Genomic DNA, 72,089 nt, shown 5'->3' with positions numbered 1-72,089 from the left:
TGCTAAAAATAAAATAAAAAATAAAAATAAAACAAGTGGGTTGTAATCCTTTCTTACTCAAACCTTAAAAAAAAATTAAAATTTAGGCTACACATACACTTCAACTCCGGGAGGTGCAGCCTCACCAGCACCCATCAATGCAGCTTACCAGTGCCCATCAATGCAGCCTCACCAGCACTCTTCAATGCAGCCTACCAGCGCCCATCAAATGCAGCCTACCAGCGCCCATCAAATGCAGCCTACCAGAACACATCAATGCAGCCTGCCCAGCACCCATAAATTCAGCCCACCAGCCCCCATCAAATGCAGCCCCACCAGCACTCTTCAATGCAGCCTACCAGCGCCCATCAAATGCAGCCTACCAGCACCCATCAATGCAGCCTGCCCAGCACCCATAAATTCAGCCCACCAGCCCCCATCAAATGCAGCCCCACCAGCACCCTTCAATGCAGCCCCACCAGCACCCATCAATGCAGCCTACCAGCGCCCATCAAATGCAGCCTACCAGCGCCCATCAAATGCAGCCTACCAGCGCCCATCAAATTCAGCCTCACCAGCACCCATCAATGCAGCTTACCAGCGCCCATCAATGCAGCCTGCCCAGCACCCATGAATTCAGCCCACCAGCCCCCATCAAATGCAGCCCCACCAGCACCCTTCAATGCAGCCCCACCAGCACCCATCAATGCAGCCTACCAGCGCCCATCAAATGCAGCCTACCAGCGCCCATCAAATTCAGCCTCACCAGCACCCATCAATGAAGCTTACCAGCGCCCATCAATGCAACCTACCAGCGCCCATCAATGCAGCCTCACCAGTTCCCATCAATGCAGCCCACCAGCGCCCATCAATGCAGCCTCACCAGTTCCCATCAATGCAGCCCACCAGCCCCCATCAAAGGCAGCCCCACCAGCACCCTTCAATGCAGCCCCACCAGCACCCATCAATGCAGCCTCACCAGCGCCCATCAAATGCAGCCTACCAGCGCCCATCAATGCAGCCTACCAGCGCCCATCAATGCAGCCTCACCAGTTCCCATCAAAGGCAGCCCCACCAGCACCCTTCAATGCAGCCCCACCAGCACCCATCAATGCAGCCTACCAGCGCCCATCAAATGCAGCCTACCAGCGCCCATCAATGCAACCCACCAGCCCCCATCAAATGCAGCCCACCAGCCCCCATAAAATGCAGCCCCACCAGCACCCTTCAATGCAGCCCCACCAGCACCCATCAATGCAGCCTCACCAGCGCCCATCAACTGCAGCCTACCAGCGCCCATCAAATGCAGCCTCACCAGCACCCATCAATGCAGCTTACCAGCGCCCATCAATGCAGCCTACCAGTGCCCATCAATGCAGCCTCACCAGTTCCCATCAATGCAGCCCACCAGCGCCCATCAATGCAGCCTCACCAGTTCCCATCAATGCAGCCCACCAGCCCCCATCAAAGGCAGCCCCACCAGCACCCTTCAATGCAGCCCCACCAGCACCCATCAATGCAGCCTACCAGCGCCCATCAAATGCAGCCTACCAGCGCCCATCAATGCAACCCACCAGCCCCCATCAAATGCAGCCCCACCAGCACCCATCAATGCAGCCTACAAGCGCCCATCAAATGCAGCCTACCAGCGCCCATCAATGCAACCCACCAGCCCAAATCAAATGCAGCCCCACCAGCACCCTTCAATGCAGCGCTGCCTAGTTTGCCTAGTGGTAGCACCGGCCCTGCATACTATGACCTGGGGAAAGTGTGTGTGCCACTCAGGCTCGATAGGGAGGGGGTATGTAGACGCCAGGGGATGGAGCCCACCCTGGTTCCTGCGAGAGTTCAAGGAAAGAGAAGAGTGACCCCCCCCCCGGAAGTCATACATCTATGGTGTCCTACTACGACGAATGGAGTGGCAACCTCAGCTTGGACTCCGACCAGGACATGCCTAGTCAGAGTCCAGGCTGAGGTTGCCACTAGTGATGGCCGAACGGTTCGCCCGGCGGTCGTTTCGCGGCGAATTTCCGACATTCGCGGTCCGCACGTTCGAACGCCTTTTTCCGTCGTTCGCCGCGGCGGACTTACGTGTTTAATGTATACAAGAACTTTAACCTTTGGTGACACGTTTATCATGTGATACAGGACAGCCAATTGAGACATGACAGCACATGGACACTTGTACATTCCCCCTAACCTATAAATACACCCGATCCGGTGGCCATTTTACATTCTTTCTTCTGTTACGATAGGGACAGGTTCCTGTGTGGAGTAGGGAGAGATAAACCACTAGCTATTTGGTACACAAAAGTTCTTTTCAGGACTGGTATAGGTGTTAGGTGTTGATAGGTTTGCTGTGCTGCTGATTCTTGCAGCAGCCTGAGTGTCTTTTGTTAGTTTAGAGAAAGGGAAAGGACGGTGTATGCTACAGGGACAGCCAGATTAGTCTTTCATCATCATCATCATCATCATCATCATTAGCTGTTACTATCAAGGTCCACAAAAGAGCTGTTCCAGTAACCACTAATCGTTCTCTTTTTTTGCCAATTTGTATAGGGACAGGAAGGAAGCAGTGTTGTCAGGCAGTGAGGGTAATTTTAAAGACTTGCTGTTATTATTAGTTCCACAAAGGTTCTTTTCAGGACTGGTATCAGTGGTACAGTAATAGGCTTGTACATGTATAATATTCTTTCTTCCAAATATAGAAAGGATATTATACTTGACTGCTGCCCTTCTGCTGCAGTCTGCTAAACATTCACAACTCACTTGTTCCACAAAAGTTCTTATAAGGACTGGTAACTTGGTATAGGGTGCTACGGTACATAGGCTTGAGTGCGGTACAGTCTGCTGTTCTGTAAGGACCGCTATCGGTCCACAATAGATAGGGTTGACGTGCACCACTGCTGACCGCTGCCCTATACTGCAGCAGTCCTTCAGCGGTATAGGGACTGACGTACAGTCTGCTAAACACTAATACACAACCTGCTTGGTCCACAAAAGTTCTTATAAGGACTGGTAACTTGGTATAGGGTGCTACGGTACATAGGCTTGAGTGCGGTACAGTCTGCTGTTCTGTAAGGACCGCTATAGGTCCACAATAGATAGGGTTGACGTGCACCACTGCTGACCGCTCACCTATACTGCAGCAGTCCTTCAGCGGTATAGGGACTGACGTACAGTCTGCTAATCACTAACACACAACCTGCTTGTTCCACAAAAGTTCTTATAAGGACTGGTAACTTGGTATAGGGTGCTACGGTACATAGGCTTGAGTGCGGTACAGTCTGCTGTTCTGTAAGGACCGCTATCGGTCCACAATAGATAGGGTTGACGTGCACCACTGCTGACCGCTGCCCTATACTGCAGCAGTCCTTCAGCGGTATAGGGACTGACGTACAGTCTGCTAAACACTAATACACAACCTGCTTGGTCCACAAAAGTTCTTATAAGGACTGGTAACTTGGTATAGGGTGCTACGGTACATAGGCTTGAGTGCGGTACAGTCTGCTGTTCTGTAAGGACCGCTATCGGTCCACAATAGATAGGGTTGACGTGCACCACTGCTGACCGCTGCCCTATACTGCAGCAGTCCTTCAGCGGTATAGGGACTGACGTACAGTCTGCTAAACACTAATACACAACCTGCTTGGTCCACAAAAGTTCTTATAAGGACTGGTAACTTGGTATAGGGTGCTACGGTACATAGGCTTGAGTGCGGTACAGTCTGCTGTTCTGTAAGGACCGCTATCGGTCCACAATAGATAGGGTTGACGTGCACCACTGCTGACCGCTGCCCTATACTGCAGCAGTCCTTCAGCGGTATAGGGACTGACGTACAGTCTGCTAAACACTAATACACAACCTGCTTGGTCCACAAAAGTTCTTATAAGGACTGGTAACTTGGTATAGGGTGCTACGGTACATAGGCTTGAGTGCGGTACAGTCTGCTGTTCTGTAAGGACCGCTATAGGTCCACAATAGATAGGGTTGACGTGCACCACTGCTGACCGCTCACCTATACTGCAGCAGTCCTTCAGCGGTATAGGGACTGACGTACAGTCTGCTAATCACTAACACACAACCTGCTTGTTCCACAAAAGTTCTTATAAGGACTGGTAACTTGGTATAGGGTGCTACGGTACATAGGCTTGAGTGCGGTACAGTCTGCTGTTCTGTAAGGACCGCTATCGGTCCACAATAGATAGGGTTGACGTGCACCACTGCTGACCGCTGCCCTATACTGCAGCAGTCCTTCAGCGGTATAGGGACTGACGTACAGTCTGCTAATCACTAACACACAACCTGCTTGTTCCACAAAAGTTCTTATAAGGACTGGTAACTTGGTATAGGGTGCTACGGTACATAGGCTTGAGTGCGGTACAGTCTGCTGTTCTGTAAGGACCGCTATCGGTCCACAATAGATAGGGTTGACGTGCACCACTGCTGACCGCTGCCCTATACTGCAGCAGTCCTTCAGCGGTATAGGGACTGACGTACAGTCTGCTAATCACTAACACACAACCTGCTTGTTCCACAAAAGTTCTTATAAGGACTGGTAACTTGGTATAGGGTGCTACGGTACATAGGCTTGAGTGCGGTACAGTCTGCTGTTCTGTAAGGACCGCTATCGGTCCACAATAGATAGGGTTGACGTGCACCACTGCTGACCGCTGCCCTATACTGCAGCAGTCCTTCAGCGGTATAGGGACTGACGTACAGTCTGCTAATCACTAACACACAACCTGCTTGTTCCACAAAAGTTCTTATAAGGACTGGTAACTTGGTATAGGGTGCTACGGTACATAGGCTTGAGTGCGGTACAGTCTGCTGTTCTGTAAGGACCGCTATCGGTCCACAATAGATAGGGTTGACGTGCACCACTGCTGACCGCTGCCCTATACTGCAGCAGTCCTTCAGCGGTATAGGGACTGACGTACAGTCTGCTAAACACTAATACACAACCTGCTTGGTCCACAAAAGTTCTTATAAGGACTGGTAACTTGGTATAGGGTGCTACGGTACATAGGCTTGAGTGCGGTACAGTCTGCTGTTCTGTAAGGACCGCTATAGGTCCACAATAGATAGGGTTGACGTGCACCACTGCTGACCGCTCACCTATACTGCAGCAGTCCTTCAGCGGTATAGGGACTAAGAGTTTTGTCACAGGGTCATTTAAAAAATGACATGCAGAGGAAGAGGCAGGCCCTTCCGCAGGGGTGGTAGGGGTAGGGCAGGAGCAACAGGCTTGAGCCAAAGTGGGAAGTTGCAGAAGGTGCGTTCAATTACTTTAAAGGATGCACCAGACTTGGTTGAGTGGCTCGCTCAGCCTTACTCTTCTGCACCCTCCTCATCCTCTCGATCTGCACCCTCTTCTTCACTCTCTGCTATGTGCACCCCCAAAGACACTACCACCAACAACACGACCACCACCACCACCACCACATACCTTCCGCTTGAGTCACTGGAATTATTTTCCGATCCATATCAAGAGGACATTTCTGATGCGCAGCCACTCTTGGTATTGGATCAGGAAGAGGAGGTAGCAACAAGCGCTACTCAGCAGTCTGACGCCAGTACCCAGATCAGCCCAAGGAGGAGGTTGGTCCCCGGTGTTGCTGCCTACTCCGAGATCTCTACTTATAGCGGTGGGGAAGGTGACGTTGATGATGACGTGTCTAGTGATGTCACGTGGGTGCCCACAAGAGAGGAAGAGGAGGGGAGTTCAGAGGGAGATATGGACCAGCAGATAGGGAGGAGAAGCAGCAATGACTTACATTGCACAGCAGGGACAAAGCAGACTGCAAATGTATCAGGAGCGAGTCATCGACCATGTACGGTCACATCTGGCGCTCCCAGGACACCGGCACATGGCTCCGCAGTGTGGGCTTTTTTTAACGTGTCCGCTGCTGACAATAGCGTTGCCATCTGCAATCTTTGCAGTCAACGCGTTAGTCGCGGTAAGCCCAATACTCACCTAGGGACGACCGCCTTAAGAAGGCACATGAGCAGCCATCACCGAGCCCAGTGGGAGCAACGGAACACACAAAGCCACACTGCAGGCTCTCACCGTCCAGCCTCGTCTTCTACTTCTCCTTCTCCTCTCTCCTCACAATTGTCCTCCACTCCACCTTCCATCACGCCAAGCTCACATTTTTCTGCAAAAAGGCAGGCTTCCGTGGGCCTAATGTTTGAGCGTAAAAAAATGATGATGCCGGATAACCCTCTTGCCCAACGGTTGGCGGCTGGCTTGTCAGAACTCATAGCCCGCCAACTACTGCCATATAAACTGGTGGACTCGGAGGCCTTTCGCAAATTTGTGGCCATTGGAACACCACAATGGAAGGTCCCAGGAAGGAAGTATTTCTCAGAGAAGGGCATCCCAGAGCTATATGGCCATGTTCAGCGGCAAGTGAATGTATCTCTGGCACACAGTGTCGGTGCCAAGATACATCTGACCACAGACACGTGGTCTAGCAAACACGGGCAGGGAAGGTATATCAGTTTTACTGCCCACTGGGTGAACCTTCTGACGGCCGTCAAGCATGTAACCCGTGGCACCCGTGTAGATTTGGTTTTACCGCCACGGATTGCATGCAGGCCTGACTCTTCTTCTCCTCCTCCTACTCCATCCTCCTCCCTCTCCTCCTCAGCTGCCTCCTCCTTTTCCGCTGCTAGCGTCTCTTCCACTGCACCGCCCAAGCTCCCCAGAACCTATTCCACATGCCAGGTGAGACGTTGCCATGCCGTGCTGCGTCTGTTGTGCCTGGAAGCAAAGAGCCACACTGGCCCGGCACTCCTTTCAGCTTTGCGTTCACAGGCAGATGAGTGGCTAACACCGCTCAATTTGACAGTTGGTAAAGTGGTGTGTGACAACGGTGCCAATCTGCTTAGCGCATTGAAACAGGGCAAAATCACGCACGTGCCGTGCATGGCACACGTCTTAAACTTGGTCGTGCAGCGATTCCTTGTCAAATACCCTGGGGTCCAGGACATCTTGCGGCAGGCAAGGAAAATCTCGGCCCATTTCAGAAGATCTTACACGGCCATGGCTCGCCTTGCTGACATTCAGCGGCGACACCATCTGCCGGTCAGACGTCTTATTTGCGATTGCCCGACGCGATGGAACTCAACCTTCTATATGCTTGATAGGCTGCTCCAGCAGAAACGTGCAGTTAACGTCTACCTGTATGAACTCTGCGAAAGAAACGGTTCTGGGGAGCTGGGTTTTTTTTCACCGCGCCAGTGGCTGCTCATGCGCGACACATGCAGACTTCTGCGGCCATTTGAGGAGATCACCAAACTGGTCAGTCGCAGCCATGGCGCCATCAGTGACATGGTACCTTATGCCTTCTTTCTGGAGCGTGCATTGCGTCGTGTCATTGATCAGGCTGTGGAGGAGCAGGAGCGGGAAGATGAGGAAGTCGCAATGCTGGATGAATTCCCAGGGGGGGCTACTCTATCTGAGACAAGTCAACAACAGGAGTCTGATGAGGAGTCAGAGGAGGATGGTGCCGGGGCGGATGAGCAGGAGCAAGAAGAGCATGCTTTAAACCTTTCTGGGATCCCTGTTGTGCGTGGATGGGGAGAGGAGAATGAAGAGGACGACATTATCCTGGATGATGAGCAGGAGCCAGGCCACCACACCGCTTCCACTTTAGTGCAAATGGGGGCCTTCATGCTCCAGTGTTTTAATAGGGACCCCCGTATAAAAAGCATGAGGGTCAAGGACCAGTACTGGGTGGCAACGTACTTAGACCCCCGGTACAAACACAAAATGGCGGAAATGTTACCGCCGTCGCAGAGGGCTGTCAGAATGCAGCACTTCCAGGCCTTGCTTCGAGAAATGCTGCATTCTGCTTTTGCGTGCGCTGGCAGAGGAGCAATTCCCACTCCCAGAGAAGGATTTGCGGGTACCAATCCAACAGCGCCTGCAAGAAGAGGCCGGTTTGAAGATGTGTTGGTGACTTCGGATATGAGGTCATTCTTTCAGCCGACCCATCGACAGGTGTCATCCGGATCCAGCATCAGGGAACGCCTAGACCGTCAGGTGTCCGACTACATTGGGTTAACGGCCGATGTGGACGCTCTGAGGAGTGATGAACCCCTAGACTACTGGGTGGGCAGGCTTGACCTCTGGCCAGAGCTTGCTCAATTTGCAATCGAACTGTTGGCTTGCCCCTCATCCAGTGTCCTGTCCGAAAGGACGTTCAGCGCAGCAGGGGGGATTGTGACCGATAAGCGTACTCGCCTAGCTCACCACAGTGTTAACTACCTCACATTTCTAAAAATGAATGAGGCATGGATCTCGGAGGAATTCAACACATGTGACCAGTAGACCATGTATATGTCTATAAACTATTTTTTTAATCAAGCACACAGACCTTCTTAATTCATTTGGCTCACTTCCTTGACCCAAAAAAGCACACCGTACTATATGCCCCTACCCTCCTCTTTGAAGAGGTTGAGCGGTGTCATATTTCTACTGGGGCTGCTTATGATATCCCTGTGCTGTGCTGACTTCCTCCTGGGGGTTCTTATTATGAAGGGATCACACTATCCCTGTGCTGTGCTGACTTCCTCCTGGGGGTTCTTATTATGAGGGGATCACACCATCCCTGTGCTGTGCTGACTTCCTCCTGGGGCTGCTTACGGTGCTGCTGTCAGTGCTGTATGTCACGGTGCTGCTGTCAGCGCTGTATGTCACGGTGCTGCTGTCAGCGCTGTATGTCACGGTGCTGCTGTCAGCGCTGTATGTCACGGTGCTGCTGTCAGCGCTGTATGTCACGGTGCTGCTGTCAGCGCTGTATGTCACGGTGCTGCTGTCAGCGCTGTATGTCACGGTGCTGCTGTCAGCGCTGTATGTCACGGTGCTGCTGTCAGCGCTGTATGTCACGGTGCTGCTGTCAGCGCTGTATGTCACGGTGCTGCTGTCAGCGCTGTATGTCACGGTGCTGCTGTCAGCGCTGTATGTCACGGTGCTGCTGTCAGCGCTGTATGTCACGGTGCTGCTGTCAGTGCTCTGTATTACGGTGCTGCTGTCAGCGCTGTATGTCACGGTGCTGCTGTCAGTGCTCTGTATTACGGTGCTGCTGTCAGATGCCTCTATCACGGTGCATGTGTCATTCCGGTATGTCACGCTGCTGGTGATCATCTCCTGCACCCTCTTCTTTGCCTACCCTGGTCCCTGACCTTCCCTCTCCTCCATTGCCTTCATTAGCTCCATAGTCCTGAATTGTTAGAACAATTTCCCAAATAAAATAAAAATGCTTGTAGTTATCGATCCCAAATTCACCTCATACATGTATTATGTCATTGTCCAGATGGTGGGACTACGTTTTACCCCCTAATAATTACCACGTGGCCGCAAATTCGACATGAAGGTTTGCAAAGTTCGCCTCCCATTGAAGTCAATGGGGCCCGCGGCGAACGTTCTGTTTCGCGAACGTTTGGGTCCGTTCGCATTTCGCGTTCGCGAAACGTCCCGTCGGAAGTTCGTCCATCACTAGTTGCCACTCCATTCCTCGTAGTAGGACACCATAGATGTGCGACTACCAGGGGTCACCCTTCTTTCTTTTTACATAGTAGCATAGTTAGTCAGGCTGAAAAAAGACACAAGTCCATCTAGCTTAACCAATAAAATAAAAAACTTAAAAAAATCATACAATCACCCAATATGGGCGATTGTATGATCATACTATTGCCCAAGTTGGAAATTTTAGGTCAATGATGTCGCAAGCATTCATAGTTACATACTGTGACCTGGGGAAAGTTTGTGTGCCGCTCAGGCTCGATAGGAAGGGGGTATGTAGACGTCAGGGGATGGATCCAGTCCTGGCTCCTGCAAGAGTTCAAGGAAAGAAGAGTGACCCCCTGGAAGTCATCCACCTATGGTGTCCTCCTACGAAGAATGGAGCAGCAACCTCAGCCTGGACTCCGACTAGGCCACGCCTAGTCAGAGTCCAGGCTGAGATTGCCACTTCATTCATCGTAGTAGGACGCCATAGATATGCGACTGCCAGGGGTCACCCTTCTTTCCTTTTACATAGTAACATAGTACACACGGTTGGAATTTCCGACAGAAAAAGTCCAATGGGATATTCCGACTGTGTGTATGCCCCATCGCACTTTTTCTGTTGGAATTTCCGGCGGACTTAGATAGAGAACATGTTCTAAATTTTTCCGTTGGAAATGCCGACGGAGGTTATCCCGTTGGCAAGTCCGACCGTGTGTACACGGCATTAGTCAGGCTGAAAAAAAGACACAAACCCATCTAGTTCAGCCTTTCTCAACCTTTTCAACACAGAGGAACCCTTGAAATAGTTCTCTGGTTTTGGGGGAACCCCTGCTAAAAATGAGAACTCTGGTCATTGGGAAGAATTACCTCCTTACAGATAGGTAAAAAGATCAATGGTGGGAGTGGGAACTTATCTGAGAGGCAGAAATTGGTTGCCCAATGCTGAAGGAACCCCTAGCAACCTCTGGGGGAACCCTGGTTGAGAATCACTGCATTAGATGGTCAGTGAGAAGAATGGTCCTTACACTTGTGGTCATTGGGAAGAATTACCTCCTTACAGATAGCTAAAAAGATCAATGGTGTCGGTGGGAACTTATCTGAGAGGCAGAAATTGCCCAATGCTGAAGGAACCCCTAGCAACCTCTGGAGGAACCCTAGAGTTCCGTGGAACCCTGGTTGAGAATCACTGATCTAGTTTAACCAATAAAATAAAAAACTTTAAAAAAAAATTATACAATGCCATATACACAATCGTATACACACAGTTGGTCCAGAAGAAGGCAAAAATCCCAGCATCCAAGCTTTTTTTGTGTATATGCAACCAGGGGCGGACTGACAACTCATGGGGCCCCCGGGCAATAGAAGATTATGGGGCCCCCAGGCAATCAGACAGGTAGGTACTGGAGAGGTGGGGTAGCTATAATCTAAGGATTTTTAGACCAAAAGGATGTTGGTAAGGGACATTTAAAAAAAAAAAAAACACAGATTTTTACATACTGTCCCTGGGTTTACTGAGGCTGGCAACCCTGATGGGGCCCCCTAGTGGCACGGGGGCCCTCGGGGCAGTGCCCGAGTGGCCCAATGGTCAGTCCGCCCCTGTATGCAACTCTGGGTTAGGGAATGTCCCAGCCACAGCTTATTGGACCGGTAGAGACAGCTTCCTTCAAAGTTTGGACCAAATCCAAGCTCAAACCTTTATTGGCAGCTGTCTATGTTTGCTACCCTTAAAGCGGAGGTCCACCCTAAAGTGGACCTTCCGCTCATTGGAATCCTCCCCCCCTCCGGCGCCACAATTGGCACCTTTCAGGGGGGAGGGGGGTGCAGGTACCTGTACAGTACAGGTATCTGCACCCACTTCCGGCGTAGATTCTGCAATAGTATTTTGGAAATGATCTCTTTGATAGTTTTCAGTATGGCATGGTCACGATTTTCACGAAACCATCAGTTAATAGAAATGCAGCATGAAGGGGTTCTGTGAAAGTGGTGTGAAAGGTGTGTATGTGTCTCACCGGATCACTCCGTTCATAAAAGGAGAGCAGGCCACCCTCATAATCCAGATATACCCCAAAATTGTGGCTGGAAAACGTTTGCATAACATCAATTTCATTCTCACCATGCATAACAGAATATTTGTTATGATACCTTCTCAGACACCAGGACTTCCCGTTATTTCCGATGGCACTCTGATCTCCTTTGGTGTCTATACTTCCATAAGTGACCCCTATCCTCCAGTTACCTGTTTTACTGGTCAACACTTCCCAGTAATGGCGTCCTGAAGAAAAACGAGCTTTACTTAAAACCTGATTAATACTAAATCTCCTTGGAGTTGTTGGGTAATTATTGCTTATTTCCGTGGAAGTAACCGTTTTTAAGTCTTTAGAAACACGCATGCTCTTCCCAGCTGTATTTGCATCTAGTTCTAGATCAGTCTGCAATGTATCCAACCTCACTTGGTTTACAATATCAAACAGACCCTTCAGCAAAGATTTGAAAGTTGGTCCTTCGTGGAGATCTTTAACATCGTTTCCCTCTCTTGTTGTTCCCTTCAAGTCTTCATAAACCTCTTTGTTTGTTCCATTGTCTTCTAAAAGGCTTAGCGGGTCCTTTATGTCGTACAGCTTCTCAGCCATTGTTATCTTCTTGGAGAATTCGTCTATTTCAGCTTCCAGATGCCGGATGAGGTCAGTTACAGAGTTCGTAGCTTCGTCTTCTTGCCTTCGACCCTCGTTGAGGATCCGGACCTCAAGAGCCTCCAACTTTTTATGGACGTCTCTGAACAATTTTGTGACGGTCTTGTTAAAAGTAGCTGCTTTCCTCTTCACTTTGTCCTTGTGACCCAGAAGAGCTTGGATCCTTCTTCTGGCCTCCACTTTCTGTGAGGACAACCCCTCAAGAATCTTACTCAACTTTTCTCTCTTTTTCGCAAAGGCATCACGAACTGACTCAACCTTGTGCCCCTTATGTGGTCCATCCAACCTACAGGAGACACAGATACAGACAGAGTCCTTACAGCAATAGTACTCCAAGATCTTCTTGTGTTTGGAGCACTTTCTGTTCTCCAAGTCAGTAGTGGGCTCAATCAACACATGTTCTGGTGATTTATTGTGCATTTTCACGTGACCTTCGCACATAGAAGCCTCACAATGGACGCAGGTCTTGAAAGCGGGTGTTGAAGAGTTAATGCAGTAAGTACACAAGATTGCCCCAGGTTCCTCCTCGGGATGAGAAGACTGGAAACGCTCTGCGATGTTCCTTAAAGCGATATTTCTCTGTAGTGCAGGTCGCTCCTCAAACCACATCCTGCATACCGGACAGGAATAACCTCCAGATCCTTCTTGTGAGGACAATAAATTTCCCATACAGGTGGAACAGAAGTTGTGTCCACATCTCAGCATTACAGGGTCTTCATAGACATTCAGGCAGATGGAGCAGTTCAGCTCGTCTCTCAGGTCAGCAGCCGCCATTGTTGAAGGGAAGGAGGAGGAAATGAAAGGAAGCCAACGCTAGGAGTCGGTATTCAACCTCTGAGCTGAGCAGAGTATACACGGAGTGAGGAGTTTCGTTTCCCAGCTTAACACTGCGAGTTCCTGTAAACCAGAGTTTCATTTTTATACTATAACTCTGGGCTTATACAGAGCATTTCAAAAAGGAAAAAATAACACAATAAGGGAGCCCCCAAAGCTGCATAACCCATAAATATACAACAAAAAACACAGGAAATTTCCCCAGGGGTTTTTTTTAGCAGCAGAGAGTGGGTGTAAAAATAGTTGGTGTAAAAAATAATTTATTTGACAAACAATAGTAATTCCAAATGAACAGTAGTACATCATCCATATAGGTAGTGCGACAAATACAAACATGGAACATCACTCATAGCAAAGAACTCTATATACAGGCATTGTTTGCCAATTGTATTCGTAACATATGTATCACCATGAAAAACCCCGATGCATTTCGACCCTTGCGATTTCCGGTCTCTTCAGGGGGATTTATATTCTAGGGAAATGTCAAAATATCTAATTAAAGACTTTGAACAATAAAAATATATATAGGTATAGTATTTTAAGCAAAAATATGTCTCCATGCATATAGAGATATAGTTACCAATGGGTGTATGAGGACATGAGGACGTGTCGCATGAACCGGCATTGCAGGATTATAACCATCCAGTGATCCCATCGCTGCCACATGTTCCCCCCCGTGCCCTCTGGGTGGGTGCATAGTCCACTGAGCTTACAGGGGGCCACGTTTTAGGACCCAGAGAGGAGGATGGGGGGTAAAACACCTGCAGATGGACATGCAAAAAACTTTTTGTAAGTCATTATTAAATAATAGAGGGAGTATGTAGAAGTGCTTGGCAGTTATAGGCTTATTACTTGGTAATTAATAAATTCATATTATAAAAGAATTAAGCTAATTATATATAGCATGGCGTAGTTTCTTCATTAGTTATATTAATTATAAGAGGGATTGGCGGTCAGTGAAAAAAGGTGGGTGAGGGATAGGGTGTGGAGATGTGATGGGTGAATGTGAAAATGCCCCCTGTAAGCTCAGTGGATTATGCACCCACCCAGAGGGCACGGGGGGGGGGGGGGGACATGTGGCAGCGATGGGATCACTGGATGGTTATAATCCTGCAATGCCGGTTCATGCGACACGTCCTCATGTCCTCATACACCCATTGGTAACTATATCTCTATATGCATGGAGACATATTTTTGCTTAAAATACTATACCTATATATATTTTTTTTCATGGTGATACATATGTTACGAATACAATTGGCAAACAATGCCTGTATATAGAGTTCTTTGCTATGAGTGATGTTCCATGTTTGTATTTGTCGCACTACCTATATGGATGATGTACTACTGTTCATTTGGAATTACTATTGTTTGTCAAATAAATTATTTTTTACACCAACTATTTTTACACCCACTCTCTGCTGCTAAAAACCCTGGGGAAATTTCCTCTGTTTTTTGTTGTATACAGAGCATTTCATTGCTCTTCAGAAGAGTTACATTAATGCCAACTAGAAATAAATACAGAAAAAATCCCTGCGCTACTAAAAAGACCAATATATATATATATATATAAAACATGTAGTACAAAAATAAAAAACAGTCCAAATCCTGTAAATATTAGTACTAAAACAGCGCTATAAAAGAAGTCCAAAATAGCAGCATATAGATAAAATCCTTAAGATGTGCAGAAAAGGGTGACAATGGTGGTTTGATCAGCGTTGTAAGGTGATAATGATGTTCATCATAAGTGCTGTAAATACTCCATCCACCAGTATTTCACCACATGTAGCTCGTACCCCCTTAGGGGGTTAAACTCACCAGACAAATCTGAAACAAGCGCCTTTAAGGGAACAGTCCCTCTCTTGTTTTACCACAATCCTATTGTCATCCACCAGGGTCCGACTGCCATAAGTGCTTCCAATAACATCATAGAATAAAGAAAGGTTTGCACATAGCGTAATTCTATTTTATTTAGTTAATGACCACACAAGTAAAACAGACCCCCCTATAGTAATCTGCGTACATTCAATATAAAAGATAAAGCATATGAACAGGTGTGTGTTCTATCACCGAGGGCCCTCTGTCGAAGTCGGAAGTGGCGTCAAGGCTGGGTTCACACTGAAGCGATGCGGGAACACCGCAAATCCGCGGCGGGTTCCCACATCGCATACCTCCCGCCAGCAGTTCACACTGCCCTATGCGGACTGCTGGGAGTGTCAGTGAAACCTTAATGACACCCCCAGATCAGTCCGCATATCGCAGTGCGATCTGCAAACTCGGACAGGAATCGGATCGCATGGTGTGAACACCCATGCGATCCGATTCTGCTGCGGACCAAAAAAAGGGTCCCGTGCGAGTTTGCGGCGGGTGCGATGCGAATTCAGCCATACTATCTGTATGGCTGAACTCGCATCGCACAGAGATCGGATGTGATTTGCACTGCAGTGCGGTGCGAATCACATCTGGGTCTCCCAGCCGCAGCGGTGTAAACCCGGCCTAAGGCTCGATTCACACCCATGCATGTTGCTTTTGAGCATTTTTGCAGTGCTTTTTGCGGTGCTTGTCACGTTTTTGGACACGCGTTTTTACCGCAATTTTGCTGCATTTTGCGTTTTTTTTTTTTTACACTGTGGTTGCTTAGCCACCAGCTATATACAGTGAAAAAAAAAACGCAAATCGTGGTGAGTGCCGGTTCACACTAGCGCAGTGTGAGAACCCTGCGAATCATGTGCGGGTTCCCGCATCGCTCCCGACACGCACGGCAGTTCACACTGCCATATGCGAACTGCTGGGGAGTGTCATTATATGTTAACGACACCCCCATTTCAGCTCGCGTATCGCACTGCGAACTGACGGTTCAGACATGAATCGGATCGCATATGTGTGAACTCACATGCGATCCGATTCTGGTCCAAACAGAAAAAAGGGTCCTGTGCGTGTTTGGACCAAATGCGGTGCGATATCAGCAATACTATCTGTATGGCTGACATCGCACCCGCACAGACATCGCATGTAATGTGAACAGCAGTGCGCTGCGAATTACATGCGATGTCTGGCATCGCACCAGTGTGAACCGGCACTAAAAACGCGGTTTGAATCAAGCCTTAGGCTGGGTTCACACTGCAGCGGTGACGAGAACCGGATGTGATTCGCACCGCACTGCAGTGCAAATCACATCCAATCTCTGTGCGATGCGAGTTCAGCCATACAGATAGTATGGCTGAATTCGCATCGCACCCGCACCAAACTCGCACAGGACCCTTTTTTTGGTCCGCAGCAGAATCGGATCGTATGGGTGTTCACACCATGCGATCCGATTCCTGTCCGAGTTTGCAGATCGCACTGCGATATGCGAACTGATCTGGGGGTGTCATTAACGTTCTTTTCACTGACACTCCCAGCAGTTCGCATAGGGCAGTGTGAACTGCCGCCGGGAGGCATGTGATGCGGGAAACCACAGCGGATTCGTGGCATTCCCAGATCGCAGCAGTGTGAACCCAGCCTTAGGCTTGCTAGCGTGTTTTTTGATGCATTTCGCATTTTGCAGAAATGCAGGGAAATTTTTTAACATGGGTTCCTATGGAACATGTTCACATCAATGCATTTTTGTGCCTCTGCGTTTTTGGAAAGGGTCGGGGACTTTTTTTCATGCAAAATGCAGCGTTTTGCATGTAATAGAAGTCAATGGACCTGCATCAAAAACGCAAGTACCACTTTTTTACTGCGTTTTTACCGCGATTTTGCCGCGATTTGAGTTTTGCGGGTTTTTTTTTTCGTTTTTTTCACTGTATATATCTGGTTGCTAAGCAACCACCGTGTAAAAAAAAAAGAAAAAAAACGCAAAACGCGGCAAAATCGCGGTACAAAACGCGCGTCCAAAAACGCGACAAGCACCGCAAAAAGCACTGCAAAAACGCTCAATCGTGTGTACGAGGCATAGGACTGGGATGTCATTAAAGTTCATGTCTGTGTAAAGGCAGGTGTCCCAATACTTTAGGAAATATAGTGTTTATGGAGATGTGGTGAGTGACGATTGAATGAATGACTTGTATAGTGCTACTCATGCAAACTGAAACACTTCAGGGCACTTTTTCCTGCTGGTGTCCATCTGCCTTTACCCCATGGGGTCCCGACACGCTTACAACATACCAGTGGCGTCACTAGGGTTGGTGTCACCCGGTGCAAAAAAAAATTGGTGTCCCCCCCAACTATAGTCCCCCCTCAGTACAGACCCCCTTCCCGCAGTATACAGACACCCCCACTAAGTACAGACCACCCTCCATCAATTTAGACCCCCTCCCTCAGTATAAACCTCCCCCTTCAGTACAGACAACCTGTCAGTGAAGACCCCTCCATCAGTACAGATACCCTCCTCCATCAGTACAGACAACCCTCTCAGTGCAGACCCCCCTCCATGCAGACACCCCTCCATGCAGACACCCCCAGCAGTACAGACACCCCCCAACGTACAGACATCCCCCTCCATGCAGACCCCCCTCCATACAGACACCCCCAGCAGTACAGACACCCCCCAACGTACAGACACCCCCCTCTGTGCAGACCTCCCTCCATACACACACCCCCAGTACAGACACCCCCCAACGTGCAGATCCCCCCAGTACAGACACACCCCTCCATGCAGACCCCTCTCCATACAGACAGCCCCAGTATGGACACCCCTCAATGTGCAGATCCCCCCAGTACAGACACACCCCTCCGTGCAGACCCCTCTCCATGCAGACACCCCCCAGTACAGACACACCCCTCTCCATGTAGACACCCCCAGTACAGACACCCCCCAACGTGCAGATCCCCCCCAGTACAGACACAGCCCTCCGTGCAGACCCCCCTCCATACAGACACCCCCCCAACGTGCAGATCCCCCCAGTACAGACACACCCCTCTCCATGCAGACACCCCCAGTACAGACACCCCCCAACGTGCAGATCGCCCCCATTACAGACACAGCCCTCCGTGCAGACCCCCCTCCATGCAGACACTCCCAGTACAGACACCCCCTAATGTGCAGATACCCCCAGTACAGACACCCCCCAGTGCAGACACCCCCCCAGTGCAGACTCCCCCATCAGTATAGATGCCCCCTTACAAACCTCACCTCAAAACAACAGATATACACACAGCAATGTGCGTCTCTCAAGCTCGGGCTCCTCCTCCTCTGTGAATGTAAACAGAGAGGAGGGGGAGGCGGCTTCGTTTGTTCTGCTTCGCTGAGGGACACAGCCGCAGCGCGAGCCTCGAGGCACAGGGCAGCGGGCAGTGCCGCTACCCACGGGTGTCACCCCTCAGGCGGGTGTCACCCAGGTGCGGCCCGCACCCCTCCCCCGTACCCTCTGCAACATACACATATTTGGCTTATTTTTTTCTCAACAGGATCTAATAAACCTACCAGCATGTCTTTGGGGTGTGGGAGGAAACCCACACAGGCAGAACATGCCACGGTCAGGATTTGAACCCACAAGCCTATTGCTGCTAGGATGAAAGTGCTAACCACTACACCACTGTGTGCGATTAGGTGGGAAGTGTAGACTGGAATCCTTCCATGCTATCCTACCTTGAAAGATAAAGTCTAGGATGCCCATAGACCCTCAACTGCCAAGTAACTAGAGCCCTGCAAAAGAAAGAGACTGGTGTCCCAATACTTTTGACAATATAGTGTATGACCAAAAGCAATAGTGCTGCTTTCATAGATTTTCCTTATATGACCAGCCTGTAATGTGATGACAGGGTCACTTTATTAAAAAAAAAAAAAATAATCTCAGGACAACGCCATTGTTTTATATTTGTTTTCATTTAGACAAGGTCTACATTGAATTCATATGAAAAAAAAATAAATAAAATAATAATAATAGAAGATAATGTTATGATTGCAATATTTAGCCAGAGAAGAATACCGACTTGAGCGGCGACTGAATTCATGAAATGAGCCATAATAAATGTGCAGCAAAGTCCCCATTGGGTGTTACAGTCCTTGCAGTATTGGGGGGGGGGGGGGGGGGCTTGGAAGACCAGCGGAGGGGAGGATCCCCATCTTGTATTTTGCATATGTCTCTCTGTAACGTGCAAAAAAAATCAAGTAGAATTCAGTATATATATGTAAGGAGGCATTGAGTACCATGTTGATATAGGAAGTTCCGGACTCCATATTACTTTAGTTTCCTGTAGCTTGATCCATAGAAGGGGAATTTGACACGTTGGGGGTCTATTTATAAAAAAAAAAAAAATGCTCCAGTTGCTCACAAACGCTGCAAATAATCCCTATGATAGTGTAATATGTGTGAAATGTCATTTTCTATGTATTTCCTATTATCGGCAGCTCCATCTAGTGGCCATAAAGTGGTAATTTCCTGATTGCGGCATTTCAGGAAAATACCCCATTATGGCCACTAGATGGAGCTGCCGATAATAGGAAATGCAACTTTTTTTTAAAATAGACTCCTATTATTTGTTACTGAACCTTCATATTGTGTATCGGCTCGTTTTAAGATCATCTCCAGGATCTGGAGATTCCGGAATACCGTCCTTCTCTACATTCACAGTTGCTATATTTTTAGTTTTGAATAGAGCATTAGAAATGCAGTTGGATTTTTTTTTTACTGCTTTCAAAAGACTCGGTTACAGAAATTTTTCTTCTCTTTCTATACCGATGGATGACAATGGCTTTAGCAGCCAGGAAGTATGGGAAAATCAGCAACAGGGAAATAGATAGAAATTGAAAAGTTTCTGGGGGGTCTTCTAGCCTTTCCTTAATCTACATAAAAATAGTTTTTATTCCTGTTTTTTTTTTTTTTCCTCTCTTGGAGATTTACCATCACTGTATGGTGAAAGCGTTGTCACCGGGACAGGAAGTGAGGGGAAATCTTTGTAATGGAGTCCCAGATAGCAGTATCAACTCAAAAGGGGTTCTAAGCAGGGGCATTGCTAGGTCTACAAATGATCTGGGGCTAGGGCCCATAGCAGGGTAGTAAAGAAAGTCATACGCTTGGGCGGGCATACACATGTATATACAGTAATAAATGTGTGTGCATATATCCCCAGAGAGCCCCCCCACTTACATCAGGGTCCCCAGAAAGCCTCCTTCTTGCATCAGAGTCCCCAAAGAGGCTCCCCCTTGCATCAGGGTCCCCAGAGAGCCCCCCCTTACATTAGGGTCCCCAGAGAGCCCCCCAACCTTACATCAGGGTCCCCAGAGAGCCCCCCTTACATCAGGGCCCCCAGAGAGCCCCCTCTTACATCAGAGTCCCCAAAGAGGCTCCCCATTGCATCAGGGTCCCCAGAGAGCCCCCCCTTACATCAGGGTCCCCAGAGAGCCCCCCCTTACATCAGGGTCCCCAGAGAGCCCCCCTTACATCAGGGTCCCCAGAGAGCCCCCTCTTACATAAGGGCCCCCAGTGAGCCCCCTCTTACATCAGGGTCCCCAGAGAGCCCCCCTTACATCAGGGTCCCCCGAAAGCCTCCTTCTTACATCAGTCCCCAAAGAGGCTCCCCTTGCATCAGGGTCCCCAGAGAGCCCCCCCACTACATCAGGGTTCCCAGATAGCCCCCCTTTACATCAGGGTCCCCAGAAAGCCTCCTTCTTACATCAGAGTCCCCAAAGAGGCTCCCACTTGCATCAGGGTCCCTAGAGAGCCCCCCACTTACATCAGGGTCCCCAGAGAGCCCCCCACTACATCAGGGTAACCAGAAAGCCTCCTTCTTACATCAGAGTCCCCAAAGAGGCTCCCCCTTAAAATCAGGGTCCCCAGAGAGCCCCCCACTTACATTAGGGTCCCCAGAGAGCCCCCCACTACATCAGGGTAACCAGAGAGCCCCCCTTTACATCAGGGTCCCCAGAAAGCCTCCTTACATCAGAGTCCCCAAAGAGGCTCCCCCTTAAAATCAGGGTTCCCAGAGAGCCCCCCACTTACATCAGGGTTCCTAGAGAGCCCCCCTTACATTAGGGTCCCCAGAGAGCCTCCCCTTTACATCAGGGTCCCCAGAGAGCCCCCCCCCCACTTACATCAGAGTCCCCAGAGAGCATCCCCTCCACTTGGGGACACCTGCAGAGACTCGGGGCTATGGGCCCCAGATTCTGGGCTATATCCCCAAAAGCCACCCCCTAGCGACGCCACTGGTTGTAAGCCTTCACCCCCTCCATCCAAAAACAAAAGGCTGTGGCTGGACGTACAACTTTAATTGGCCGATTAATTATAATGTTTCCAAACAGCTTTTTAGTTCGACATTATAATAAACCACAATCCTGAAATCTTGATTTCATCAAAGAGCCCAATACCATTTCGAGTCTCCGGAGAAGACTTACCAGAATTGTATTTTCTAATTATTCACCACTTTGCTCAAACAGGTTTGTCTCTACCATTCTGTTGAATTAATGATGAACGCTTAAATTATTGACATTAAATAGACCCAGCTGCAAAAAAAAAAGTTTGACGCTGTTAAAGCGCCCCGTGTGCATGGGGACTAAAAAATTCTTTGAAACAACTCTTAAAACAATTTCCACGCAAGATCCTCACATTTTCTAGTTGGATTCAATAAAAAAAAAGTATGTGAATCCTGGGTGAAAGCCTTATGAATCTTGTGTGAAAATATTTTAAAAAGACCACTTATCATCCTTTCTATGGTGAAATACACTATATTGCCAAAAGTATTGGGACACCTGCCTTTACACGCACGTGAACTTTAATGGCCTCCCAGTCTTAGTCCGTAGGGTTCAATATTGAGTTGGCCTACTCTTTGCAGCTATAACAGCTTCAACTCTTCTGGGAAGGCCGTCCACAAGGTTTAGGAGTGTGTCTATGGGAATGGTTGACCATTCTTCCAGAAGCACATTTGTGAGGTCAGGCACTGATGTTGGATAAGAACGCAATCTCTGCTCTAATTCATCCCAAAGGTGTTCTATCAGATTGAGGTCAGGACTCTGTGTAGGCCAGTCAAGTTTCTCCACCCCAAACTCGCTCATCCATGTCTTTATGGACCATGCTTTGTGCACTGGTGCACAGTCATGTTGGAACAGGAAGGGGCCGTCCCCAAACTGTTCCCACAAAGTTGGGAGCATGAAATTGTCCAAATTTTATTGGTATGCTTACGAGTTCCCTTCACTGGAACTAAGAGACCAAGCCCAACCCCTGAAAAACAACCCCACACCATAATCCCCCCTCCACCAAAAGATTTGGGGTGACCGAATACCGGACTTTGCTGCTGTAAGTGAGACTGGTCTTTGCTGCTGTGAGTGAGCTCTGGATTTTGCTGCTGTGGGTGAGACTGGCTATGTGTTGTAGGCTAGCCACTGTGTTTGTTCTTCTGTCCCTCTGACATCCTTACTGTCTGGAGCCAACATTGCAGTCTTGTTTGTAAGAAGAAATAAGGACGCCATGAACACTCAATGTCAATAAAGCAGTTTAACTTTTAAGAAAGAGAAAATATATTGGTGATGGTGGGAAGGAGTAGAGTTGTTTCACTGGTATCCACTGTCCTTCTATTTCCAGGAGAATATTTTATATGACATATGATAGTTGAAGCTTCCAATGTAAGTCTGAACGGCCACAACTAAATCTTAACAATCACTAGAAACAGCTATGAATATGCCATCCAGCAATGTGAGAAAAGTACCATTACTACTCCTTGGATTTCCATCCAGTTGACTTGCCCTGAATCTTCCAGACTGTGAGAAAGGGCTACATAACGGGTAACAGGATCGTTTTCCTAGAAAAATCCCTTCCTCTCAATATTTAGGTTTCCTTCCGTTTAAACTCTGTGTTATCTAAATTCCTTTAACGCCATTCTCCTCTACAATGGACAAGGAGAAGGAAGTCATGAACGTCCAAGCCCTGTCCCTCTATTCCTCTGCCTTTTTCTGTATCTATACCTTTTGGTTTATTTTCTTATATCTGACCCTGTATCTTCCAGTTTATTTTCCTGACTCTGACCCAATTCACTAACACTCCCTAAAACTACTTATGTAGGGTAGGATTACTGTAATGGGTGTAGTTCCCCATAATTGCCACTAGATGTTGCCATACTTAAGGTTGTATAGTAGGCTACCTAAGTAGCCAATAGAGATCCCCAGAGTAGTGAATGAGGTGTACCATACATAGTGAGGAAGCGCCAGCCGATCCCCTGCCAGTATGGGTCATCTTAGGTAAGCGACTTCTGTATAAATAGTGTTGGTGGAAGTCTGACGGTTTTCATTTGGGCATCGGGAAGCAGTGAAAAGATCATAACAGCAAAGAAGTAGTATTTAAGGATCTAGCTTCTGTAAGCTATCCCTTGGGGGGAAGCAAGGAAGAAGAGGCGCTGGACTTATGAGACTATTCACATCCCTTTGGCATTGGATGCAGAATTTTGGCAAGCCCCTAGAGCAGGGATATGCAATTAGCGGACCTCCAGCTGTTGCAAAACTACAAGTCCCATCATGCCTCTGCCTCTGGCTGTCATGCTTGTGGCTGTCAAAGTCTTGCTATACCTCATGGGAATTGTAGTTCTGCAACAGCTGGAGGTCCGCTAATTGCATATCCCTGCCCTAGAGGTATGGGCTGTTTCTTAAATTGGCTATTTAGGCAATTACACTGCCTACCACCTAAGTAGTTCCTAAAGATCCTCAGAGTAGTGTGTACTGTAGATAGTGATAATGTGCCACCCCCTGCCCATGCCAGTAAGGGGCATTTTGGACAAGCAGGTTCCATATAAATAGTTTGGTGGGAGTCTACCATTGGTCAGTTGGTCATTGGAAACAGGGCAAGGACCAAGACAGCAAAAAAAAGAAATATCTGAGAACATAGCTTCTGGAAGCTTCCTCTTAGTGGGGAAGCAAGGAGGGATAGGTGCCAGACTTATAGGACTACTCACATCCCTTGGGTATGAGCATGTAGAACATTGGCAAATCACTAAAGGTATGGGCTGCTCCTTAACTTGGCAACATAGGCACTTTTACTGCCTAAGTAGCCACTATAAGTCCCCAGAGTATTGAGTGGGATGTGCCAAAGATAGTGAGAAAGTGCCAACCCTGCCCCTGCCAGTAAATGGCGGTTCGGGTAAGCAGGTTCTGTAGAAATAGTTTGGCGGGAGTCTACCAGTGGTCAGTTGGTCATTGAAAGCAGGGCAAGTACCAAGGCAGCAAAAAAATTATGTTTGAGAACCTAGCTTCTGGAAACCCCCCCCCCCCCCCCTTACGAGGAAAAAAGGAAGGAGAGTTGCCAGACTTATGGACCTACTCTCTTCCCTTAAGTGTGAGATGTAGAACACTGGAAATCCCCTAAGGATATGGACTGCTCCTCCATTCAACTACTTAGTGCCTATGTAGCCGCTAAAGGTCCCCAGGGTAGTGAGCAGGGTGTACAATAGATAATGAGGAATTACCAGCCTGACCCTGCCAGTGTGGGTCATCTTGGGTAAGCTGGTTCTGTATGAATATTTTTGGTAGGAGTCTTCTGGTGGTCAGTTGGTCATTGGAAGCACTGCCAAGGCAATAAAGAAGTAATATTTGAGGATATAACTTATGGAAGCATCCTCTTAGGGGGGAGCAAGGAAAGAAAATTCCAGACATATTGGACTACTTATATACCTTAGGTATGGCATGTAGAACGCTGCCAAGCTCCTAAAGGGGTGGACTGCTTCTCAACTCAGCTACTTAGGCATGTATACTGCCTACTGATTAAGTAGCCTCTAGTGGCCCCCAGAGTATACTATTAAGTGGGGTGTGCTATAGATAGTGACAAAGTGCCAGCCCTGCCCCTGCCAGTGTTGGGAATCTTGGATAAGCAGGTTCTATATAAATAGTTTGGAAGGAGTCTGTTGGTGGTCATTTGATCATTAAAAGCTTCCCCTTTGGAGGGGAGTAAAGCATGAGAGGTTCTGGATAATAGGACTACTCGCATACTTTAGATATGGGGTGAAGAATTTTGGTAAGCCCCTAGAGCAGGGGTAGGGAACCTTGGCTCTCCAGCTGTTTTGAAACTACAAGTCCCATTAGACATTGCAAGACCCTAACAATCACAGGCATGACTCCTAGAGGCAGAGGCATGATGGGATTTGTAGTTTCAAAACAGCTGGAGAGTCGAGGTTCCCTACCCCTGCCCTAGAGGTATGGGCTGCTTCCCTAAATTGGCTATTTAGGCACTTACACTGCCTACTACGTAAGTAGCCACTAGAGGACCCCAGAGTAGTGTACCATAGATAGTGAGGAAGTACCAGCCCTACCCATGTAGGGTTCTCAACCCTAACTATGGTGACATCTAGTGGCCAATTTGGGGAACTACACCAAGCACCTCTGTGCCCCTACTCTACAACTCTACCCAACTCTCACAGTTTGTCTGTTTGTGTGAATGTAGTATGGGTATTGTGAAAACTATCCTGTGTCTACGTATTACATGCTGAGTGAGAAGAAACACTAATTGCAGACAGTTAGTAGTGAAAACTGGCATTAGCATATGCACTGTTTGTGATTTTGATGAATAATGGGGTTACGGGACTAAGTAAGTGCTGTAGATCCTAGAGAAACATAAAGATGACATTGATCAGCACCAAGAGCAAGTCTCTGGCACTGGTACAAAGCAATGACTATTGTGACTTTACAACACTCTCTATGTCTGGTGACATAATCCCACAAATTGTTCATAGGAAAAGGTGAACAGGCACAAAGTAGAATGGGAGGACATGCAAGGTGACACAAGGAGCCCCAAGATGGTGTAAGCCAACACATACCCATGGATATAAATACTGATCGAATTAGCACAACCTCAATGTAATGTCTGATGTTGTACTAGAAGAACACGACCCATTGATACACCTACAAGAAATTCAAATGAACTTATAAGTATCAAGTAGGATATTTGCCACCCAATGACAAAGGTTTTCAATATATGAAATATCACTTTAAGAAATAATACAAACGTATGGTAAAGTGCAATGACTAGTACGAAAAGGTCATTACAACAAGAGCGATTATGGGAAGGCACATGTTGTTTTGAAAATAAGTGGGAAAGGTTCCAAGTTGGAAATTGATGGCATATGTATTCTGCAGACAATAGATTTGGCAAAAAAGCTTGGAGTTAATGTTTTGTCCTCGAATGGGATCAATTAATCATCTGGCTGCTTGACAGTTACATAAAGAGGACTGTGAGTCTGGGAAATAAAGGAGGCCCAGAATGGTAATCTGGCAGCTCTTACATTTGCCCAAAATGTTTTATTTTCCTTGGCTTGTCTTGTTGGCTTTCAAATATTTTCAGTTAGGCCACATTCAGACTGGTCTTCCCTTATTCACAGGCCAAGTTTAGGCCTAAAACTACCCTGCCTAAAAGGCTGGTATGTTGCAAAGACCAATACTGTTTGCCCTTTGCCATTTATTTACTTAATTATTATTTTATATACTTGACTATTTATTAAAAACAATAAAGTTCCTTGACCGAAATGTTAATACAAATCATTGGGGAACCATAAAACGCATTGGATGTATGTACCTAGCTCCCTGGGTTGACAACCTCATCTTTAAATTGATATTCAATGGCTTATCTATAAAATATGACTGAATAAATTTGGGTAATATTAAATCAAAAATGCTAATTGCCACATTTGCTAGAAGGTCAGGATTTTCCTTGCTCGGTTGATCAAGGGGGGCCTCTTTCTTAATATTGGTTGACGTTAAAGGTAGAGCAGGTAAGACCAGGTCGTCATTGAAGCCGATAAATGAGGCCCAACCCCATCCCAGGAAGTAGGTAGGTGAAGCCCAACTTCTCAGAGGAAGCAGATAAGTGAGGCCCGACTTCATACTAGAAAGCAGATAAGATAGTCCCAACCTTATCTCAGGGAACAGGTAGGTGAGGCCCAACTTATCAGAGGAAGCAGATAAGTTAGTCCCAACCTCATCTTAGGAAGCAGATAGGTGAGGTCCAACCTCATCTCAGTAAGTAGATAGATGAGGTGGTCCGACCACATCTCAGTAAGCAGATAGATGAGCCCAACTTCGCTAAGGAAGCAGATAGGTGAGGCCCAAGGTCATCCCATAAAGCAGTTAGGAATGATTCAACCTAATCCCCGAAATAGGTATTACCCCAAGTTTAGCCCAGGAAGCAGATAAGGCATGGCCCAACCTAGTCCCAAGGAACAGATAGGCATGGCCCCATCTAGTCCCAAGGACCAAATGGGCAAGGCCCAACATCATCACTGGAAGCAGATAGGTATGGTCAAACCTGGTCCTAGAAAGAAATTAGATGAGACCTGACCTCATTCCAGGAAGTAGATGGGCATAGTCCAACTCGTGAGACAGTTATATCTCAGGACTTACATAGGACCTTGGGACTCAAATTCAGTCCAGAAAAGCAGATAGCCAAGGCTGATAAGTGTGGCTCAACCTCATCCCATAGGTCAGGCCTGACCTTGCCCCAGGATTTTGAGGTTGAACTTTGTAAGTACAAAGTGGTCTTAGTGCCATTAATTATTTGAAGAGAATAAGAAACTAAAAGCGACATTTGAGTGTCAGGTGACAGCCATTTGATATACATTTTTCCAAGTATGTTGTGATGAAAGCATGTTTCATGCGCCGTAGTTTGATATTTGATGCATGCACCAGGGTGCCAGACATTCAGAAACAGAAAAAAAAAATGCCATTCGCCAACTAACGTTGTGCTCCTAGTATGTACACGTAGGGCATTTTGTTGAAAACAGTGGCACACTATACGGTTGATGATCAGAAGATGGTACCTAGAGCATTAGTCTGTGTGCAAACAAAGCAGCTATTGCAACTAGCAACATGTTGGCATGAAGGTTGAGACCATAGCTTGTGCAGGTGATTTCTCTTCTCATGCTAACGCCTCCGTAGTTAAAGTTTTGGCTTCCGAGGTCACAGAGTGTCTTGGTGCCACATCCCCGCATAGCCGTCTTGGCATACTTTTTTCCTGCAGAAGATCAAAAGGAACCTTTTAGAAGGCTTTTTAAAGGAAATTAAGCATATTCAAGGAGAACACATGTATAAATTCTACACAACATCTTTTGATAACTACTATTTCGTGCAAGGGTCTACCTAAAATTACAGCTTAGAGTGGTTCTAAAGGCAGAAGTTTCTTTTTTACCTTCAGCAGCAGCCCCCCCCCCCCAGCCCCCAATACTCACCCGAGACCCGTCTCGATCCAACTATGTGCACAAGAGCCTCAGCTTTCCAGGGACACTCATTGCTCCTTGGTTGACAAAAGCAGCATGATCTATTGGCTTTCACTGATGTCAATCACAGCCAGTGAGCCAATGAGGAGAGAGAGGGGGCAGGGCCAAGCTGCGGCTCTGTGTGTGAATGGACACACAGAGCCGCGGCTTGGAAGCGAGTCTGCTTGGGTGTCCCCCAGAGAAAGCTGCTTGTTCTAGGGAAACTTGGCAGGAGGAAGCCGCCACTGGACCTGAGAAGAGGAGGACCAGGGCTATTCTGTGTAAAACTTCTGCACAGAGCAGGTAAGTATAACATGTTTGTTATTTAAGTACAAATAGAAACATTTTTGTTAATATTACCTTAAGGCTCGGTTCACACCAGACACGGCACGACTTGCCGCACCGCGACCTGACAAGTCGCCCCCCGTTCTGTACTACGGAACCGTTCTAGTAGGAGCGATTCGAGTCGCTCCGACTTAGAAAAAAGGTTCCTGTACTACTTTTGCGGCGACCTCGGGCGACTTGCATTGACTTCTATACAGAAGTCATTTTGCAAGTCGCCGCTGAGGTCGCGGCAGGTCGCGGCGCTGCAAGTCGTGCCGCGTCCTGTGTGAACCGAGCCTAATAAATATCCACTTATGTTCATTTTTGTTTGTTTTTTTAGCCTACGGAGGGTGCCGAAAATGTAAACACCAGTAAGTGAACCAAAAAAGTGTATGTGAACGCACACAAAAAAAGTGCATTTAGAGTATGTCCCTGATCCTCCCCCCTGAAGAGGAAGGATGACTCCCTGACCCAAGGGTTCACAAGGCTTCTTACGGGGTAAAGCACATTCAGGTCCGTCTAGCCATAAAGGCCAAGTGGACCCCTCTCCTCATGGTCAGCCGATGTCAACAAACAAGTGCTAAGTGGGGAGGATCTCCAAGGAATGGGAGAAAGGGACCTAATGGCCACTCTTCCTCCCCCTAGACTTCAGGCTAGGCCAAAGTACCTACATCCTACAATCAGAATGGGAAGGGAACACACAGGGGAGCGTTGCTAGGTCTACAAAAGATCTGGGGCTAGAGCCCATAGCAGGGTAGTAAAGAAAGTCATATGCTTGGGCGAGCATACACATGTATATAATGTGTGTGTGTGTATATATTCTCAGACAGCCCCCCTTACATCAGGGTCACCAGAGAGCCCCCCCCTTACATCAGGTCCCCATAGAGCCCCCCACTTACACCAGGGTTCCCAGAGAGGCCCCCCTTACATTAGGGACCCCAGAGAGCCTCCCCCCTGCATCAGGGTCCCAGAGAGCCCCGTAGTTACATCAAGGTCCCCAGAGAGCCTCCCCACCCCTTGGGGACCCCTGCAGAGACTCGGGGCTATGGGCTCCAGATTCGGGGCTGCAGCCCCAAAAGCCACCCCCTAGTGATGCCACTGGGAACACATATATAAGTGCAGATGACACACATGTGGAGATCTAAATAAATCTGCAAAATAAAAGGAAAGTGCCAGCACATTGGCTGGGCCTTGTGGTATGGTAACAAGAATTGCCCTGGTCTTGGCAAAAAGGTCTAACCCTTGAGGTTTAATGCAGAAGAAAAAAACAAAGGCTGTCATGGCCTATGTAACCAGTTATATAGAACGTCATGTTCTACATAACCCTTCCACGCCATGCGGAAGGGAGTTTAACAAGACTCGAGCCACTCGTTAAAATTAGAAGAAAAGAGGTTTAACCTTAAACTATGTAGAGGGTTCTTTACTGTAAGAGCGGCAAGGATGTGGAATTCCCTTCCACAGGCGGTGGTCTCTGCGGGGGGCATCGATAGTTTCAAGAAATTATTACATAAGCACCTGAACGACCGCAACATACAGAGCTATACAAGGTAATACTGACATATAATCACACACATAGGTTGGACTTGATGGACTTGTGTCTTTTTTCGACCTCACCTACCACGTAACTATGTTTCATGATTGCTAGTACAACTATATCATGTAGGGCACTTTACATGACATAGGTGCACCCTGCAGAGGAGGTGGGGGCACCAAGGAAACCCAGCATATGGATGCTCAGCAGCAAGAACAATTAAAGCGTTTGTTACCCCAGCACTTCATATTCCTGATACACTACATTACCAAAAGTATTGACAATTGTGCGGTCGTCGGACGCTGTAGCCAAATAACATTTATGTCCTTTTTTCCCCCCGCAAATAGAGCTTTCTTTTTGTGGTTTTTATTTGATCCCTTCTGCGGTTTTTGTTTTTAGTGTAATAAACAAAAAAGGCCAACAGTTTTGAAAAAAATAAGTATTTTTTTTTACTTTCTGCTATAAAACACATCCAATTAAAAAAAAAATGTAAAATATTTTTGGTAAAAAAAAATCCCAACAAGCGTATATTGATTGATTTGCACAAAAAAGTTATAACGCCTACAATCTATGGGATATTTTTATTTATTTATTTATTTACTAGTGTACTGGCGGCGATCAGCGACTTATTACAGCAGACAAATCGGACACCTAACTGACACTTTCGACACTTTTTGGGGACCAGTGACACTAATATCACTGCTCAGTGCTAAAAAACAAAAAAAAAACAAGAGGAGCTATCAAAGGGTTAACTGTGTGCCTAGCTGGTGTTTTCTTACTGTGGGGGAGGTGCTTGTACTAGGGCAGTGATGGCGAACCTTGGCACCCCAGATGTTTTGGAACTACATTTCCCATGATGCTTATGTACTCTGCAGTGTGGTTGAGCATCATGGGAAATGTAGTTCCAAAACAAGGTTCACCATCACTGTACTAGGGGAACGCATGGATCAGGGGTCAGACGTGTTATTCCTGATTTGCATGTTACTCCTTATCCCTATGACTAAGCTCCGGGGGGTAGAGTGAAACACGTTGGGGGCGTGGCCTGGTTGGAGTCCAGGCTGAGGTTGCTACTCCATTCATTGCACCGGGACACCATAGATGTGCTACTTCCAGGGGTCACCCTCCCTTCCTATAATCACAGTGGGAGCAGGCCGCCGACGGCGTGCCCCAGGCCCGGGAAGTGTCTAATCACATACTAGGTACGTGATCTGGTGCAGAGCGGCTGCCCTGCCGCAGTATATCTACAGCGGGCCATCCGCAAGTGGTTAAAAGAGAAGTATTAGAGTTGAGTTTGTTTGTTTTTTTCATATTTACCTAGGTAAGATTCTGCATCTGTCCCCTGCCGGCTCTAACACTGAGAACCGAGCGATCAAACACCACAGATCGCTCAGTTCTCAGAGCTCCCTGAACAGAGAGCTGGGGACTGTCACACTCCAGCTCTCTGCTCCTAACTGTAGCAAAAAAAAAAAAAGAATAAAAAAAAAACAGTAATTTCAATAACACAAGTACCTGAGTACACATCTCTCTGCAGGATACATCTATTTTCGTCTCCGGTGCAATCTATTGTTTCCTTGGTGTGACACCAATCAGAGTCAAGGGCCGTACAGCTTCGACAACTCAGTCCATTACGGCGAATGGCATCTTGAGGCACTGTGAGCAAGAGATGTGGGTTTTGTCAGTCATTCAAAAGAATTTTAACTTTGAAAGGGAATTTTCCCAAGAGCTTAGTGGATATGGTGAAAACTCACTTTGGAAAGACTACCCAGTCATGTTCAAGAAAAATGAAAAAAAAATAAATAAATGATATTTTGGCTTGCATATGATTGGAGTGATGATAACACTAGCTGCCATTAAAAAAAAAGTATCTCCATTGGTGGCCCTGGAAGACATTGGCTTAGTGTACAGTTATAGAACATTCTAATCTACCCATTACATTCTATCCCTATCCACTCAATCCCAGCTCTCTTAGCCCTTGTGCACACGATCGGAGAATCCGTGGGAATGTGTCCTATCGGACCGTGTTGTCGGATAATCCGACTGTGTGTGGTATGCATCGGACTGTTTCCGTCGGAATATCCGTCGGACCAAATTTTCCAACATGTTGGAAATATTTTCCCACCAACTGGTCCGATAGGACATTCTCCGATCATGTGTAGAGAATTTCGATCGGACAAAGTGCCACGCATGCTCAGATCAAATTCCTACATCAAAGCTATTGGCTACTAGCCTGAACGTAGTCCCATCGTAACAAAATAACGTCATCACGTTCTGAAAGATCGGATTTTTCGACAACTTTGTCCGACCGTGTGTATGCAACAGTTTCGGACAAAATCCGACGAATTTGGTTGTCGAAATGTCCGACCGTGTGTACAAGGGCTTAGGTCCTCTTCCATCGTCAATCAATCAAGCTGCCCTTCAGTCTTTCCTTCTACCTCTTGGCTTGTCCTTGGAAATCTGTTAGGTGATAATTTTCCTGTTTCAGATGATTTGGTAAAACCATCTAACTGGCTTTTTACTTTGAATGTTCATAGCCGTTGTGAAATGATTTATTTGTCCAAAGTGAAAAATCTATTTGCCTTTAGTAAATCAGCCTCTTTGCATTCAGTCATCGGGGTCTATTTACTAAATGCAACAAGGTTGTTCACTTTGCAAGGGAAGTTGCACATGAATGAGCTGAAACTCTGCTTCCATCATCCAATGTGCTAACAAAAATATAATTTTTTTGTATTTTCGTTGCATGTGATTGGGTATTCTTTGTGAAATTTCAGCACATTCACTAATCTCTGGGGAAAATTCCTTGGCAATGTTCAACTTCCCTTGTAAACTGAACAGGCTATATACCTTTAGTAAATCAACCCCATTGACTCATCACTAAACAATGGGCACACTAGAGCAGTGGTCTACAAACTGAGGCTCAAGGGCCAGATGAAGCCCTTCGCTTGCTTTTATCCTGCCCTTGGGGCACTATTTCATCCACTGATATCAACAATGGAGCATAATCCCCTCCCCATTAACACCAGTAAAGGGGCACAATCAGGGGTGGACTGACCATTCGGGCACTCTGGCACTGCCCGAGGGCCACTGATGGGACCCATCAGGGTTGCCAGCCTCAATAAAACCAGGAACAGTATGTAAAAATCTGTGTTTATTTAAAAATCCCAAGATTGTAGCTGCCCCGCCTCTCCAGTACCTTTTCAGTGTGTGTATGTGTATTCTGTGTGTGTGTATACTGTGTGTGTATATTGTGTGTCTGTGTGTGTGTGTATTCTGTGTGGCCCCATAATCTATTGCCTGGGGGCCCCATAATCTCCAATAGCCTGAGGGCCTCATAATCTCCTATTGCCCAGGGGGCCCCATAATCTTCTCCTATTGCCCGGGGGCCCCATAATCTCCTATTGCCCGGGGGCCCCATGAGTTATCAGTCCGCCCCTGGGCACAATTCCTCCCAATGACACCAACGATGGGGCACAATTCCCCCCTTAATGACACCAACAATTGGGCCCAATGACACCAATGATGGGGCATGAATCCTCTCAATGACACCAACAGTGGGCACAATCCCACCCACTGACACTGAGAAATTACATTGTTTTTTCCCGCTGACGTCGGGACATTTTCTACTATCACAGGCTACAGTCTGGCCCCCAAAAGTCTGAGGAACAATAAACTGGCCCCCTGTTTTGAAAGTTTGGAGACCCCTGCACTAGAGGGATGGCTATATGAAATCAAAGTTGAATGATGAAGTTGCGGAATGCTCTGTGGCTGTTTACAGTGATTGTAGACATGTCATTTGGCTAAAGACCTTTATCACACACATTATATAACCAAAAGTTTGTGGATACCTGACCATCACACCTACCACTATATGCCCCAAGTATTTCGACACCCCCGAAAATGATGGCTCAAAATGATGGATCTCTGGAATTTCCAATGAAGAACACTGTTAGTGCTACATCACACAGTTTGGGGAAGGTACTTCTCTGTTCCACCAAGCCTGTGCCCCTGTATGCAAAGCCAGCTCCATAATGGTTTGACCAGTTTGGTGTGGAGGAACTGGAGTGTTCTGCACAAAGCCCCAATCTCAACCCAACTAGACACCTTTGGGATTATTAAAACGTGCCAGATCTTCTTATCCAACATCTCCATAGAGACATGGTTTGATCAATTTGGTGTAGACTAACTCAAGTGTCCTGCACAGACCTCAACCCTACTGAACTGGGATGAATTGGATGAGCGAGGTCTTCTCCAGCATCAGTACCTGGCTATGCTCTTTTGGCTTAATGTGCAAAAGTTCCCACAAACACACTTCAAAATCCACAACATTTTAACCATAGAGTATACAGTAAATGAGGAAAGATAATGAATTATACAACAGCTATGAATATATAGTAGGGTTTAACCCTTTAAGGACCACAAGATTATCTTCAAATTTTTTTTTTTTTTTTTAAGTTCGTACACTTCAGTTGCTGTAACTGAGCCATTTCATGAAATAACTGGCAACATTTTAGATACATTTGTTGATAAGAACTAATATTTTGACTCTGAAACCAAAAAAAAAAAGTATTTTAAGTTCTTAATCAGATGATACAGGCAATTAAAAACATGGGACAAATACGTCCATTGGTCCTCAAAGCGTTAAAAAGCAAGTTAGATGGTTTAATCAAGTGATATAAATTGGGGGGGGGGGGATCACATAGAAGATTCCTGAGTGAAGAGAAGAAGAAGAAGGAAGAAAGAAAGAAAGAAAGAAAGAAAGAAAGAAAGAAAGAAAGAAAGAAAGAGGAAGAAGAATGAAGAAGAAGAAGAATGAAGATAAAGGAGAAGAAGAATGAAGATAAAGGAGAAGAAGAAGAATGAAGATAAAGGAGGAGAAGAAGAAGATAAAGGAGAAGAAGAAAAAGAATGAAGATAAAGGAGAAGAAGAAGAAGTAGAAGAAGAAGAATGAAGATAAAGGAGAAAAAGAAGAAGAAGAATGAAGATAAAGAAGAAAAAGAAGAAGAAGAATGAAGATAAAGAAGAAGAAGAAGAAGAAGAATGAAGATAAAGGAGAAGAAGAGTGAAGATAAAGGAGAAGAAGAAGAATGAAGATAAAGGAGAAGAAGAATGAAGATAAAGGAGAAGAAGAAGAATGAAGATAAAGGAGAAGAAGAAGAAGATAAAGGAGAAAAAGAAAAAGAATGAAGATAAAGGAGAAGAAGAAGTAGTAGAAGAAGAAGAATGAAGATAAAGGAGAAAAAGAAGAAGAAGAATGAAGATAAAAGGAGAAAAAGAAGAAGAAGAATGAAGATAAAGAAGAAGAACAACAACAATGAAGATAAAGGAGAAGAAGAGTGAAGATAAAGGAGAAGAAGAAGAAGAAGAAGAAGAAGAAGAAGAATGAAGATAAAGGAGAAGAAGAATGAAGATAAAGGAGAAGAAGAAGAATGAAGATAAAGGAGAAGAAGAAGAAGATAAAGGAGAAAAAGAAAAAGAATGAAGATAAAGGAGAAGAAGAAGAAGTAGAAGAAGAAGAATGAAGATAAAGGAGAAAAAGAAGAAGAAGAATGAAGATAAAGGAGAAAAAGAAGAAGAAGAATGAAGATAAAGAAGAAGAACAACAACAATGAAGATAAAGGAGAAGAAGAGTGAAGATAAAGGAGAAGAAGAAGAATGAAGATAAAGGAGAAGAAGACGAAGAAGAAGAAGAAGAAGAAGAATGAAGATAAAGGAGAAGAAGAAGAAGAAGAATGAAGATAAAGAAGAAGAAGAATGAAGATAAAGGAGAAGAAGAAGAAGAAGAATGAAGATAAAGGAGAAGAAGAAGAAGAATGAAGATAAAGGAGAAGAAGAAGAAGAATGAAGATAAAGGAGAAGAAGCAGAAGAATGAAGATTAAGGAGAAGAAGAAGAAGAATGAAGATAGAGGGGAAGAAGAAGAATGAAGATAGAGGGGAAGAAGAAGAATAAAGATAAAGGAGAAGAAGAAGAAATAGAAGAAGAATGAAGATAAAGGAGAAGAGGAAGAAGAAGAAGAAGAAGAATGAAGATAAAGGAGAAGAAGAAGAAAAAGAAGAAGAATGAAGATAAAGGAGAAGAAGAAGAATGAAGATAAAGGAGAAGCAGAAGAAGAAGGAAGATAAAGGAGAAGAAGAAAGATGAATAAGAAGAAGGAAGAAGATGAAGAAAAAGAAAAAAGAATACTGACTAGATAGGGATAGGAAGCAATGGGTAGGTTCAGGTTGGATGGTCTCCTAAGCTATGGTCTCCTGGGCTAGTAGGACCCCCAATACCTTTTATGGCATCTAGTGTCAGCTTAGTGTTAACTTACACGTAGGAGTGGTGGGGGAGCAGTAATCGGAGGTACAACAGGAGGTGCTTGTTTTAAAATATCCTCCCTGGAACACAATGCTCCCAGACGCTCCGCAGTTACTTCGTCTTGCGCAGTACCGAGAGAAAGATTTTGTACTGTGTCCCTCTGCAGGATGAGAGAAAACAAAGCAAGAGGTTATGAACAAGACGAAGAAGACATTTTCACTATAATATGTTCCTTTTAAAGGATATAAATCTTCTTTGTGTGCACTAAATGTCTTTGCAAACCCAAACCACTAATGCCCCGTACACACGGTCCGATATTCCGATCACAAAATCCGTCAGATTTTTTCCAACGGATTTTGTCCGAAACTTGTGATGCATACACACGATCGGACAAAGTTGTGGGAAAATCCGATCGTTTGGAACGAGGTGACATTCGTTGCGTACGACGGGACTACATTCAGGCTAGTAGCCAATAGCTTTGGTCTCGTAATTTAATCTGAGCATGCGTGGCACTTTGTCCGTCGGAATTCTCTAAAACGATCAGAAAAAGTCCGATCGGATTTTGTTGTCGGAAAATTTTAGATCCAGCTCTCAAACTTTTTCCATCAGGATTTCCGATGGAAAAAGTCCGATAGAGCCCACCCACGATCGGATTTTCCAACGACATAATCCGATCTGACTTTTTCCGTCGGAATTTCCGACCGTGTGTACAGGGCATTTAAGTCTGGGCCAATTCTGACACTCCTCCTCTACATTTAAAGAAATATTATTTTTTGCTAGAAAGCCACTTAGAACCCCCAAATATTATATCAAATTTTAAAGCGGAGTTACGCCCATCAGTTTAACTTTGCAGCATCCACCGAATGCAGAAATTTCCCTTGCGGGTAGACTGGCCCTTTCATACCATCTGCCATAATGAGAACACAACCGAACACAAGAGATGTTATACGATACCCATCATGGTTATTGAGCTGGTAGCGGCACACACATTATCTCTTCCACATTCTTTGTCTTCCCCAGTACAAGTAAAGTCTCCCCCTTCAGCCCTGCAGACTGTGCAATGAATAGCATGACCTGAGGAAGAAAATAAAAAGAGAAAGTAAGGAGTTATAGTAGAAGTTTTTGAAAGTCATCTTAGCCTAGGCAAAGTCACTAGACTGGTCCGTGCAGAGTGTACAATCCAACACCCTGAAAACTAACCAATTTTGCACAATATTCCACTTCAACAGTGGTAAATTCACATCGGTTTTGCTCCAGGGGGGAATCTAATAATAAAAATTGTGCAACAAACACTTCCAAATATGGCCGTTGGTTCCAGAAAAGGAAGGGGTGGCGTGACCTTAACGCCTAGCTCCACCCCAACGTGTTTCGTGCAAAGGCACATCCTCAGAGGATTGAGCCCTCTTTGTAAGTGTTTGTTGCACAATTTGTATCGTTTGATTGCTCCTAGAGCAAAACCAATGTGATTTTACTACTGTCAAAGTGGACTGTTGTGTAAAACTGACTGCTTTTTATTTATACCCAGCTTTATTGCCCTCTTTTAATTAAGATACTACACCAGCCCTTACAATTTCCACTAGCCTGCTCACATACTGCTAGTGGAAATAAGCTGAGAGTATGTGGAACTGTATCGGAGGGGGTCGATCCCTCTAACTGTATAACAATCAAGTATCCATACTATAGAATCCGTGATTGTGTGATCTGTGCTCCGCCTATACACCTATATATACTCTATACACTCTATATACACCTCTATATACTATATACACCTCTATAGACATCTATAAACCTCTATAGACTATATACATCTATATTATATATACAATACTACATACATACCTTTATATACGCCTCTGTATCCATCTTTATACACCTCTATATACTTCTTTCTCTATATACTATATATGCTTAATATATAGTGTATATATACTATATACACTTAATATATACTCTATACACACCTCTATATACTATGTGCACCTCTTTATACACCTCCATATACTATGTACACCTCTATATGCTATATACACTCTATATACACCTCTATAGACATCTATATACTATATACACCTCTATATACTATATACACCTCTATAGACATCTATATTATCTATACACCTCTATATACTATATACACCTCTATAGACATCTATATACACCTCTATATACTATATACACTCTATATGCATCTATATTATATATGCACTACTACATACACACCTCAATATACACCTCTGTATACATCTATATACATCTCTATATACTATACACTATATACACTTAATATTTACTCTATACACACCTCTATATACTATATACACCTCTTTATACACCTCTGTATACTATATACGCCTCTATATGCTATATACACCTCCTATAGAAATCTAAATACTCTATACACCTCTATATGCTATATACATTCTATAAACACCTTTATATACTATATAAACATCTATAGACATCTATATAGTCTATACACCTCTATATACTATATACACTCTATATACATCTATATTGTATATACACTACTAGATACACACCTCTATATACACCTTCGTATACATCTATATACACCTCTATATACTATAAACACATAATACATACTCTATACACACATCTATATACTATATACACCTCTTTATACACCTCTGTATACTATATACACCTCTATAAAATATATACCCTCAATAGTTACGCTTGCCCGCATTAGGCAAGTGGAAATAAGCTGATGGCGAGTGTGGAGCCGCATCGGAGGGGGGGGCGGGACAGGGTAAGGGTTGGGTGGGGAAACTAGTGGCGAGTAACTCTTAGGGCCTGGCTGGTAGCCCTGTACTAGACTATATATGAGCTTTCCCTTTGCGGCTCCATTGTGTGAGCGGTAGACATGGGCGCTGTCAAAAAATTTGTTTAGTTTCGTCACGTTTCGTATAAAAAAAAAAAAATCATATTTCGTAATTCGTGTCTGAAATTCAATTCGGATTCGTACGAAATAAGAATTTTCGCTAGATTTGTAAACTTTTCGTTAAAATAACGAAACTTCGTTATGACGAATTTATCATTATGAGGGGTTCCCACCATCCCTGTGCTGCGCTGACTTCCTGGAGCTTTAGGTTCGTTAACTTTTCGTAACAATTGCAAATTTTCGTTACGAATTTGGATCCGAAATTCGTAAATGAAATTTCGTACAGAATGCGTATGCATAAAAAATTCGTATTTCGGATTCGGAAGAATTTCTGGAAATTCGTACGAATTTTCGATTCCTACAAAACTAATCGCACATGTCTAGTGAGCGGCGCTCCCCATTTAGTGGCGTATAACGCCTCTCCTGGGTTAACTCCTGATGTGGTGTCTTGTCAGCATTGGGGGGAGTTGAGTGGTCCTCTATGCACATGCGCGGTTAGCTGCGTTATGTAGCGTAACATCTGGTGGGTGCATAGCGGTGCTGGGTATGGAGGACACTCGGGGTGCTGCACGTGGTTTTGATGGTGGATAATAAAGGACCAAGACACCATTCTTCTTTAGATTGAAGAATTTTATTAAAAGATTCTACGTAAGACAATTTTAGTTATTGCTTTTATTGCTTTTTTTTTTGCTTGATTTATCAATATTTTGTGATTATATAAGTGAACATTTTTTTGAACCACTTACACTCACTGCATTTTTATGCTGTTCCATTTGGGATTTATATATTGACCTTTTAATGCTAACTGCCATTAGTTCTCTCTAGCAACTAGCGCTGACTTTGGTTTATTATTTAGAATACCCTGTCTCACCCTGCCAAAAAATGTAGAGGCCAATCGGCTGACAGCCTAAAGATTTACTGCTGCTCTGTTGCCCTGGGCTTCAGCAAAACGGCAGCCTCCAGCAAGAGGAGCAATGCCGGAGGCAATTTACAGCACACACTTATGTTGGTAGCATAATTATTATTGTGGAATGTATTTTCGTTGCTAAAGAAAATTATTTTTTTTATCACGCTGTTATGGGTAAAGTTCTACTTTAAGTAGGAAAGTCCCAGCCCAGAAGGATATAGAACATTCCTACTCTAATGCAATAGTGCAGACATTACCACTGACCATCAGAGTCCTGAGTCATAATGAAGCCTGCAATACCACAGGGAGAACTCCGGGGGAATAACTTATAAAATGGGTGTGGCCATAGGCAGAAATATATACACCAATCAGAAGACTAGGATGGTGAGGTGGGTTGTGTCCTAAGATTTATAAAAAAATCGAAATGCTGCATAGAATTTTTTTTTTAAAATAAGGTAAAGACAATGAAACTGCATGATATATAATAGTAATACAATATATATATATCTATCTTTATCTCTCTCTTTCTCTTTTCCCTCTCTGTCTTTATATTTGCCTTGCTTTCTCTCTTCTTCTCTTTGTTCCATCCTTCCTCCTTTTGAATTATCTGACTTATCTATCTGTTCTTTCTTTCATTTACCTGATTATCTATCTATCTATCTATCTATCTATCTATCTATCTATCTATCTATCTATCTATCCCTTTCATTCTCTATTTTCCTTCTCTGTTCTATTCTCTTTCTTTCTCTTTTCTTCCTTTCCTCTCTCCCTCCCTCTCTTCCTTCCCTCCTTCTCTTCCTCCTCTCTCTCCCTCTCTTCCCTCCCTCCCTCTCTTTCTCCTCTCTTTCTGCCCCTCTGTCTCTTCCTTTTTTCCTTCCCTCCCTCTCTTCCTCCCTTCTCTATCCTTCTCTCACACCCTCTTCCTTCCCTCCTTCCCTCCCTCTTTTCCTTTCCTCCTCCCCTCCCTCTCTTCCTCCTTTCTCTATCCTTCTCTCTCTCTCTCCTTCTCTCTCACTCTCCCTCTCTTCCTTTCCCCCCTCCCTCTTTTCCTCATTTCTCTATCCTTCTCTCTCCCCCTCTCTTCCTTTCCTCCCTCCCTCTCTTCCTTTCTCTTTCTCCTCCTTGCCTCCCTCCCTGCTCTCTCTCTTTCTTTCTTTTTCTCTTCCTTCCCCCCCCCTCTCTCTTACTAATTTCTGTCTCTCTCTCGTCCTTCATTTCCTCCCTCCTCTATCCTTCTCTCTCTCCCTTCCCTCCCTTTCTTTCTCCCTTCTATCGCTCTTCCTTCCTTCTTTCCATCCATCCCTCTCTTCCTTCCTTCTTTCCATCCATCCCTCTCTTCCTTCCTTCTTTCCATCCATCCCTCTCTTTCTTCCTTCTTTCCATCCATCCCTCTCTTCCTTCCTTCTTTCCATCCATCCCTCTCTTCCTTGCTTCCTTCCCTCCCTCTCTTCTCCATCTTTCTCTGTCTTTCCCTTCCCTCCCTCTCTTCTCCATCCTTCTCTGCCTTTCCCTTTCCTCCCTCTCTTCTCTATCCTTCTCTGTCTTTCCCTTCCCTCCCTCTCTTCTCTATCCTTCTCTCTCTTTCCCTTCCTTCCCTCTCTTCTCTATCCTTCTCTCTCTTTCCCTTCCCTCCCTCTCTTCTCTATCCTTCTCTCTCTTTCCCTTCTCTCTTCTCCATCCTTCTCTGTCTTTCCCTTCCCTCCCTCTCTTCTCTATCATTCTCTCTCTTTCCCTTCCCTCCCTCTCTTCTCTATCCTTCTCTCTCTTTCCCTTCTCTCCCTCTCTTCTCCATCCTTCTCTCTCTCTCCATTCCCTCCCTCTCTTCTCCATCCTTCTCTATCTCTCTCCCTTCCCTCCCTCTCTTCTCCATCCTTCTCTCTCTCTCCCTTCCCTCCCTCTCTCCCTCTGTCTTCATTCCCTCCCACCATCCCTCTCTTCCTCCCTTCTCTCTCTCTTTCTCTGTTCCTTCCTTCCTTCCTTCCTTCCTTCCTTCCTTCCTTCCCTCTCTCTCTCTCATGTCTATATGATTGTCTCCTGCACACTTTTTCATACATGACTTTTTTTTATTCTAATTTCCCATCACCCGTCACCCAGACCCGGCATTCAGCCAATCCTAATGATAGATGTGTGTGTCTCGGTGTTGGGACTTGCTGGGTGTATTTCAGGTTTGGTGTCGGAGCCCTTCCCTTTTGCCGGCAGTGATTGGTGCAGTCTGGGCTGTGTAGCAGACTGCAGCCCGTCACCTATGCAGAGCACCGTACATCTGCAGAGGGGAGACCGCCATGAGCGCAATTCCCATCACTCAGCACAGGCTAAAAATACAACGCAGATCCACAGCATCCCAGGGAAGAGAATGCAAATCCTCCGTCTGCAACTAGAAGGACTGATGAAAGGCTCGCCGCAACCGATCAAGGTTGTCTTCGTTTTATACACCATGCAATCTTTAGGAAAGCGAATATTATTCAAATAGGGTTTTCTCAAAACAGGCATTGAATAAACATAGCAAAAATAAAAATAAACTAAAAATAATTTTAAAAAAAATAGAAATAATTGAAAAAATTAATTATAAAAGAAAAAAACATACAAAAAAATTAAAAGAAAAAAAAAGAAAATAATAAAAAAAAATTGAAAAATAAATATAACTATCAAAAAAAATTTGAAATAATAAAAAAATTGAAAAATAAATATAACTATCAGAAAAAAAAAATAGAAATAATTAAAAAAAATACAAATGTAAAAATAAATATGACTATCAAAAAATAAATAGAAATAATAAAAAAAAATATAAATGTAAAAATAAATATGACTAACAAAAAATAAATAGAAATAATAAAAAAATAAATAAAATGTAAAAAATAAATATGACTTTCAAGAATTCAAGAAATAACAATAATAATGAAAATTTAAAAAAAAATTAATAAAAATAAATAAGAAAAAGAAATAAAAATAATTAAAAAAAAAGAAAATTAAAAGAAAAATAAATACAAATAAATAAAATAGACTGTTAAGACTGTTACGTAATCCTACAGCATCCAATCAGAAATTAACCTTTTATAGCTTCTTATTGCTGTAGCCAGACAGAAGGGCGTCTGCTATTGGTTACACATCACTACTGATCCCTGCACTGCCTTACCGAATACACCCGTCTACCTGACCAAGGGGTGCGATGCAGGATATAAAGACAGGACCTATGACGTCATACATTTTAAAGGGATCATTAGAGGCAATCCTGCATTATAGCAATTTAATAAAAGTCATGGTCCCCCCCTCTAGTGCATAGAACTTACCCCCGGTGATGAGGGTGGAGAGGATGCAGGTGAGTGCTATCAGGGTGCCCATGGTGAGGAGTGCAGAGAGGAGCAGGGCTGGGCAGTGTGTCGGTATGATGCAGTGAGGAGCACACGGTGCAGTGATGTTGGGTGGAGGGAGGGTCCTGACAATGATGCAGCTTCCAGCAGTAAAATCTTTTAAAGATGCAAGAATCTTCTCCAGCATGAAGCCAAAAAAAAAAAATTGCTCAACCCATTTCCCGACAAGCCAGACACTATGTACAAGGGGCACTTTATTTTTTTTTAATTCTTCCCATTGAAAGACATTAAAGGGCAAGGCCGGGCATTGCCCAGCCACTGTTCTAGACCTTTCCTGGGCTGTCCTATTTAAATGATACAAATAAATAAATAACAAAAATAGACAAAATAAAAATAATTAGAAAATAAATACAATAATAAAAAAAGAAAAGAAAATAAATAAAAAGAAAGAAAGAAAAATAATAACAAATAAAAGTAAATAAAAATAGACTTTCAATTAAAGCGGAGTTCCACCCTAAAGTGGAACTTCCGCTCATCCAGAACCTCCCCCCCCTCCGGTGTCACAGTTGGCACCTTTCAGGGGGGAGGGGGGTGCAGATAGGGGTATAAGAAAGGTATTTGCACCCACTTCCAGGCATAGATTCCCACGGGAGTCTATGCCTCTTTCTGTCCCACCGTGCTGTCTGCTGGGACGCACACGGCTCCCGGAGACAGAGTAGATCATTCCCATTGCGCTGCGCGACTCGAGCATGCGCAGTGGGGAACCGGGAAGTGAAGCCGCAAAGCTTGACTTCCTGAACCCCTCACCGAGAATGGCGGCGGCAGCCGAGAGCCGAACAATCGATCGGCCTCGGCTGCCGACATCGCTGGACCCTGGGACAGGTGAGTGTCCATTTAGTAAGAGTCAGCAGCTGCAGTATTTATAGCTGCTGGCTTTTAATAATTTTTTTTTTTTTTGTGGACTCCCTCTTTAATAAGACAAGTAGCTGCAATCAGTTTTCTACAGCAGTCAATCAGAAATGTTCACGACATTTAATTTGCTAAAACGCTACAGAGTGCAAAATCTGGTACTGCTCTGCATAGAAACCAATCAGCTTCCAGGTTTTATTGTCAAAGCTTAACCTTTTCCTGACCGCCCTACGCAGATATCGTGCGGCAGGGAGGCCGCTCTGCACCAGATCATATACTAGGTACGTGATCTGGGGCGCGCACGTGGGCGACCCACTCCCGCTGTAAATTGGATGGGACCCGCCGATCGTTCGGGAGACAGGCAGAACGACGGTCCTACGACAAAGGAATACTGTGATCTTGTGTTTCTGCTAAGCAAGAACACGGATCTCTGCCTTCCCACAGTACAAGGACCTCCCCCACACAGTTAGTAATCACTGGGCTCCTTCTGCTAATTTCGTGTTAGTAGAAGTTTGGTGAGTGTTGAGTCACGCTTTTCATTTCGCACTTTTCATTTCGCGTTTTTCATTTCGTGTTTTTTGGTTCGTTTCTGAACGGCCGTTCATCAACCAGCCATGTTGCGGGAATCGGAGGAGGTAACATGTCATTTTTTTATTGGCCTTGGAGTTATTGCTTTGACCCAAGTCCAGTCCAGGAACAGGAGGAGGAGGATTTCTTGGACGAAAAATTGGTTGCTTTATTAATCGTGACCAATTATGTCATATTATGTCATATGCCTTTGCTGCGGGAGCTCCAGGAGAATTGTCCGGATGATTTTCTGAATTATTTCCCGGATGAGGAGCCCCTGCTTTCACCAACTCTTGCCATTGGTGACTCCCTATATTAAGAAGCAGGACACATACATGAGACTTTTATTTTATATTTTGGTTGAATAATAATAATTAGATTTGTTATATTTTCTATATTTTTGGATGCATAGAATGCACCTATTGGCTGATAGCATGTCTAATTTTATTTGTTTTCTATTTTTTTAATGCACAATAAAAAAATTGTGTAGAATAATACTTGGCTGTGTGTTTTACTTCAAATGACTGTTTTGCGACAACAATTGTCCGATTGAGCGTACAAACAGTCAGATTTTCTGTCTGTCATCACACATTTCCCGTCGGAAAATCCGATCACGTGTACGAGGCTTTAGTGTCCGATTTGTCTGCCGCAATATCGCAGTCCTGCTATAAGTTGCTGATTACTAGTAAAAAATAAAAATAAAAAAAAAATAATAAAAAAAAAAAAAAATATATATATATATATATATATATATCATAGTTTGCAGACACTATAATTTTTGCGCAAACCAATCAATGGGATTTTTTTTAACCAAAAACATGTAGAAGAATACATATTGGCCTAAATTGATGTAGAAATTTGATTTTTTTAAATTTTTTTATTGGATGAGTTTTATAGCAGAAAGTAAATAATATTGTTTTTTTTTTTTTCAAAATTGTCGATTTTTTTATTTATTTATAGCGCAAAAAATAAAAACCGCAGAGGCGATCAAATACCACCAAAAGAAAAATCTCTATTTGTGGGGAAAAGAATACATCAATTTTATTTGGGTACAGCGTCGGACGGCCGCGCAATTGTGAGTTAAAGTAATGCCGTGCCGTATCGCAAAAAAAAAAAAAAATTGGCCCGGTCATGAAGGTCATAAACCATCCAGAGGGCAAGTGGCTAATAAGACAAATAGCTTTTTTTCAATCATTTTTTTTTTTTTCTCAAAGCAGTGCTGCTGATCTCCATCGGCCTTTTTTCAGCCACTTTCCCGTCTACATGAACCCTCCTGCATCGCCTGAATATCCTTGCTTTGGATCGGCTTCCTGATAATGCTAAACCTTGTTTGTATTGGCTGCTCTGACATGGCTAAGGTTCAGTTCACACTGCTACGGCACTCAAAGGCCTGCGACTTCCAGTGCGACTTTGCATTGCAGCGTCAAGCCAACTTTCATGCGACTTTGGCTTTGGAAAAAATCATAACGACGGAGAGCGTGACACATACTGGTAAACTTACGAAACCCTCTGAAATCGCAAATCAAAGCCGCAAAGATGAGACAAAGAAAATTACTTCTTTGCGACTTTTGTGGTTTTTTTTTGTTTTTGTTTTTTTTTACATTGCAGTCTATGGCACTCATGTCACAGGGAAGAAAAGTAGTGTTATTTTTTTTTTTTTTTTGCTGATGCGACTTGAGTCTCAGCAATTAGGATGGCGCCCATTTAAATGAATGTTCTGCGATTATTTTTTTTTTTTTTAAGTTACATTTTTTTATTGTCTTGTAAGACAAGAAATGTTACAAGAAGAAAATAATGATGCCAAACTCAAAGGCGTGGTGATTAACACCGTACAATCAGAGCAGAATGAATGACAGCGCACTGCAGGTACAGAAACTATAAATGAGAGCAAAGCTTGTAATACTAGAGTAGCAAGTTTTGCGACTTTCTGTGTCGAACGTTGCAGCAAGTCTCATGAGAAGTCACAGCTTTTGTGAACCAGGGCTAAAACTGAATCCTGAATTCCCACGCTCTTATGAATGAAAAACATTCGTCCTGGAGAGAAAATAGCCTAATAACATTTGTTTTTTTCCTCCGATTCACACATAAAGAATATACATGCAGCTTCACAAAAATATTTTTTTTATTGTAAACACACTCCTATGGCTACAAGTGATTCCTGCCTGGTGAAATGATAGACAGGCATGCAGCTTTACGTAAGAGCAAAGCAGCGCCACCTAGGGGACCCATAAAATTAGTACGCCTCTGTAAAACAATTGTCTGCACCATAACGGTGATTTATTGTAAATCAAATACCAAGGGGTGTATTTATTTAAAAAATAAAAATAAAAAATTAGAAGAGCTATTCATCTTGTGAGACTGCATTAGCATTCAGCAAAAACGAACGTTACTCTGATATTTTCTCTGCAGGTTGAATGCTTTCTATTCAAACAGAATGTATGAATCAGCAAAATATTCTATTATGGCCACTAGATGGAGCTGATGTGCAAAACGATTACTTACTAGGATCATCAGCTCCATCTAGGGGCTGAATGTTACGTGGATATTTTCTCTCCAGGTTTAATGTTCTTCATAAAGAATAGAGTGAATCATGGAAAATACTGCATTATAGATAATACATTGAGCAGATGATCATAAGAAATAAATACTTATTTTCTACAATTGTCAGCTCCATCTGGTGGCCAAATTACTATTTTCTCTTCAGATTGAATGTTATTCTTCATAAAGAAAAGAGTGAATCAGGAAAAAACAGCATTATGGCCTCTAGATGGGGCTCATAATCATAGTAGTTTTTCTTTCATATGGTCATTAGCTCCATCTAGTGGACATAAGTATTATCCTTAACCCTTTGAAGAGAGAGGGCCACTATAGCGACTTGGTAACCGGTCGTGGGCCACAATGAGAGGAGCGGGCGGATGACGGGTTCCGTGTCCACTCTGGTTATGCAGAGCAGACATGGACATGCGCCATCCCAGACAGAAGGTGAAAGATCTCCTGTTTTTTTAAGCAGATCGGATTGGAGATAGGCGGGTGTAAAAGGACACAAGTACGTTTACATCTGCCACTCTATAGAGGTGAATGGAGAGTCCGTTTGGGTCAGACGGACCCGAATGGGCCAGTCATGTGAAAGGGACCTAAAGCTGCTTTCACACTGATGCACAGCAGTATCTGCACCTCAACTGACCTCAATCTTCAATTCTTCCCCAGGATTCATGATGCAGGTATCGCTGGCTCCTGCTGCCCCCCAGGGCGGCTATAGCTGGTGGCTACTGCTGGCTGTCCTCCAGAGCTGGTACTGCTGGTGGGTAATGCTGTTGGGTAGTGCTGGCTGGTACTGTTGGGGGGTACTTCTGACGGGTACCACTTGTGAGCACTGCTGGTGTGTACTGCTGGAGGATACTGCTGGTAGTTACTGCTGGCTGGTACTGCTGCTGGGTACTGCTGATGGGTACTGCTGGCTGGTAGTGCCGGGGGGGGAATACTGCTGGCTAGTACTGCCGGGGGGGGGGGTACTGCTGGCTAGTACTGCCGGGGGGGTACTGCTGGTAGTTACTGCTGGCTGGTACTGCTGCTGGGTACTGCTGGGGGGTACTGCTGGCTGGTACTCCCGGGGGGTACTGCTGATGGGTACTGCTGGTAGTTACTGCTGGCTGGTACTGCTGCTGGGTACTGCTGGCTGGTACTGCCGGGGGGTACTGCTAGGGTTTCCACCTGTCCAGGATTCACCCGGACAGTTCGGGTTTGGAATCCTGTGTCCGGGTTTCAATCTGCCTGAAACCCTGACACATTATTTAGACTGGGCTGTGGCTCCCCAAGTAGCTTAGATAGTAACACAAAAATCTGTTGCCATTCGGGATCTGCGACCCGCTCTCTGAGGGTAGGTTTGGCATCACTGGGGGGCATGATGTTAGTAAGAGCAGTTTGGCCACACCCGCTGTTTGCCGCAGGGCACTGCATTACCACTCTCCTTGGGGCACCCAAAGGTGTCCCAGGTCTTTTATAATCCTATAGTGTATACTATGAAAAAAATATGCCCTGTGCAGCTAAAGTGTTCGGGTTTGGCTTGAAAAAAGGTGGCAATCCTAGGTACTGCTGATGCGTACTGCTGGTCGTTACAGCTGGCTGGTACTGCTGCTGGGTACTGCTGGGGGGTACTGCTGGGGGGGTACTGCTGGCTGGTACTGCCGGGGGGTACTGCTGATGGGTACTGCTGGTAGTTACGCTGGCTGGTACTGCTGCTGGTTACTGATGATGGGTACTGCTGGGGGGTACTGCTGGCTGGTACTGCCGGGGGGTACTGCTGATGGGTACTGCTGGTAGTTACGCTGGCTGGTACTGCTGCTGGGTACTGCTGGGGGGTACTGCTGGGGGGGTACTGCTGGCTGGTACTGCTGGGGGGGTACTGCTGGCTTGTACTGCTGGTGGGTACTGCTAACTGGTACTGCTGGGGGGTATTATTGCTAATGAGTACTGCTGGCTGGTACTGCTGGGGGATACTGCTGATAGGTACTGCCGGAGTGGACTGCTGACGGATACGACTGGAAAACGTGAAAACTATTCAAATGCAAAAATTATTTGAAATTGATTTGAAAACTTTTCGAATTGATCCGAATTTGAAAAATTTGAATCGATTCAAAAACGAATAAACAAAACAAATTCCGAAAACAAATTAAACGAATGAAACGAATTTAACTAAAGACATTTATGTAAATAGCGAAACGAAACACATTTTTCCGTTCTGCACGTGTCTATTTCTGATCACATGCACCCTCCCAAGAAAAAAAACAACAACTCCCTAGCAATACACACCAAACTGAGCATGTGCAGAGCGCCCCCAAGGCTCTATACTATCAGGAAATGGATTGGGGACAGAGGAAAAAGGGGAGGATCAGTGAAGGCAGGATCTTTTTGATTGATATCAATTTCCGTACGAACGTTTGAATGAAATTGTATATGGCCGGCATTACAGAAGGATAAGGCTCTTTATTTCCTGCTGTGTGACTGTAATAAATCTCATTGGCCTCATCTAAAAATAACTGTCACTTTAAAAAAAAAAAAAACAAGGCTGTGATTGGCGGTTAGCCGGGGAAGCTTTTTTATTTTTATGTTACTCACCCAGGGAAAGGAGAGCAGACAGACAGAGGAGAGGGAAGAGGGATCCCATGACTTCAGCGGGGAAGATCGGTGTCGTGTTCTGCCGTTAGTCGATCGCTGTGTTGCACGCCGGTCACCTGTCTCTTCTTTTTGGCCGGTTGCAGAGCTTCCAGAAACGTCCCCTGGCAGGGAGCGCGGCAGAGCGGAGGCGGACGGTGACAGCAAATCCCCCTCCCAACCGTCCCCCCACCAAACCCCCCCCCCCCGGGGGGCGACATCTGCTAGTCTGACAGTCGTGGTTGTTCATGTGACAAACGAGGAGAACTCCGCAGCGAGCGACGATTGTATTGTGTATAATTAGAAAAGCACAGATGAGAGCCTGAGACCCGTCTGCTGTCAGACTGGACTGAAAAAATACAGAGCCTTGAAAAAGTATTCATACCCCTTGAATTTTTCCACATTCTGTCATGTTACTACCAAAAAATATAAACTTATTTTATTGGGATTTTATGTGATAGACCAACACAAAGTGGCACATCATTGTGAAGTAGAAGGAAAATGATAAATGGTTTTCCAATTTTTTTTACAAATAAATATGTGAAAAGTGTGGGGGGTAGATTTGTATGGCGCCCCCCGGAGTCAATACTTTGTAGAACCCCCTTTCTCTGCAATTACAGCTGCAAGTCTTTTTGGGGATGTCTCTACCAGCTTTGTACATCTAGAGAGGACATTTCTGCCCATTCTTCTTCTTTGCAAAATATCTCAAGCTCTGTCAGATTGGATGGAGAGCGTCTGTGAACAGCAATTTTACAGTCTTGCCACAGATTCTCAATGGGATTTAGGTCTGGACTGTGACTGGGCCATTCTAACACATGAATATGCTTTGATATAAACCATTCCATTGTATCTCTGGCTGGATGTTTCGGGTCGTTGTCCTGCTGGAAGGTGAACCTCCTCCCCGGCCTCAAGTCTTTTACAGACTCTAATGCCGCGTACACACGATCGGATTATCCGCCGGACTTGGTATTAAAATCACTGCTCCCGAAAAAACTTCCATTCCATCCATCTCTCATTCATCTCACATTCTTCATTTTTTTTTTTGCTATGTAATGCTTACAAATGCATGCTCCGTCCCCTAATTATAATAAGACTCCGCCTACATACAAAGTGGCCCTATACATATTTTTTACAATGTTGCCAACTATGTTACACTAGAAGCCACAGTGTTTCCCCTTACATCAGAGTCCTCTCAGTGCAACAGAGTTCTCAATGTTCCCCCTTACATCAGGGTTACAGTGTAAGGGAACTCTGTGGACTCTGATGTAAAGGGGGGACTCTTGTGCCTAACTTCATTTGATTAGAAATGTTATTTAATTGCAAAATATATTTATAGTTGAAAAAAAAAATGCTGTGCACCGCTAAAGTGTTCAGGTTTGACTTGAGGTGGCAACCCTAGTCCCGGATGAGCTCCATGTGGGGGAGGGGGGTCCCGGATGAGCTCCATGTGGGGGAGGGGGAGTCCCGGATAAGTTCCATGTGGGGGGGAGGGTCAAGGGTGAGCTCCATGTGGGGGAGGGGGAGTCCCAGATGAGCTCCAAGTGGGGGAGGTGGGTTCCGGATGAGCTCCATGTGGGGGAGGTGGATTCCGGATGAGCTCCATGTGGGGGAGAAGGGTCCTGGATGAGCTCCATGTGGGGTCCCAGATGAGCTCCATATGGGGGGAGGAGGGTCCCGGATAAGTTCCATGTGGGGGAGGGGGGTCCTGGATGAGCTCCATGTGGGGGAGGGGTACCTAGACATATTCTATTTATTAGAATGAGATCTCACCTATAAATCTCTGCTTCCTCTGAGCCCGATCCATGTAAAATAGAACACAATAAATCCAGAAATCAACAGCCTGCCTTTACTGCCCCCCCCCCCCCGGTGTAGGATTGGGGTGCAGAGGAGACTCTGATAGTCAGCAATGTTCTATGGTAGAAATCCCCACACTGCCCCCTATAGTGCTGGGAACACACTACATCACATTCTCTGATCACCTCTACACAGAGGCACTAGGAAAGGCCTGCTGAATGTGGATGTGTGGCGGTGAGAGGGGGGGATGGGCACCTCAGCACACATCATAATACACATATTATCATTTCATATAATATAATATAGAAATGGAAGGGGGCTGTGACTGATATGTCCTAGTTAGTTATGGCACCTCATCCCAATGATTATTATAAAAAATGAACAAAGGGAACGGGGATTATCATGGAGCCAGACGACTCAAGAAATCATTCAAAATAAAGTATTTTATTACATCAATATTGTAGACATACAAAACATACAAAAAATTCATTAAAATCCAATAAGAAAAGGAGAGCGCATTACAATTGCTACTGGCTGGAATGGTCTTGGCCTGCTAAAGTTGCGCGTCAATTCTTCCCTACACGTTTCTACAAACCATTGGCTTCTTCGGGGGAATAAGACGTGACCAATATAATAAATGTAGCTCTAAGAGGAAATTGAAAATTGCAAAGAATTAAACATAGATAGTACATAGAAACATTAATTAAATATGATGTGTGATAATGGAGAAGCGACATGGCACCCCCTCATACCCCCCCACCCCCCGAAACCCCAAATGACAATGCTCCCCTACCTACACCGATGTCACCAGTCGGCCCGGGTCAGGACAGGGACGGCCCAGAGGCAGCAGCCCAGTTCCACCACAGTGTGGCTGCAGGGGGGCAAAAAGGAGACCGGGTGCATACTAGGATAGAAGAGAAATGAAAAAAACATTTAACCTCTTGACAGCCGCACTATAGCTGAACGGCGGCCACAGCGCGGACCTGAATTCCCCGGAGGCCGTCATATGACGTCCTCCCCTGTGCGGAGCGCGCTGTGATAACTGAGCCAATGAGACTCGTGTGATCACCGATCCGAGTAAGGGGCCGGCCCCTTACCATGTGATTAGCTGTCAGCCAATGACAACTGATCACATGATCAAAACAAAAGCTTGTGATCGCTTTTTTTTTACGCCTCAAGCTGACAGCGGAGGAGAAAAAAAAAGCAGATCACCGGCTCATCTGAAAGGGACGCGTGTAAACACGTGTAAAATGCAAAACTCCGGTGGGTGTAGCAACATGTCCGCTTTCATGTCACATCACATGTACACAGAAAACATCATCCACAGCACTGATCACACAATGTACAGAAAACACACATCCACCAATCACCTCCCACATACAGAGACGGGTGTAGGGGGATGGAAGAGGTTCTATTGATTGGGAATCATCTGACCTGGAAATATGTTTGGGAAGTCCTGAGATGGTTTAGGAATCTTCAAGTGACAAACAAGGCAGAGAAATGTGAGGAGAGTCGGGAGAGGAAATATAGATCCGGGAACCTGACAAGAACATGGATCATCAACTAGAAACATATCCAGTGTTGTGACATATAGCGTCTGGCCATCGGATAGTGTCTGCTGTGTACTGTGCAGGCGCAGCGCTTGTGCAGTACGGAGCAGAAGGAGATTCGCAAAATCTCCGAAGATGAACGGCGCCTGCGCTGTGAGTCCAGGTGGTAGCCCCACCATCCAAGTGGACATAGGGCTGCACATATTAGAGGGGCCCTCGCGGGCTCTCTTCGCTCGCCACGCTTCGGGCACGGCCTCGCTGTGCTCGGCTCTTTTTATTCTAACTCTATGTCCACTTGGATGGTGGGGCTAAAACCTGGACTCACGGCGCAGGCGCCATTCATCTTCGGGTATTTTCGAAATGTGGTTGTCCTGTGTACTGTGCATGCACAGTACACAGCGGACACTATCCTACGGGCGACACTATTTGACATGACACCGGCTTTACATCTACTACTAGAGTATATACTGAAATGTAACAATGTATAGAGACATAGACACCCCTCCCCCTTTGTACCTGGGCGGAGTCATTATGGAGGATCTTGGAGGAACGTCCAAACAAATCCCAGCCAATGAGAGCGCTCCAAAAAACTGTCTCCCCCAACTACGCATGCGTCAGATTCCCGGCCGACGCATGCGCAGTACGGCCCTGGGAAACCAGCCTCCTAGTGCGCATGCGTCGGATTCCCGCCTGACGCATTCCCAGTACGGTCCCGGGAAAACAGTCTCCTAGTACGCATGCGTCAGATTTCCGGCCGACGCATGTGTACCATGGTCCCGGGAAAACAGCCTCCTAGTGTGCATGTGTCGGATTCCCGGCTGACCACATGCGCAGTATGGTCCCGGGAAAACAGCCTCCTAGTACGCATGTGTCAGATTTACAGCCGACGCATGCGCAGTACGGTCCTGGGAAAACAGCCTCCTAGTGCGCATGCGTCAGATTCCTGGCAGACGCAAGCGCAGTACGGCCCGGAAAATCTTCCTCCTAGTACGCATGCGCCGGATTCCTGGCAGACGCAAGCGCAGTACGGCCCGGAAAATCTTCCTCCTAGTACGCATGCGCCGGATTCCTGGCAGACGCAAGCGCAGTACGGCCCGGAAAATCTTCCTCCTAGTACGCATGCGCCGGATTCCTGGCAGACGCAAGCGCAGTACGGCCCGGAAAATCTTCCTCCTAGTACGCAAGCATTGGATTCATGGCCCTTCAGGCCTGGTATGGATATTAAGGGGAACCCCGCGCCAATTTTTTTAAAAAAATGGCGTGGGGTCCCCCCAAAAATCCATACCAGACCCTAATCCGAGCACGCAACCTGGCAGACCACAGAAAAAGAGGGGGGATGAGAGAGCGCCCCCCTTCCTGAACCGTACCAGGCCACATGCCCTCAACATTGGGAGGGTGCTTTTGGGTAGTCCCCCAAAGCACCTTGTCCCCATGTTGAGAATGAGAAGGGCCTCATCCCCACAACCCTTCCTTGGTGGCTGTGGGGGTCTCCGGGCCGGGAGCCTTTTGGAATCTAGAAGCCCCCTTTAACAAGGGGACCCCCAGTGTGAATTGGTAATGGGGTACAAATGTACCCATACCATTTCACAAAAAAAGTGTCAAAAAGGTTAAAAAAAACGCAAGAGACGGTTTTTGACAAGTCCTTTATTAATTTCTTCTTCTTCCATCTTCCTTCTTCTGATCTTCCTTCGGTGTTCTTCTTCTTCCTCCTTCTTCTTCTCCATCTTCTTCTTCCTCCCCTCTTCTTGTCCGGCATCTTGCTCTGGCTTCTCCTCCGCATGATCCGCCTCAGTAGGAGTCTTCCACCGTGTGACACTTCTGTTCTTCTGACACTTCTTATATAACAGAGTGCGGAGGCCACCCGGTGACCCCGCCCACCCTCTGACGCATGGGAACTTCCCTATGGCTTTCCCTGTGTTGTCAGAGGGGGCAGGGTCACCTGTTTACGTATTTGCCACAAACACCAAAAATTGCTGTTCGGCGCACTGGCGAATGTTCGAACATAAAGCCCAGCCCTATATATATATATATATTATATACACACACACACTTCAAATCAATATGAACCCTGCCTGGCTTGTCAGAAAAAAAGTAAGTGTGTATATAATATATATATTTTTGCTATATATATATATATATATATATATATATATATATATATATATATACAAAAATATGTGAGAAAAGTTGCGCTACTAGTGACACTAAAAAATTACTAGAAAATAGCAGCTAGCATCAACAATATAACAAATTGTGTATAGAATAAATAGAGATCTATTGTTGCTGGTGAATCTATAGTTGCCATGAGGGATCTATTGTTGCTGGGGAGATGTCTTGTTCTTGGGGGATATATTGTTGCTGAGGGATCTAACAAATGTAACAAAAGGATATTAAATATTAAATATTTTAATATTATATTAAAACATGGCACTTATAAAAAAAAAAAATCCTACTTACCATGCAGTTTTTAAAATTGCTTATTTGATTCAGAGATTTATTTAAAAGCTTTGTTTATGTTAAAAGATTATTTAATTAATACGTAAAAAAAATGGTGTTTGTTTACATTGATAACATTTTTTTAATTAAAAATGTTTTAATACATTTTAAAATGTTTGTTAACATTTATTTATAAGAGTGTGTGTGTGTGTGTGTGTGTGTGTGTGTGTGTGTGTGTGTGTGTGTGTGTATATGTATGTATGTGTATATATATATATATATATATATATATATATATATATATATATATATATACGCACATGTGTTTGAGGTTTGGTTTGAGGTGCACACCCTAATGCAATAGGCTGCACATGCCTATGCACCTTCCATTTGAGGATGTCCCACAGATGATCAATAGGGTTTAGGTCTGGAGACATGCTTGGCCAGTCCATCACCTTTACCCTCAACTTCTTTAGCAAGGCAGTGGTCATCTTGGAGGTGTGTTTGGGGTCGTTATCATGTTGAAATACTGCCCTGCGGCCCAGTCTCTGAAGGAAGGGGGATCATGCTCTGCTTCAGTATGTCACAGTACATGTTGGCATTCATGGTCCCCTCAATGATCTGTAGCCCCCCAGTGCCGGCAGCACTCATGCAGCCCCAGACCATGACACTCCCACCACCATGCTTGACTGTAGACAAGACACACTTGTCTTTGTCCTCCTCACCTGGTTGCCCCCACACACGCTTGTCACCATCTGAGCCACATAAGTTTATCTTGGTCTCATCAGACCACAGGACATGGTTCCAGTAATTCATGTCCTTAGTCTGCTTACCTTCAGCAAACTGTTTGCAGGCTTCTTGTGCATCATCTTTAGAAGAGGCTTCCTTCTGGGATGACAGCCATGCAGACCAATTTGATGCAGTGTGCGGCATATGGTCTGAGCACTAACAGGCTGACCCCCCACCCCTACAACCTCTGCAGCAATGTTGGCAGCAATCATATGTCTATTTCCCAAAGACAACCTCTGGATATGACGCTGAGCACGTGACCTCAACCTCTGTGGTTGACCATGGCGAGGCCTGTTCTGAGTGGAACCCGTCCTGTTATATCGCTGTATGGTCTTGGCCACCGTGCAGCAGCTCAGTTTCAGGGTCTTGCCAATCTTCTTATAGCCTAGGCCATCTTTATTTAGAGCAACAATTCTTCTTTTCAGATCCTCAGAGAGTTCATTGCCATGAGGTGCCATGCTGAACTTCCAGTGACCAGTATGAGAGAGTGAGAGCGATAACACCAAATTTAACACACCTGCTCCCCATTCACACCTGAGACCTTGTAACACTAATGAGTCACATGACACCGGGGAGGGAAAATGGCTAATTAAGCCCAATTTGGACATTTTCACTTAGAGGTGTACTCACTTTTTTTTAGTTATTTTGAGGGGACAGCAAATTTACACTGTTATACAAGCTGTACACTCACTACTTTACATTGTAGACAAGTGCCATTTCTTCAGTGTTGTCACATGAAAAGATAGAAGAAAATATTTACAAAAATGTGAGGGGTGTACTTGTGAGATACTGTGTGTGCTGTTTTTTTAATGAATTTTTTATTTTTTGCTAAACAAATGAAAAGTGAAAAAAAAAAAGATTAGTTTGTTTAAAAAGTGCACAAATACTGTAGGTAATTTTTCTCCTTCACGGATGAGCATTGGTAGGTGACACTGATTATGGGCATAGATGCCCCTTTCACACAAGCCGGTTATCGGCTCTCCTCTCCTTGTCAGTGCGAGGAAAGGAATGCCGATAACTAGCTTGTTTTTACATTGTGATCAGCTGTCATTGGACACAGCTGATCACATGGTAAAGGGATGCTATGATTGTCTCTTTACCCCGATCTGTGTCCTAAGGATGCAGCGATCATAGAGCTTGGAGCACGTGGACAGCTCGATCACGGGAGGATGCCCTCCTGACAATGTAAGCCCACGCTGTAGCCATCTTTCGGCTATAGTGCAGGCAGGAACGGGTTAAACACCAATCCATGACTTTGCCTAAGTTGATATGATGTGATCAGTCCTCTGCAGGCAGGAAGAAGCATTCCATCATCAAGCATCATCCTCTCATACAGTATTTTGGATTAGTATGTTGGTGAAGATTTGATTTATATGCAGGGGCGGACTGACCATTCGGGCACTCGGGCACTGCCCGATGGCCCAATGCCGCTAAGGGGCCCCATCAGGGTTGCCAGCCTCAATAAAACCAGGGACAGTATGTAAAAATCTGTGTTTTTTTTTTAAATCCCAAGATTATATATATAATCTATTGCCTAGGGTCCCCATAATCTCCTATTGCCTGGTGTCTCCATAATCTCCTATTGCCTGGGGTCCCCATAATCTCCTATTGCCTGGTGTCTCCATAATCTCCTATTGCCTGGGGGCCCCATAATCTCCTATTGCCTGGGGGCCCCTTAATCTCCTATTACTCGGGGTCCCCATAATCTCCTATTGCATGGGGGACCCATAATCTCCTATTGCCTGGGGTCCCCATAGTCTCCTATTGCCTGGGGGCCCCATAATCTCCTATTGCTCAGGGTCCCCATAATCTCCTATTGCTCGGGGTCCCCATAATCTCCTATTGCATGGGGGACCCATAATCTCCTATTGCCTGGGGTCCCTATAATCTCCTATTGCCTGGTGTCCCCATAATCTCCTATTGCCTGGGAGCCCCATAATCTCCTATTGCTCAGGGTCCCCATAATCTCCTATTGCTCGGGGGACCCATAATCTCCTATTGCCTGGGGTCTACATAATCTCCTATTGCCTGGTGTCCCCATAATCTCCTATTGCTCAGGGTCCCCATAATCTCCTATTGCTCGGGGGACCCATAATCTCCTATTGCCTGGGGTCCCCATAATCTCCTATTGCCTGGTGTCCCCATAATCTCCTATTGCCTGGGGGCCCCATAATCTCCTATTGCTCGGGGTCCCCATAATCTCCTATTGCCTGGTGTCCCCATAATCTCCTATTGCCTGGGGGCCCCATAATCTCCTATTGCTCAGGGTCCCCATAATCTCCTATTGCATGGGGGACCCATAATCTCCTATTGCCTGGGGTCCCCATAGTCTCCTATTGCCTGGGGGCCCCATAATCTCCTATTGCTCGGGGTCCCCATAATCTCCTATTGCCTGGGGGCCCTATAATCTCCTATTGCTCGGGGTCCCCATAATCTCCTATTGCATGGGGGACCCATAATTTCCTATTGCCCGGGGGCCCATAATCTTCTCCTATTGCCCAGGGGCCCCATAATCTTCTCCTATTGTCCGGGGGCCCATAATCTTCTCCTATTGCCCGGGGGCCCCATAATCTTCTCCTATTGTCCGGGGGCCCATAATCTTCTCCTATTGCCTGGGGGCCCATAATCTTCTCCTATTGCCTGGGGGCCCCATAATCTCCTGTTGCCTGGGGGCCCCATAATCGCCTATTGCCCAGGGGCCCCATAATCTTCTCCTGTTGCCCGGGGCCCCATCCATGAGTTGTCAATCCGCCTCTGTTAAATTACATGGAGGTGTATTTCATGAAGGAATATAAAGTGACATGGAGATGTGCGATTTTATTAACAAAACACAAACAGCTTCTCGGGAAACCCGATGTTTGTTTTTATATTGTAATCAATGACAGCGCCGTTTGTATCTGCTTAATTGCAACATTGTATCTGTTACATTTAGTAACAAGTTTCTTATATCAGAGTCTCCCCCTGCTGTTCAGTCTTTGATTTCCTCTTGCAGAAAAAATAAAATAAAAGCTCTGACTGGGGTTCTAACTCTTCCTGACTCTAGCCAAAAAAAAAAAAAGATTTTGACTTTAGACATACTTTAAACTTCAAAGTCTGAGCTTAGACGGAACAAAGACTAAAGCCCCGTACACACGATCGGACTTTCCAACGGGAAATGTGTGATGACAGGTTGTTGGCGGTAAATCCGACCGTGTGTACGCTCCTTCGGACAATTGTCGGATTTTCTATGAACAAATGTTGGATGGCAGGTTTTAAAATTTTCCGCCGGCAAATGTGTGTTGTCGGATTTTCCAAGGGTGTGTACACAAGTCCGTCCGACAAAAGTCCAAAGTACAAGCACGCATGCTCGGGAAGCAAGGACGAGCCGGAAGCGGTCGGTCTTGTAAACCAGCACCCGTAATGGAGAATTAACATTCGTGACGCGGCAAATTATGAAATCTGGAAATGCAGCGCACAATTCTCTTCTTCTGTAATGGGATAATAATGAAGCTGCTTTGCTGGTGATACTGATGGAGTTATTGCAAACTAATTTTCAAAGGCTTTTTTATTCTAGTGATATCAAGAATAATATTATTATTATTTTTTATTTTTTTGGTGTAAGTTACCACAACACCATTATCCCGTAGTTTTTAAGATCAAAGATACAACTATGTTGGTGTCCCTTGTACATTGTATTTTTTTTTAAATGTAACTGCCTACTCCCCAACTGTCATTTGAAGTAAAACACACAGCCAAGTATTATTCTCCACAATTTTTTTTATTGTACATAAAAAAAAATAAAAAAAAAATTAGACATGCTATCTGCCAATAGAACGCAACCAAAAAGTGCATTCTATGCATCCAAAAATATAGAAAACATAACAAATCAAATCCTTATTATTCAACCAAAAAATAAAATAAAAGCCTCATGCATGTGCCCTGCTTCTTATTATAGGGGGGTCAACAGTGCCAAGAGTTGATGAAAGCAGGGGTCCGTCATCCGGAGATAATTCCAAAAATCATCCGGATTATTCTCCTGGAGCTCCCGCAGCAAAGGCATATGACATAATTGGTCACGATTAATAAAGCAACCAATTTTTGGTCCAAGAAATCCTCCTCCTCCTGTTCCTGGACTAGATTTGAATCAAAGCAATAACTCCAAGGCCAGTAATAACTAACATGTTATCTCCTCCGATTCCACAACATATCTGGTTGACGAACAGCAGAAACTAATTGAAAAGCACAAAATGAAAAGCGCAAACTGAAAAGTGAGAATCAACACTCACCAAACTTCTACTAACACGAATCTAGCAGAAGGAGCCCAAAGGGTGGCGTTAAAGAGCTGAAAAACCACGTAGTACGTCACTACATTCGTATTTGTTGGCCAACAATTCCTTGCCGTTTGTATGCAAGACAAAATCCAGGCACACGCCTTCGGACAAAAGTCAGAGGTTTTGTCTGCGGAAAATACGATCATGTGTACGAGGTTTTAGAAGGGATTTCTCTTTGATTTCCTCTTGTTTCCTGTTGTTTCTCCAGGACCGGAAGTGAAGGTAATTTTGCCCAAGGGGACACCAAAAAATTAAATAAAAGCTCTGACTGGGGTTCTAACTCTTCCTGACTCATTGCCCTTTAAGAGCCCAGCTGTGGGTCGCGCGTGCGCTGCTGGCGGCGCACACGCAACCCGGTCCTGAGCTCCGTGACCATGGCCGCGGGACCCACGGACCCGATCGCCGGTGTCCTGCGATTGGGTCACAGAGCTGAAGAACGGGGAGAGGTTTGCTTACACTTGCTAGTGAGGCTGTCACTGATCGTCTGTTCCCTGTCATAGGGAAAGATGATCAGTGACATCACACGCAAAGCCACGCCCCCCTACAGTAAAAAAAAAAACCTACACTGCCCCCTAGTGATTAACCCCTTCACTGCCAGTGACATTTTTACAGTAATCAGTGCATTTTTAATCACACTGATTGCTGTATTAATGCCAATGGTCCCAAAAATTTGTCAAAATTGTCCGACGTGTCCGCCATAATGTTGCATTCACAATAAAAATCACTGATCGCTGCCATTACTAGTAAAAAAAATATATTAATAAAAATGCCATAAAACTATCCCCTATATTGTAGACGCTATAACTTTTGCAAAAACCAATCAATAAACGCTTATTGCGAGTTTTTTTACCAAAAATATGTAGAAGAGTACGCATCGGCCTAAATTGAGGGAAAAAAATTTTTTTATATATTTTTTGGGGTTATTTATTATAGCAAAAAGTAAAAAATATAGAATTTTTTTCAAAGTTAACTCTCTATTTTTGTTTATAGCGCAAAAAAATAAAAACCGCAGGGGTGATCAAATACCACCAAAAGAAAGCTCTATTTGTGGGAAAAAAAGGACGCCAATTTTGTTTGGGAGCCACATTGCACAACCGCGCCATTGTCAGTTAAAGTGTGTCGCTCCTTGTGGCGGTCACGTGATCTTAAGACATGCCGCTCCTTCCAGTGTCATAAACCTCTTAAAGGGCTGGGAGGCACCGGCGCCAAGAGGTTAACCATGCCCCAGTCAATCCCTGGGAAGGTGTGTCCAGAAGGTGGCTGAGGAAGTGATACATGTGCAGATGGTCACAATTTTGTTTGGGAGCCACATCGCACAACCACGCCATTGTCAGTTAAAGTGTGTCGCTCCTTGTGGCGGTCACGTGATCTTAAGACATGCCGCTCCTTCCAGTGTCATAAACCTCTTAAAGGGCTGGGAGGCACCGGCGCCAAGAGGTTAACCATGCCCCAGTCAATCCCTGGGAAGGTGTGTCCAGAAGGTGGCTGAGGAAGTGATACATGTGCAGATGGTCTAAACAGACTGTTTTTTCTCTGGCAGGGAGGGCTCCAAAGCCTCTGGGGCTGTTGCCTCCCCCACGCCACCCCCCACCTCCCTAGGCAGCCTGTGGACTGTGTAGCTGTTCTGTGAGGTTTCAGCTGTGGCAAAGCTGTGGTCTTCAGAAAAAGCTGGTTGTGGCACTTCACTATAAGGGATCTGGTCTGGAGAAGGATTATCTCCCTCACTGGGCCGGGTCCGGAGGAAGCTGAAAAGTGTACAGCTGTTCTGGGGACTTGTGAGCACTGACCCTGAATTGTGATTCCTGGTGACCGTGTGCTTTAGGACAGGGATCAAGTCCTGGGGAAAAAAGTGTGGGAACTCCCACCCAAGATCCAGTCCCCCGCCAAAAAAAAAAAAAGAAAGGATACGCTCATATGCACGAACACTTCAAAAGTGGTCTTTTTCATCCAATTTTCGTATTGTGTGTATGAAGCTTAACTCTTAGTACATAAAAAATAAAAAAAATAAAAAAAATCCTCAATAAACATAAATACGGTAATTCATTCCAATTGTGCTTCCATGCAAATGTGAACATCGTGTTCTGATCTTTATTGGGGAATGTTATTTTGTATATAGAGTGTTTATGTGGTGAGTTTACACTTTTCATTGAACAGAGTTTGGATAACACAGGGTTAAACGGAAAGGTTACAAATGAACTGCACATTATCTGGACAGAATGCTTGGGGAGATAGTGATGTGTTCCTGCTTAGGAGATGTATGTTAGCTTGGGGGGGCTGCAAACTCTGCAGGGGCTCCAACACACACTCGCTGCTATTCCAACCCTTCACATATTTCCACATAAACTTCCCTCCTGGCATTAAACTTTGCCAGGTATTGTGCTCAGCTTAACACCCAAAACTGATGTTCCTCCCTCAGCTCACCTCTCTCCCTGCATGTCCTGTGAGCAGAATAGCTGATCTACCCGTCAGCTAGACCTAGACCTGATCTACCCGTCAGCTAGAGCTAGACCTGATCTACCCGTCAGCTAGACCTAGACCTGATCTACCTGTCAGCTAGACCTAGACCTGATCTACCCGTCAGCTAGACCTAGACCTGATCTACCCATCAGCTAGATCTAGACCTGATCTACCCGTCAGCTAGAGCTAAACCTGATCTACCCATCAGCTAGAGCTAGACCTGATCTACCCATCAGCTAGACCTAGACCTGATCTACCCGTCAGCTAGACCTAGACCTGATCTACCCATCAGCTAGACCTAGACCTGATCTACCCATCAGCTAGACCTAGACCTGATCTACCCGTCAGCTAGACCTAGACCTGGTCTACCCATCAGCTAGACCTAGACCTGATCTACCCGTCAGCTAGACCTAGACCTGATCTACCCGTCAGCTAGACCTAGACCTGATCTACCCATCAACTAGACCTAGACCTGATCTACCTGTCAGCTAGACCTAGACCTGATCTACCCATCAACTAGACCTAGACCTGATCTACCTGTCAACTAGACCTAGACCTGATCTACCTGTCAGCTAGCTGTGATTGACAGGTAGATCAAAGCGGAAGCTGTCATGGGGCCCCCTATAGGCAATGCCTGAATGGTCAGGTGTGCGGCACTTACTATTGCGAGCTGTGTCAGCAGCTCCTGGTGTAGCACCTGCCACACAGCTCACATACTTCAAAGTCTTGCAGGACACGGCTGCTAACGGGAACTGAGTTCCTGTTGTGGGAAAAGCACAGGAACTCCGTTCCCATGCGTTCCCCCAGGACTTGAGCCCTGCTTTAGGAGATGTAAGCACCAGAGGTAGCTATGGACTGAGAGAGAATCTCTCAAAAGGGTCTCAGAGCACTGGCCATTCTCCCGTGTCCCTGGTGAAACCTGTGTATGCGAGCCCAGAGAAGAGAGTCCTCCTATGACTTTGAAAGCAGTTCGGAGTATCACACGCTCAAACTTCTTTCCTGTTTAAAGTTTTTCGAGCAATTCATTTCAAAAAGACATTACCTAGACTCAGTTATTGGAGCTGGTGTGTAGGGATGAGCCGAACACCCCCCCCCCCCCCCCCCCCGGTTCGGTTCGCACCAGAACCTGCGAACAGACCTAAACTTTGTGTGAACTTTAGAACCCTATTAAAGTCTATGGGACTCGAACGTTCACAATCTTATCTAATTTTAAAGGCTAATATGCAAGTTATTGTCCTAAAAAGTGTTTGGGGACCCGGGTCCTGCCCCAGGGGACATGGATCAATGCAAAAAAAGTTTTAAAAACTGCAGTTTTTTCAGGAGCAGTGATTTTAATAATGATTAAAGTGAAACAATAAAAGTGTAATATACCTTTAAATGTGGTACCTGGGGGGTGTCTATAGTATGCCTGTGAAGGGGCGCATGTTTCCCGTGCTTAGAACTGTCCCTACACAAAGTGTCATTTGTGCAGGTAAAAAAGTCTTTTAAAATCACTTGCGGCTATATTGTCGGCTCCCGTAATACAGAGAACACTCAATGAGTGTTCTCTGTATTAGCTGACAATTCATTCATTCATTGATAAAAAAAACAAAAAAACATGGAGGTTCCCCTAAATTCAATTACCAGGCCCTTCAGGTCTGGTATGGATATTAAGGGGAGCCCCGTGTCAAATTAAAAAAAAAATTGACGTGAGGGTCCCCCTAAATATCCATACCAGACCCTTTATCCGAGCACGCAACCTGGCAGGCTGTAGGAAAAGAGGGGGGGCCGCTCTCTCGTCCCCCCCTCTCGCTGGACCCCGGAGATCCGTCGCTGGATAGCAAGAGTGGATTAGCACCACTGGAATCTTTTTTTTATTTTTTTTAATAAAGGAATTTTTCAAAAGTGTGTTTGTCTTATTTAACCATTTTTACACTTTCTTTGTGAAATGGTAGGGGTACTTTTGTACCCCCTTACCATTTCAAACAGGGGGGGGGGCCGGGATCTGGGGGTCCCCTTGTTAAAGGGGGCTTCCAGATTCTGATAAGCCCCCCGCCCGCAGACCCCCACAACCACCGCTCAGGGTTGTGGGGATGAGGCCCTTGTCCCCATCAACATGGAGACAAGGTGCTTTGAGGGGTCACAGACCCCCAAAGCATCCTCCCAATGTTGAGGGTATGTGACCTGGTACGGTTCAGGAGGGAGGGGGGGCGCTCTCTCGTCCCCCCCTCTTTTCCTGCGGCCTGCCAGGTTGCGTGCTCGGATAAAGGGTCTGGTATGGATTTTTAGGGGGACCCCACGTCAATTTTTTTTTTTAATTTGATGTGGGGTTCCCCTTAATATCCATACCAGACCTGAAGGGCCTGGTAATTGAATTTAGGGGAACCCCCACGCTTTTTTTTTTTATCAATGAATGAATGAATTGTCGGCTAATACAGAGAACACTCATTGAGTGTTCTCTGTATTACGGGAGCCGACAATTTAGCCGCAAGTGATTTTAAAATACTTTTTTTCCTGCACAAATGACACTTTGTGCAGGGACAGTTCTAAGCACCAGAAACATGCGCCCCTTCACAGGCATACTATAGACACCCCCCAGGTACCACATTTAAAGGAATATTATGCTTTTATTGTTTCACTTTAATCATTATTAAAATCACTGCTCCTGAAAAACGGCCGTTTTTAAAACTTTTTTTTGCATTGATCCATGTCCCCTGGGGCAGGACCCGGGTCCCCAAACACTTTTTAGGACAGTAACCTGCATATTACCCTGTAAAATTAGCACTTTAGATTTCTCCCATAGACTTGTACAGGGTGTTCCGGCTTTTCGAATTTGCCGCGAACAGCCCAAATTGTTCACTGTTCGCTGAACAGGCGAACAGGCAATGTTCGACTCGAACTCGAAGCTCATCCCTACTGGTGTGTATGGACTGGTGGTTGCGGTGGTGGGCAGCCTCTGTAACATTTAGGGATAACCAGCTATCATCAGCGGTCTCTATGGGGGTAGCGCTACATTAGCATCCTGCTGCTGAAGGATACTCCTGTACTCCTCCTGTATCTTCCTGTGAGCCCTGCAGTCCAGTGACTCCCAACAGGCGCATAAAAAAAAAAAAAGAAAAAAGCAAAGAGAGACACATGGACAGTATTCCAGTTTTTTTTTTTTTTAAATGCTGAATTTTGGGGCTCCCTTTTAAATCCAATATTTGAGCAGGGTCTACCTGACATTAAAAAAAAACAAAAAACGAGAGGGAACCTACAAGAAATTTGACATCAATTAATGTCAGAACATAATGCTGTGCTGGCACCACATTTAATAGACACTTTCTTCATAACTCCTACTTCCATCATCACTGGTCACAGAAACCTTTTGAGGCCCAACCACGCATAGACACTTCCCTATTTCCTCCAGCTGAAATATACAAGAATAAAAACTGATGAAAAAACATAAAGGGGGAAGCAACAACCACCTTTAAAGTGGAGGGCCACCCTAAAAACAAAACAAAAAAAACGGCATTAATATTCTTAAAAAAATAAAAATAAAAACATTTTTACATTGCCAGAAATCCCTGTTGCTAGGCAGTCTTCCTAATCTGCCTGTTCCTACTCCACGGTAATCTTTGGTCTTCTCTCCTCCTCCGCGTTGTCTTCTGGGTAATGGGGCGCGCTGTGTTCTGGGAACTGTGTGTTTCCTAACACAGCGTGCCCCATTCACAAAGCGCTGCGCTCTACTGCCCGTTTCCCTTATAGAGGATGGCGGCGCTGGAACCCGAGAGCCGAGGGACGGGTCGGCTTCGGGCGGCCAACATCGCGGGCACCCTGGAAAGGTAAGTAAGTATCATTATTAAAAGTCAGCAGCTACCTTTTTTCTTTTTTTTTTAGCTGCTGACTTTTAAAAAAATTTTTTTTACCCGCTGGAACACCCCTCTAACCACTTTGCTCTGGAAGATTTAACCCCCCCCCCCCTTTCATGACCAGGCCATTTATGTTGGTGTCCCTTGTCAATTTTACATTGTATTTTTTAAAATATACCTGTCTACTCCCAAACTGTCATTTGAAGTAAAACACATAGCCAAGTATTATTCTCCACAATATTTTTATTGTGCATAAAAAAAAAAAAAAAATGATATATATATTATATATATATATATATATATATATATATATATATATATATATATATATATATATATATTTTTTAATTATTATTTATTTATTTATTTATTTATATTAGACATACTATCTGCCAATAGAACTTAAGCAAAAAGTGTATTCTATGCATCCAAAAATATACCAAATCAAATCATTATTCAACCAAAAAATAATGTCAAAGTAATAACTCCAAAGCCAATAATGAATAAAACGTTATCTCCTCCGATTCCGTAACATGGCTGGTTGACGAACGGCTGTTCTGAAACTATTGGAAAAGCGCAAAATGAAAAACGCGAAAAGAAAAGCGTGAATCAACACTCAAACTTCTACTAAGATGAAATTAGCAGAAGGAGCCCAAAGGGTGGCGCTAAAGAGCTGAAAAGCAACGTAGTACGTTGAGTACGTCAACTACATTTGTAATTGTTGGCCAACATTTGTGTGACCGTGTGTATGCAAGACAAGTTTGGACCAACGCCCTTCGGGTTAAAATTCCACGGTTTTGTTGGCGCAAAGTCCGATCGTGTGTACGAGGCATAAGATTTGAGAAGGGTCTACCTGACATTAATTAAAAAGGAGAAGGAACCTACAAGACATTTGACATCAATGAGACAGCAGCCAATATTAGCGATGTTAAGATAGAATATAATGCTGTGTCCGCACCGCATTTAACAGTCACTTTCCTCGTAACTCCTTCTAATTCCATCTTCCAGGATCCCTGGTCACAGAAACCTTTCGAGGCACAACTACGAATAGACATTTCCCTATTTCCTCCAGCTGAAATATAGAAGAATAAACACTGATGAAAAAAACATAAAGGGGAAGCAACAACCACCTTTAACCACTTCAGGCCCAGAAGATTTACCCCCCTTCATAACCAGGCCATTTTTTGCGATACGGTACTGCGTTATTTTAACTGACAGTTGAGCGGTCGTGCGGCGTTGTACCCAAATAAAACTGATGTCCTTTTTTTTCTAATAAATAGAGCTTTCTTTTGGTTGTATTTGATCACCTCTGCATTTTTTGCGCTATAAACAAAAAACAACCAACAGTTTTGAAATATTATTATTTAATTCCTGCTATAAAACGCATCCAATAAAAAAAATGGAAAAAATCAAAAACGTCTTCATCAATTTAGGCCAATATGTATTATACTACATGTTTTTTGGTAAAAAAAATAAATAAAATCCAATAGGCGTATATTGATTGGTTTGCTCAAACGTTATAGCGTCTACAAACTAGTAATGGCAGCGATCAGCGACTTATAATTATATTTGTACTATTGATCTCGGTGACCATGCCCAATCCCTATATAAGTGGGTGCGTACCACTCTCTCGGCATTATAGCGGGAGAGAGCGTTGTGTCAACATCTGAAGAAGAGAACAGGGAAGGAGAAGATGGAGACAACCGGGCCACCGCTAGTAAAAGAGCAGAAGATATCGGAGGAGCCTGGCAGAAGAATCGGAGACCGGGAGAAGAACCGGAGAGCTCCTCTATAGTGTTTTTTTTTTATTGACACTTCCCCCCCCCCCAGGTGAATGTGTAGGGGTACCATGTACCCCATACTCATTCACATAGGGTGGAGGGCCGGGATCTTGAGCCCCCCTTATTAAAGGGGGCTCCCGGATTCCGATAAGCCCCCCGCCCGCAGACTCTGACAACCAACGGCCAGGGTTGTCGGGAAGAGGCCCTTGTTCTCATCAACATGGGGACAAGGTGCTTTGGGGTGGGGGGGCCCGCACGACCCCCCTCCCCCAAGGCACCCCCCCATGTTGAGGGCACGCGGCCTGGTACGGCTCAGGAGGGGGGGCCGCCCGCTCGTCCCCACCCCCTTTCCTGGCCGGCCGGGTAGCGTGCTCGGATAAGGGTCTGGTGTGGATCTGGGGGGGACCCCCACGCCGTTTTTTTGGCGTAGGGGGTTCCCCTTGGAATCCATACCAGACCTAAGGGCCCCCTTCCCCAAAGAACCCACCCCCATGTTGAGGGCATGTGGCCTGGTACGACTCAGGAGGGGGGGGCATTCGTCCCCACCCCCTTTCCTGACCGGCCGGGCTGCGTGCTCGGATAAGGGTCCGGTTTGGATGTTGGGGGGGGCCCCCACGCTGTTTTTTCATATCCAAGTCGGATCCCTGCACTAGTGTGAACCCAGCCTTAATATCAGCAATGCTTGTCGATCATTGGGAAAGGAAAAAACACATTGTTCCTTTCCTGATGAGCGGGCCAGCTCGGCACTGGCTCCAACGATGGGGCTCGCAAGGTGTCAATCTCGCCGAAAAAAAGAGGCGAGATTGAGACAATATCGCCAGGCATGTACTGGCTATCGGGACTACCGGGAGTTTCCCGGTGGGCCGATGGCTCAGTGGGCCACTCTGATGTAAGGGGGCTGGTGATGGGACACTCTGATGTAAGGAGGTGCTGATGGGACACTCTGATGTAAGGAGGTGCTGATGGGACACTCTGATGTAAGGGGGCTGGTGATTGGACACTCTGATGTAAGGGGGCTGGTGATTGGACACTCTGATGTAAGGGGGCTGGTGATGGGACACTCTGATGTAAGGAGGTGCTGATGGGACACTCTGATGTAAGGAGGTGCTGATGGGACACTCTGATGTAAGGGGTGCTGATGGGACACTCTGATGTAAGGGAGCTGGTGATGGGACACTCTGATGTAAAGGGTGCTGATGGGACACTCAAAATGTAAGTGGGCCGGACTGGATGAAGTCCAGGGCCAAATTTCTGTCCCAGTCCAGCCCTGAATATGGCGGTTACCTACTGTATTTGCGGGCAATCGGCTATCGGTACACCGACGTCAGATTGTACCGGGCAAATTTCCCTGCCCCAGCTGCTGCACCACCGAATGAAGTTCGCTCCCAGCCATCCAAATGCCCAGCGGTTGAATGCTAGCTTGGCTAAATTGCTAGCACTTTAACTGCTGCCTTTTCAGTTGGTAGACTCGGCCCCCTTCTGTGAGTTTGTGGAATGTGCGGGTCCTCAGTGGCAGGTTCTCAAACGCCACTTTTTCTCATGGAAGGCGCTTCCGGCTCTCTACCGGCATGTGGAAGGCAATGTCTTGGCCTCGCTGGACAGGGCGGCCAGTGGTAAGGTGCATATTACCGCTGACTTATGGTCCAGCAGGCATGGACAGGGACATTACCTATCTTTCATGGCACACTGGGTGACTCTGCTGGCTGGAATGTTGTTCCGCCACCACGCCTCCAAAATGCTACTACTGGTGATTCTGACACACCTCTCTCCTCCACGCACTCCTCTTCTACCTCCATGGCCTCTTCCTGTGCTTTGTTCTCAGAAGCAGCGGTGCTCCGTAGGTGTTCAAGGGGCTACGTAAGTGCTTGGGGCACAGGAGCCACACTGGGGCAGAGATTCTGTCAGCTCTGCAGGGGCAGGCTAAGAGATGGTTGACACTACGCCAGCTTAAGGCAGGAATGGTGGTTTGCGACAATGGCACCAACCTCCTCTCCGCCCTCCGAACTGACCCATGTGCCCTGTTTGGCTAATGTCCTTAACTTGTTGGTGCAGCGGTTCTTGGGCAGGTACCCAGGCTTACAGGATGTCCTGAGGCAGGCTAGGAAAGTCTGTGTGCATTTCCGCCGGTCATATAATGCCAGTACTCGGCTGGCTGACCTCCCAAAAGGAATTTAACCTGCCCAAGACTCGCCTAATCTGGGACATGTCAGGGGGCCTTCAATGAGTACCTGTGCGACTATGGTACCAGGACAGGGTCAGGGGAGCTTGTTTTTTTCCCCCCACGCCAGTGGGCCATGATCAGGGATGCATGCACTGTCCTGTCACCATTTGAGGAGGCCACGAGAATGGTGAGCAGTGACAGTGCATGCATCAGTGACACTGTCCCTCTTGTCCACCTGTTGGAGCATACGCTGCATGGATTAATGGACAGGGCACTTGAGGCAGAACAGAGGCAGGAAGAGGAGGACTTTGTTACCTCTCAAGGCCCCCTTTATCCAGACAGTGTTCCTGCTAGCCCGCCGATCACTCAGGAAGAGGAGGAGGAGGGGGAGGAGGATTATGTCAGCATGGAGGTGGAGCCTAGTACTCAGCATCAGCAGCAGTCTTTAAGGGATAATTTACAGTCCCAAGAAACCCATGGACTTGTACGTAGCTGGGAGGAGGTGGCTGCAGATCATGTCGTCCTTAGTAACCCAGAGAACTCCGGACAGAATCCCTCAGCTAACCTACACTGCATGGCCTCTCTGATCCTGAAAAGCCTGCGGAAGGATCCTTTTATTCGTCGGATCAAGGAGAGGGATCATTACTGTCTGGCCACTCTCCTTGATACAAGGGTAAGGTTTCGGACCTTATCTTGCCATCACAGAGGGAGCAGAGGATGAAATATCTTCGGGAGGCCTTGCTGAAAGGTCTGTGCAACGCATTCCCAGAGACTGGGAGGTTACAAATTCCTGTTCCTGGACAACGTGTTGCTGAGGCTTCGGTCAGTCACAGAAGGAGCGGTGGAGAAGGTGGCCGTCTGACTGACACGTTCAGACAATTTTTTATTCCGCAGTCCCAAGGTATGATCGGTTCCAGCACCCAT

At 45.6% G+C, this 72,089-nt stretch overlaps 3 protein-coding genes across 4 annotated transcripts in view; all 3 read right to left on the bottom strand.

Moving 5' to 3' along the window:
- Positions 1-11,368: 11,368 nt before the first annotated feature.
- Positions 11,369-13,082, bottom strand: LOC143933571 (E3 ubiquitin/ISG15 ligase TRIM25-like). Its single transcript, XM_077456518.1, has one exon. It carries the CDS (start codon positions 12,958-12,960, stop codon positions 11,404-11,406), a length of 1,557 nt encoding a protein of 518 aa, XP_077312644.1. The 5' UTR covers positions 12,961-13,082; the 3' UTR covers positions 11,369-11,403.
- A 5,728-nt stretch (positions 13,083-18,810) lies between these two features.
- Positions 18,811-50,221, bottom strand: LOC143933566 (phospholipase A2 inhibitor and Ly6/PLAUR domain-containing protein-like). 2 transcript variants are annotated; one of them, XM_077456509.1, is made up of 5 exons: positions 50,022-50,221; positions 37,268-37,387; positions 36,327-36,473; positions 31,529-31,669; positions 18,811-27,923 (listed from the first exon to the last, which is right to left on the bottom strand). In XM_077456509.1, exons 1-5 carry the CDS (start codon positions 50,068-50,070, stop codon positions 27,730-27,732), a joined length of 651 nt encoding a protein of 216 aa, XP_077312635.1. In that variant the 5' UTR covers positions 50,071-50,221; the 3' UTR covers positions 18,811-27,729. The 2 variants fall into 2 exon arrangements, with proteins under 2 accessions (XP_077312635.1, XP_077312634.1); XM_077456508.1 differs by lacking the exon at positions 50,022-50,221 and adding an exon at positions 43,410-43,632.
- A 16,289-nt stretch (positions 50,222-66,510) lies between these two features.
- Positions 66,511-72,089, bottom strand: part of LOC143933567 (uncharacterized) — a 34,099-nt gene continuing 28,520 nt past the window's right edge. The window contains exons 5-6 of the mRNA XM_077456510.1: positions 68,182-68,295; positions 66,511-66,781 (exon numbers count right to left, since the gene is read on the bottom strand). Of these exons, the coding sequence (XP_077312636.1) occupies positions 66,720-66,781; positions 68,182-68,295 (176 nt within the window). The 3' untranslated portion in view covers positions 66,511-66,719. The remainder of the gene's footprint in view (positions 66,782-68,181; positions 68,296-72,089) is intronic.

This window comes from Lithobates pipiens, unplaced genomic scaffold (genome assembly GCF_037356315.1).
Source record: "Lithobates pipiens isolate NorthernLeopardFrog02 unplaced genomic scaffold, aLitPip1_a1.2 Scaffold_27, whole genome shotgun sequence".
NCBI lineage: Eukaryota > Metazoa > Chordata > Amphibia > Anura > Ranidae > Lithobates > Lithobates pipiens.
The sequence above is the reverse complement of the archived record's forward strand: the minus strand, read 5'-3'. Positions and strand labels throughout refer to the sequence as shown.

Excerpts from the sequence above, each read along its gene's own strand:
- LOC143933571 (XM_077456518.1), bottom strand. The coding sequence starts at position 12,960 with ATGGCGGCTGCTGACCTGAGAGACGAGCTGAACTGCTCCATCTGCCTG.
- LOC143933566 (XM_077456508.1), bottom strand. The coding sequence starts at position 43,617 with ATGCTGGAGAAGATTCTTGCATCTTTAAAAGATTTTACTGCTGGAAGC. Across the intron at positions 36,474-37,267 it reads CAGCTCAATAACCATGATGG|AGGGACACAGTACAAAATCT; the intron begins GTATCGTATAAC and ends CTCATCCTGCAG. Across the intron at positions 31,670-36,326 it reads CTCCCCCACCACTCCTACGT|TGCCTCAAGATGCCATTCGC; the intron begins GTAAGTTAACAC and ends TCTTGCTCACAG.